Below are 72,089 nucleotides of genomic sequence, written 5' to 3'. Positions count from 1 at the left end.
CTCCTAAAGAATAAAAGAATAATGATAACAGCTTTACCTGGAAGACTTTTAGCTATATTCGCTTAAAGAAACCTCATCTAAAGTCACATTCATTATTTTATATAATAGACTTAACATGAAGCGCACGCTCGATGCTACATGCAAAACGTCTTCTAGATTTCATTAACTTAACTATTTTGTCATTTCTTAGACCACAAATGAAGGTACTAATTAATTACATCTTAATTTTTAGTAAATAATTGAATAAATGTTAATTTATACAGACTTTTTTATAAGAAATATATATTTCTTATAAATAAACAATCAGTTCAGGCAAATTGAATTAACTTATTGAATCACAAACTGTTTCTCATGGTCATAAAAGGTCGTGTCCTAATTTCCCTGATGTAACACCCTTTCAGATAAAAGGAAGCAAGACTTTATGTAATTACAGGGTCGTTCAGGTAAACCCAGACAACCTATAAGAACATCCTAAAGAATAAAGAAATCCTTTAACTCCATTAATTAAATTTTAAAGTGAGAGGTTGAGCCTCAGAGTTAACTTAGCTGCAAAACTTTTAATCCAAAACAAGACTTTAAAATGTAGGAGACCTGGAAGAATACCATCATCGATTTGCTTACACATAACACAGCCCACCCACAGTGCCATTTTTAAACCCCTCCCCCTTCCAAACCTGGACCTCTAATTCCACCTTAATGAATCTCATGGATTATTTCTTCTAGAAGGAGTTAGAGATGAAGGTTCCTACTAATTTCCACTTCAGTATCAACTCCTTGAAGGCCTCCATTATCAAGTAGTGCAACAAAGTCTCCACTGCAGATGTGGTTAAGCCCTATAAATCCTTAAGGCTTTGTATCGAGTGAATGGTCGGGCGAAAATGGCAAAAATATTTAATGATTTTGTTCTTCTATATTATTAGAACTTGTAAATAAAGTTTCAACCTCTACTTACTTCCCTTTTTGATCAGGATGCAGTTAAAGATAGTCCGGATACACCTGGAGGACCCTGTTTAAATACCCTAGAGTTACCGTACATATAAAAAGTGTAGAATATTAAGATTTAAAAGCAAAAATCTAAGGAATATAATTAAAAAAGTGTCAGGAGGAATACTATTCATTAAGTTTGAGGAATTAAAAACAAACTCAACTGTTTTGAGCGGACACATCCTCTGAACGTTGTTTATACATTGTACATTTAAGAGATTGTTGCCATGAAAACGCAACAAAATTAAAATAGGATTTATTCTTAGTCATGACGTACAATATTGTACGTCATTCGTTTTTATGTGGCTACTCTTCCCCCCGTTCAAATTTCTTTAATTATGTTATAAAAACACAAGTACATAATATGATGCCCAGGAGCGCTGAGGGGGGTGTAGTTCCCTCACCCCCAAATTAAGTAATTTTTGCTTTTGAATAAAAAATTTAATATTTAAAATTTCTTTCAAAAAATTTAATTTTTTCACATTCAATTTAATTTTTCGCATTTTTTCCAACGAATTTTCTTTTCTTTGAATAGCTATGAATTATATAAAAAAAAAATTCAAAAATTTTACATTTGAAATTTAATTTTTTAAAAATTAATATTTTGTAAAAAACCATAGATTTTTGTTAGAAAAAATTAAATTTTTTGAGATTGGTAAAGGATTTTTTTTTTTTTCGACCTTTTTTCCCAAAAAAATAATTTTTGTGAAGAGCTGTGAATTTTTTTCAAAAATTAAAAAAATATCCCCCTCTAAAGATACTTTTCTGTTGAGACAATACAGAAATGACCTCAAATCATAGTCAGCTAGCACTTGGACGTGAAGACCGAGGACTACGTCTACAGTGGGTGTCAGGCCTTACGTCGCCGCCACCTAGAAGCCATCATTGCCACTAAGGGCAGCTACATTAATGATTAAAAGACACACGTCAATTTATAGTATTAATTTTGTTGAAATTCTATTGTTAATTAATATCTTTTTGAAGTTTAAAATTTTAATATTTAATGGGCCACTCAGTGGATATGTTATGTTTGATACAGGGAAATCACAAATTATTGAACACATCTTAGGCCCATTAAGTTAATAACCAAAAAAGGAGACGGACCAATGGATACAATGTATCTGAAAGGCTATATTGGAGTCAAAGAGTATCTTAAAAATCGAATGGAGGTTCTTTACTGTATTTAATAAATATATTATAATGCTTGCCCGGACTGAAGGAGTCAAAGCATTAATAATGTGATTTCCTGCTCCCTTTTTGGCCCGAACAACTCCGGGTAAACCTAAAATAAGTTTGGTTGTGATTTATTACATAAAAAAGCTCGGTCGACATTGGTCCAAAAAGAAAAAAGAAAAAAAATTGATTAGTCTATTAAAAAAAAGTCATAGACCAGGGATCCCAACCTTTTAATAAAATGGACCGTATTGCTACTTGAAATATTTATTCAAATTTAAGCCAAATATAAAAACAAAGGTTAATCTAATTATTCAAGGCCAAACTGCTTCAAAGAATGCCAATATGTGAACCCTGTTCAGGGCGTCGGTAAGATTAAATAAATAGATATATACATGTGTGTGCGTCTAAAACTGAACACACTGAAATTTTTTAAAATAGTTAAATAATTCTGTAATTTTTAAAGTGGTTGACAAATTAATTTATTCAACATGAAAGATGAGAGTCTTAGACACATATCTATTCAATATGGCCGCCCATGTTCTCTACTACCAACTCCAGCCTGGACTGGAACTTGCTGCATGACTTGGCGATGAAGCTCTAGTCGAGGTTGGCTCAGGCATTCTTGAGAGCAGACTTCAGCTGGTCCTTAGACTTGTATTGGACTCCCGACAGCATCCCCTTTAAACGCCCAAACATTGCAAAGTCAAGTGGCGAACAATCAAGCGAGTGAGGCGGCTTTCTTATGCTTGTTGAGAGGAATATTCGACCTTCCGAGGCGTTTTTCCTTGTCTGCAGGCTTGAGGGCTTGACGAGGGGTTCTCTTGTAGATCTTAAGGCCAAGATCTGCCGGTCCATGGTCCTTCTGCTAACGTTGAACTCCCTGGAGAGGTGCTGACGGTGACCTTGCCTCTCTGGTCCTCGACAGACTTTTTCACGGCACAACCATTTGGTCCGACCTTCAAGGCCTTGACTTAGATCTTGTGGTCACCTCAGGAGTCCCTTTGGCTACCACGCTGTAAACGGTGGTGCAGCTGCAGTTCAGAACCTTGGCACGGAAAGTTCCAAGACGTCTCTCCATATTATCGGCTGTTGTTTCACTGTTGATATTTAGATTTTGCTGGAGTTTTGTTTATAACTAGTCAAGACCCTTGCCTCGAAGTATAAACCGGTTTCAACTCAATAAAATCACGAATATGTGCATGGCGTAAAATTTAAAGGAGTGTTCAGTTTTAGACGTGCACACCTGTATATATATTTTTTTTTTGCAGGGGGGGGCTGGGTTTTTTTAAAAATTTTTTAGAAAATTAAATTTTTTCCTCTGCTAATTTTTTCCCCAGAGATTATATCTTAAATCTAATCCGTATATAACCATGATTTTGGTAGGAATTACTCCAATGCCGATTCTCAATTCTACTCCCACTCCAACAATAATGTATACTCATAACTCTGAAACCAATAATCAGTGCTCCTATTCGCCTTTCACGCACTAGTGATTACTTTATACTTTTAAGTTACATGTTCCCTCTTCAATAATTTAATAATAATGACAACAGCTTTCGAGAAAAAATAAATGTTCCATGATGGAAAAAGTAACTTCGTCCTTTTTTAACTAGATATGTCTAGTCTACTATTAGTCATATCGGATCATACGATAAGGCATCATAAAGGTTGATTGTATACTACAAAAGCTTTTAGGAAAGTATTGCGCTTGGCTGGTTCAGTCGTGAATTATTGTACCTCGAGTATTGAGGTCTCAAAGGAATACATTCACCATATTTTATATTTTTACTACCTGAAAAGACTGAAAATTAAAAATTATCTTTGCTAGAGTGCTTTGAATATTTTTTCCTATCATTTATTTTTCTATGTTTGTACGTATTATGTGCGTTCTAATCATTTTGATTATATTGTGACAATTTCGCTAAAAATACTTGTCAAAGTGAGAATGAGTAGTGGGCCGGACTTAAGCATTTATAGGATCGTAATACGGCATGAATACTACAAAAAATATGCTCGTGTGTTATTAGGGTGAGTATAATTCTAAAGTTCGAAAAAAGAAGATTGTTTTTATATTGATGCATTACAAAAATTAGTTAATCAAGTTAATGGAGGTTCTATGAGGGATCTCTGTTGATCAAATATTTCACTTCATTTTGTATGCAATTGCATTTTAAAAAACAAATAAGATATTACTCAAGTGAAATCCTCTGTTTTAAAATCAAACTTAATTTATGAGGCTTACAAATAATATATATGTATGTAAATGGGGGTTTTTATATTCGCTTTTTCTTATATATTTGTGTTTTGCGTGATTGGATACTATGTATTTTGTTCAACTTCTGATTGAAACATCTACCGGGTGCGACAAAAAAATCTTTACACTGTTTTTTCCGACATAAATCATGGTTTTTGTGATTGCAGTAAAATTGCTCCGGTGAAATACTAAAAAAAAAAAAAAAAAAAAAAATCTTCCTCAGTTTATTAGAAGCCGAGAAAATACCCTCTGAACGTGACCAATGAATTTGTGTCCTCGTAATTTTGGACGCTGGCAAGAAACCAGCAGGGAAGAAGTTGTTACCACGGGTCCAGACCAACTACCCTGACATGAACGTCAGGATAGTGCGCCTGCACACATGTCGGTTGGAGGATAACTTGACTTTCTGGCCAAAGAAAATGTGGCCCCTACTCACCAGATACCAACCCATTGGACTTCACTTTTGGGTGTATATTGAGTCCGAGTTCTTCGAATTATCAGGGTTACTATTATGATTTTCGCTTCATTTTTTTTAACATGCCCAAAATACACACCATTTTCATCACTACCCTTAGCCCATTAGTAATTTTAAGTAATTGAACAATTCCTCAATATTATCAAATAAAACCTGGCTGTGTAAAAGTTTGTAAACCCAAATGTACGAATTAAACAATGATGTACGTATAATACCTTCAGTACATAACAAAAACTATTTTAATAATATGATATATAATAATGATATTAAGCATAATGAATGTTGAATATGACTACCGTAGGGAATAATAATTACTTTCAGGCGGCGGTGGAACTTACTGCAAGTGCTTTTGAGGTATACTTCAAACCTGGAAGCCCACGGCTCATTGACAGAGTTATTTCAAGGCCTCAACCTTTGGGTGTAGGATGATGTAGGGATCTAACACTACTTGTCACTAATTACTATAATCCAAAGGATTCCTATCTGGTAATCGTGGAGAATTCCTCCCCCATCTCAAAAATTAAAGAACTCAACTGTTTGTTCACCATCTTTGCTGTCAGGAATGGTACTTTTTAGGCTCACAAAACTATACCATAGCCTATTTTCGGGATTCCCAACCTTTTTTTAGTGATGCAGCACTTGTAAAATATTTATTTAAGGAAACTGGAAAAAAATCAGATGTCAAAGAAGATTATATAAAGCTCTACAACAAAAAGAATAAATCACCAAGACCAGAGGGTTTCCCAATGGAATTTTATAAGAAATATTGTTCTTTATTAAGTCTGTTGTTAAAACAAGTTTATAGTGAAGCTTTCTTATGAAGTTTTTTCGATCAGCATATTACATTAGGAACGCTTACATTAATCCCCAAAAATTGGACATATCTGGGGTCTTTTCCATTTTTTGGAACAAAGTTGCAAAAATAAACAATGGCATTTGTGCAAAAATCCTTCCCTTAATGGCATGGTAGGACCCCATATTAAATAATCAACGTTTTAATTTTTTATGTGGTATGTCCATCAAGAAAAAGCTTGACTTCGTCGGATAAATTTTTAATAACAAATACATCTATACTTATCTTAAGATACCTTAACATATCAGGACTTCACGTAGCTACCCTTGAAATTTCGATATTTTGAATAGACAATAAAGTTTTTAGTGAATAATAAGCACCCCTTTTCGTTTTTAAATTTACCACTTTCTTAATCATTCCTTAGTGAACAAGGATTTTCTGCACCCCAAATTTGATGAAACTGCTTTAAATCTGTTTGAAATAGATTTCTTATTTTAATGTTCCTTTAATTGGTTAGATGGAGTTCCACTGATTAAGTATAAGTAAACATTATAATATTGCAGTTACTCCATCTAACCTAGGAATCTTTTGGTTCATGTGAATAACTCTGAAGCGTACACATCCATGAGCTATAGCGATTCCATGCAACTTTTTTTTGTTCATCAAATGTATTTTCTTGAAATGTTTGTTATTTTTAATCAAGGTTAGGTGAAACTGATTAATTTGTTAATTTCCCTTATTTTAATCCTATATATATCCCACTCAATCTTATCTAAGTTCATGAGTACATTTTTAGTACCAAAACTTTGTTAAAAGTGATTAATATTTTATAGAAGTTTATATGGAATATGAAGTAATAATATTTTAACTGTAAAGATCATAAATTATATCTTATTGATCCCAAATCTAATGTTGTAATGATTAATATGCGTAAGTTGGAGCCTATGTCAACTGTGTATAAAAAAATAAAATTCGCTTAATATTTGGGTTAACGTTTAACCCCAGTTCATTAACATCGACATAAAAGGATGTTCACTAATAGAGGGTTTACCTATGGGTAATTATAAATATATGCATCATATATAATGGATAATTACGTATATGCACACCGATTGGTAAACAATTAAATCAAACTTGTGTTTTCTTATGTCAATATTCATGGATTGATTACTAATGGCTTTGATAATGATTATAATTCGTGATACATGCAATGAATGGACTTTTTTAAACAATAAGAGTCTGTACAAATAATCTTTGCTGAATGTCAGATCAATGTGGTGTTTGTAAAAGGGAGGACAGGAAAGACAGAGAAAAGTTGCAACAGTCAATTTTTTTCTAACGTCATCCAAACAGCTACAGTCACAAAATTTAGAACATAATTCAGGGGCATCCACAGGAAGCAGGATGGAGAGCCTCTCCCGAAAACACGACATTTTGACTTTTTTATCTGGAAGAAAACTTTTTATGTTTCTGTTTTTCACGATAATCGAGCAATTTTTCTGGATTTTGTGCACCTGGTTTACCTGTGCAAGTTATTTTCGTCTCAAAATAACCAAAGTATGTAGGGACTGTATAATCGGTGCATCTCCGATATCGCTCGTTGAACATTATGTCAATATTAAACATTTTACCAAGGCAACTGTTTTTATTTAGTCATCTCGATTATGCAAATTTTTAGAGGTCACAGTTACTTTTTTTTTTGCAATTTTCCCATGAGAATGTTGCAGAACAAGTCGATTGCTAGGAACAACATTGTCCCAGTAACCTCTATGGGCGTAGAGTACGAGAAGAGGATTGAGGTTGTTCCATGACATTGTAAATCCTTTCCTCGGACCCCAGTTCTGGGACAATCCTGCGCAGAGGTGTCCTTCTATCTCCATCCTCTTCTTGAACTGTGTGCTAATAGTAGCGACTAAGACAGTATTTTTTTGACAAAAGTCAAAAGTTGTATTCTACAACATTGTTTTTAGGAAAATTGTAAAAAAATAGAGATGAGTAAATAATAATGGTTGGCGCGGTGGAAGACTCCTATGGCTCTTGGGAGTTGTACACAACTGACCAACTAGTAGAGGGTTTCATACAAAAAAGAAAACCGGGTTTCATCAAACGGAAATGGAATTATATCATCTTTTCTAGATCGACAATTTAATTGTTCCACCCCGTAGAACTAAAGAATTGGGTGTCTTCAATTCATTATCAAATCAATTATAAAAAACAAACCCCTGAAGAATTGCTGTTCTGCTATTGTTTACAAAACAAGTTAATAATGCCTTACACCAACCAATAGGAAACATATGTAGGTATATTCCGTTAAAGTTGAGCTAGTCTAAGTCAAACCAGTTTGGAGGAATTGAGCTAAAACAAAAAGTATTGAAATTGTCCAGGGTCTCGCCTACTTATGTATTTTTAGAAAATATTTCTAGGAGAATTTACGGGATTTTTCATCAGACTAATGGACCGATCCATCACTCTCTAAGCTCCCCACTCACGTCAGAAACCAGGGAGATAATTAATCATTCATTCAAATACATTCAGTAGATTTCTTTCTTTTTCACACTCTGACAAACAGTTGAAAATATCCTGAATGAATCAAAAAAATAATACAGTGAGATTCATAAAGTAAAAAGCTCTGTCAAGTAAATAAAACAAGATGAATTTGTTTTTGTTTCTTTCACAACTTTGTTAAAGGAATATCCTAATGAAAAAAAGGAGACAGCTCTAATTATTAAATGAGTTTCTAAAAAGTTTTCTTTGATCTCCATAATTGCTCATTACTGTTTGTTTTCATGTTTTTCTAAAATGGCTGAAAGGTTAGAAATGCAATGAAACAATGTACATATATCCCTGGTGTGTCATTTTGGGGGCCAAAGCGAGCAAATTTTATAACAATGAAAACCATTTGTTCATTAATGATAAATAAAATAGTTCCCTAAATTAGTAATAAAAAATAGCCTTAGGACTACTTTTGTCTTAATATATAAATAAATACTTATGGAATTATGCCTCAAAATTTCAATGGATACATTCTATTATAATATCAAAACGTAATAAGTTGATATCATTTTTATAACGCGGCGAAAAGCAGTCATGGATATCAAAATGAAATACTTAGAGAGGGTGTTATTTCTTGCATGCAGTGATAATCAAAGTTTGGAATGAGTCCTTCTACAGTAATTCCAAGTCCTTGAATATTTATATCAAAAGAAATTCGAGTCCTCAGATTTCTTACTAGCTAATTTAAGACATTTCAAGTCCATAATGATTATATCAGGTCTTTATTTTAATTCTTTTTCTTTAGCTCAGTAACAATTAGTTTTTACAGTGAAAAACGAGATGCAAGTTGCAATGTCTTCAATAAATGAACTCAAGTCCAAGTTGAGTCCCAAGACTCGAATACTATCCACCACTTCTAACGATAATAACTTTTTCAATTAATACAACCGCTCCTAACTACCATTACATTCATTTATGACTTTGCTCTTCTATCATTTACAAATAGTCTGGAAACTTGCCACGGAAGATTTTACCCTATAAGGTACAAAAGGTTTGACTACTAAAATTACTTATGTAAACGAGAACATTGCTTTCTTTTTGTCACCCTGACCCGCTCACTGGGTTTGGTCTCCATTCCTCCCTTAAAATAGCTTTCGGACGGTTTATTTGAACCATAAGTTGGATAGACAAAACTTGCACCAAGAATAGTACTATGTCAGGAAATCATAAATACTTCTATAAAGAGGAGAACCTTCTACTTTTAGAATAGCATTAATGCAAGTAAATGTTAAAAAAAATAATTATGCATTATTAAAAACTGGTAAATTTACCCTACAAAAATATAGTACACGAGGTTTTGTAGTCAATTTAGTTCAAATAATATGAAACTTGCCTCCATTAATTTTTAAATACTAATGTGATTAATTCAGCAGAGTTCCATGGAGTGAAATGGATTTGTAATTATATGATTCATATAGTACAGGACTGGGTAGCAAAACGTGGACTGTTAATTAATATTAACTTTTTTTTATAAGTATTAGAAGGTTAAATGATTATTTTTTGACATTCTACTTTAGACATCCTTTGTGCATAAACAAACTAAAATGAACATTTCGCCAGCATGAATGATTATAAAGTCAAAAGTCAGTGCATCTTAGATCTTATTATTGTTAAAGTTGATGTGGTGATAATTAGTTATGGATACTATGAAGTACTCCAGGAGCCTAGTATTAAAGATTCCCACGATAATGAATGATGGGGAATACCTCTCCAGGGAAGCAGGAAGTGTAGGGCATAACTTAAAGAGGGATCTAGAGTTCATGTGCAGCTTGTAGAAGAAGATCAACGAAGAACCCCCCCAAATCGATGAATTGCCTCTTTGGACCGTCAGGAGGACCGTGAAGTGCAACTTGAGATAGTCCTCATACACGAGGATCCCACCCCACCTTATGACAAAGGTTATGAAGGCCAGGAACTTCTAGAATACTAGTTTTACTGCTCAATTATGTAGGATTAGGAACGAGGATCTCTAACAATGATTTCAATCGATGAATCATTATTTGTTCGATGTGTGGAGTTTTAATGACATTGTTTATTGCTTAATTAGGCAGTGAATACAGTATCTTTGAAGATTTTTCATATTTATATCATTTACCAACAATAATTTTCATACTCAGAGATTGCGTGTTTAAGCGGGTGATCCTACAGGTAAAATGATAATTGTATTTATAACATTAATCTTCTTGATAGCTTTAGATTATGTTTAAAACTTCCATTTACAACTCCGCGCCTTGACAAACTCCTCATATCCCAGTTTTCCATCCCCATTACTATCCAAACGTGAAAACAATGCAGAAAATTTTTACATTGACACTTTTTAAGCCAATCATAGCTCTCCCTTCGACAAAAAAACCATCTTGGTTCCTATCATACTGTTTAAAGACTTTCTATGTAATGATGGGTGTATAAAAAAGTCCTACACATAAATAAATAATATAGGTATATGGATTGTCCATTTTTTTTTTTTTTTTTTTTTTTTTTTGTACGTAAAGAGTGGATCTTAAATACTGTAAAAAATGTATCATCTTGTTTAAAACCAAGGAAAAGTGAGTCAACACCACCAAAAATATTCTCATTCTATCAATGTCTGGGTTGTCTCCAAAAATTGTTTTTAATAAGATTAAAAACAGCATGGAGTATATTAGAATCATCCTGAAGAAAGGTTTACGATCATGGAAGAGGCTTAGAACTTCAGCAAGATGATACTCCCTCCCACACGTCAAATATGTCACAAAGTAGTCCAGGAGTCCTTCACTTTTTAGCTTCCATCCAGTCGTGATTTGGAATCTGGTTCATTTTGGAGGACAGGGCCTACAGAAAGCTCCATTTAAATTTTGATACAGTAAAAGTATTTGTAATTAGTTAATGGAAGAACATTCCTATGAAAGTGTTCCGTAACTGCTGTGATACTTTCGCTACAAAATCAAATATGATAGTCCTACAAAAGGAGCCAATTAAAAAAAAAAAAACTTACAACGTATTGAATTGATTATCGGAAGTTTTAAGTTTATAAATTTAGAAATTAAACAAATGATATACGATTGTTCATTTTACAGTATTTCGGATCCACATTGTACAAGCCTTCATATGTATACGACCCCGATTGTCCATACCCAATTATCCAGCCAACTTTCGTAAATCACTTTCATTACATTGAATCCCATTTTTTTTTTGAGAATATTATAGGGTTCATTTACACTGATTCTCCTAGGAGAGGTCTCTGATTTATTCATGAATCTTACACAATTTCTTTCGATCTATCAATCAATTATATTATTATGTACGTACATACAATCGTTCAAAACAAGGGCTGGGAGCCGAATATGAACAATCATTCAAATTAATTATTCAATTGGCTTACAGCATCCTTACTTTTGAGAGTAATTGACTCCTATTCGCCTCGTCCATGGTGTGTGTCTTGGGATCAGTCAAAAGAGTTTGTAGGGCTAGAGTGAGTCCGACATAGTCGACATCTTCCTTTTCTTATTCTTCCAGCTTCTTCACTTCAACTTGAGAGAACATTTCACTTGTACACATATACCATCTAATTATTGTATTTCAGATACAATGTGATGACTACCTGTGTTATAAGGGATACGTGTTACTTTCTAATTTACAGGTTTGGTCAGTAAAATATGGAGTCGAGAGTTTACTTTATAAAATACTTCAATACTTTTATTTTTTCAATATGTAATTTATAACAAAAATAAATAAATAATAATAATTACAAAACTTGTATATGAAAGCATAGCTGTCCCTCAATATTGCCAACTTCAGCATTAATCACAGATTTTACACGTCGACGGAAGGCCTTGCAAGATTTGATGAGAAATTCTCATCCAAAGTGAAATTAAGCTTAAATGCACGGACAAGGCCCCGATCAGATTGTTGGCACTCACTCATTTGATTTTAGCAGTCTTAAAGATATGAAACACGCGAACTTCCTTGATGAAGATGAGAGCGAAGAAGAGAAAAGTGAGGAGGTCAGGAAAAAGGAGACGCTATCAAGAAGGACGGCGTCGATAAGAAGTGGAAGGCAGATGCTGCAGAAGGCAAAACCGCTCTCAAAAAAGAAAAGATGGTATCTTCTGGCAAGAATTTGTCTACAAACTCCTGAGAAAGGTTGTTCCAGATATTTTTTTTTTTTTTTTTCATTTTAATTTTTCAATTTTTTTTTTCCATCATTTTTTTTTTGTATAGGGCTATGGCTACGTAATTTCCAACATTCTAACATAGAGATAAAAATATAGTGATGATCATTTTCTGGTCTATGACCAACACGCTTAAGGGGTAAAAATTTCGTCTTAATAGAGCCCTGTTTAAACTTCTTTGTATATAAGGACTAGGGCTTCTTCGAGAAGGCGTTTATGGAGTTGGATTCTCCTTGGCAGCAAGTTATTAAAAAGAATTGAGGATACTTTGGTTAAATTGTATGATTATAATACTTCTAAGAAAGCATTTAAATAAAGCAAAAATACGAAATTACTTTTTCCCCAACGTATTATACGTGAATATATTTACGCTGAGGGATCACCATGAAATTGTATTCCTGTCCTTTTGGAAACGGAGCGTAAGTATGATTAATTATAACTTATTTATCAAAAATAATCCATTGTAAAATAGCCATGACGTATCAAGTGAAATGACGGAATCGACAGCTGACAACATAAGGTATTTTTGTGTTTGCGAGGCAACACCCTGATGTATGTTAACAACATAAAATATTTCAAATATTTATTTATTCAATCCTTACTCTAAATTACATTTGTTTATATTTTTCTTTATGAAACTCTTCAGTTTTTATAGAAGTATGGGATGTATTGAGTCCATACAATAGCTGAAGTGATTGATGTATAAATAACTACATATATTTGCCATTATGTTGGCCAACTAACTCCTGGCTTCAACAGAATTCCATTTCTTTTGGTCAGGTATTCACTCAATGTATTTTATCTCTATTCACTCGATAAAAAAAAGTTCTTAAAAGGGTTATAATAACAAAAAGCAAGCAAATCACTCAATACTCGGATATCCTGTACAAGTTTTGCCCGTACGTCATACGTTATCTTTCCATCTCAAAGTTAAAGACAACGACAGGGAATAGTTGAAATCTAATCCTTACAACCTTTTAATAATAAGGAAATAACTTCGGCACATCACGCGTAGGGATACAAAGTGAAGCAAAGAATATATTTACTGAGTAAAAGAGAATGATCTCGACTTTTTCGAGTTATTCGGTTAATTAGCACTTCGAAGCGTTACAAAAGTAGATGGAAGGTCTCATTGTGTAGAAAAAGTTGAAAATTTGGCTCATATGGAGTATTCGGAGTAGGGAAGGGGGTGAATTCTCTCGGAGTCCATCCGTTGACGGAGGGATGAGGCTGGAGGAGATCATATCTAATTACGTAAGGCATTACTACTTTTTCATACATCTATTATGAATTGTGATAGTAGAATTACTTTTAGGAATACTTTGCACGGGACATCTTGGAGATTGATGAACTCGGATAAGAGTCAATTGAAAGCCTAATTGAAGTGTTTTTATCCTTAGTTTACAGTCTATAATCGGGGTCCTTATGCAAAATAAATGATTTGTTACCTAATAATAAGTCTTAATATTATATTTAAAAAAATAGATATTTGTAAGAAATCAAAATTCCGTTACATTAATTATCATTTGATTTTGTGATGATTTTATAGATCATAATTGTTGGGATAAGTTTACGGGTAGGATCATACAAGCTTTTACAGTATATTTCTATACCTAACAATTATATTATTATAATATATTAAATAAGCAATAACTAAAAAATAAACACATCTATTATTAGTAATGTAATTTAAATTAAGTTTATCATTTAAAATATATGAACAAATCAAATTTTATAATATTGACGCTTAGTTTACAGTCTATAATTATCTCCCCTATTCAAACTATTTAATTCGTTAAAACTATTAATATATAGTATGATTAAGTATCACTGAATTGTGCTTTAATTTTATCGATCACAATTGTTCGAATAAGTTCTTACGTTAAATCCGGAACAACTGTCATTTCTGATGATTGGGTAGCCTATCGCAACCTTGGGAATGAGTTAGATATGGCACAATTTACTGTTGTACATAAGTATAACTTTCTGGATCCATTAACTCGTGCTCATACTCAGACGATTGAGTCTTTCTAGAGTCATTTAAAGGGTATGCTCAGATTGTCAGGAGTTAAGACTACCTCTTAGAGAGGTTTTTCAGACATATCCCTACGAGTATATGTTGAGGAAGTGTCTCAAGAATGTTAGTCCTTTTTATAAAATTCCTGACAACATTATGAGCCATATGAGGTTCTTTCATATTTTTCATTTATTTTCTTAAAATTCATTAATGCTCCACTTTGATTTTCTGTTTCCTGACTTAGTGGATTTGATGGCATATATGTTCTTCACAATTATATCCAATTCTTTCATCCTAGAAGAAGTATATCTGAAACATGATTAACAAAATTGGACTTGTTCGATAGCTTTGTATCAAAAGATTTTATTTTGGAAGGATTGCAAATTAAACGAATTGGAAATTTAGTCTTCTTAAATTTAATGTTTTTAATTTATTTTAGAATGCTTCTTTTCTTTATTAAAATAAGGCCTTCCTACAAAATGAGACCTTCCATCTACTTTTGTGACTCTTCAAAGGGCTAATTATCCGAATAACTCGAAAAAGTCGAGATCCTTCTCCTCTTCTTCCGTCAATAAATTCTTTGTGTCCCTATGCTTGACGTATCAAAGGTATTTCCTTATTATTAAAAGGTTGCGAGAATTGAATTTCAACTATCCTCTGTTTCCAATTTTGAGATAGAAAGAGAAAGTATGTCATGCCGTCAAACTTGTGCAGGATACACCAATACTTCAGCGTATGGTTTTTATTGTAAATCACGTGTATTTTTGGGCTACACCGTTTTTTTAAATTGGTAATCTGAAGAATAAATTTACTTTTCCTACTTTGCTGCCATAATTATTTAACTCCTGAGTAGTCAACTTTCTTTCCAGCTACATTTTAATTTATTCAAAACCAGATTGAACATTCTTGTGAGCTCATAAAAGACTGAGAGTAACCACGAGGATTTATTGCAAGTCATTGTTGGACTTTGAGTGAGAATTGAGGATCGACATTGGAGTAATTATTGCCAATGGTCCGTGTTTATTTCCTTATCCCCCCCCCCCTTCCTAGTCATAGTTGATATAATGAAAAGTCGTTATAAGTTATAACTTATAACTACAGAAACAAACATCTATACACTTACCTAAATAAATAGTTATGAAGAAGGATGAGTGAACAGGAAAGTACTTAAAATATTCACGTTTGTAAATATGAAGAAATGAGCTTTGAAGGAAATATTTTTATCAATCAGCTTTTGTTTACTTCAGTGGGGATTACTTTTACATACACACTTGTTGACACATCTCAAGAGTAGATACTCTATTGTTAAATATTATGCATACTACGTAAATCCCAAATCTTTCAGTATGCTTTGCAATAAGTATAAAGTATAATACATACATAAGTATTTTTTTCGTGATCTCATATTTGTTGAAGTCACAAAAAGCTTTATCAAAGTGAAATTGTATTAAACAGGATTTTGTCATTCTTAATGAATAATTTTAAATTTTAATTATTCTAATTGCTAGTTAAAAGACATAATATTCTATTTAAAATTATAAATATAAATAAAAACAAAACGTATTCATAAGGTTAAGCTAGGTTTCGAGATAGATAACATTAGATATTCTTCCGTTCTTTTAAATTATTCAATTTCTTTTTTGGTAGATACTGGGGTGTAAAAATCATAGAAATAAGATACTAATTCATCTTATAGTTTGCCAAATAGGTCAAACCTATTAAATTATATTTATATATTAAGTACTCCCAGATTAGTATTTTCATATTATTTACCCGTAATTTTCAAAATTAATTACGTATATATCTACTAAAATATAATATTATAGTTGCATGTATGGATGTTTGCTAATAAAAACGCATAGGATAGGCTATTTATTTCAAAAATGGAGACAAATACACTCTTTAGACATAAAATAATAGTTTTCAGAATTCTAAGTTACGTACTTAAGGTTATGTTTTATTCAGATCAGACCAAATTTCCTGACTCTGGAGGGCAAGTATATTTTTTTGCTAATAAGTAGACAATTTCATAAAACAAGATATCTTCTCAGTGTCTATAAAAAGTTTATTTGGTAAGGGTTGTACATTCGCAAATGCACCAAAAAATATTTTTAAAAAAAACAATTATTGTACTAAGCGAAAAAGTGATAACGTACATAAATTAAATACGAATTAAAAAAGGGAATTAAGAAAATAATTAGCAAATTAGTCTTAATAAGTATATTAATTATGGTTCAAGGAAGAACATATTTCTAACTATTATGTTGTCTATCGACAAGTTTTACTAAATTTTCTAGTTATTTAATACAAACTTTTATGAATCTCACAGTGGAATCACTCCCGTTGTTCTTTGATGTTGGTATTCCCCCTCTCTCTAGTGATGCAACACTGTTACGGCACACTCTTACGGAAAGAAGGTCCACAGTCTCGTCAGTGGATGCCGGGCTTACCGAACTACCAAGAGTGTTTTACCGAACCCAGGCTAAGAACCACTGGTCTATACTGTATGTCTCTTTTCATTTCTGACCACACAATTTTAGTTTAGTTGGAACGTAGAATGGTGCCCTGTGTCAATGCGATTCAAAATGTAAAGTTGAACTACGAGTATGTTAAGAACGAAACTGTAGACATAATATAAGTGTTAGAAAATAAATTATAAATATTACAACTGCATGAATATATGTATAGTGTATATAATAGGGACTAATTTTGTACCATCATACAGCAAGCACCCCACATCCCAAAGTCTTGCATAAATGTCTCCAATAACAATAATAATAAAAAAATAATATCCCTATCTGTCTGGAGAGGTGAACACTATAGACAAACTAAGACCACTGTGGGTATATGGGATATGAACTCACAGGAAGAGTTTACAGGGTTTTGAAAAAATCAGCCCAGCCTGTTCACATCCGCCTGTTATGGGGCAAACTATCATGTTGGAACATTTGACCCCGACCGAGAAGGTGGGTTTCGTTCAGGCTCAACTTTTTTTTTCGCCCCCATTATAGCAAGTCCCTAGATGAACAGTACCATTAGAATGTATCTGTATTATCTATGCCACGGGTCGGCCCTGCCATTAAATAAGGTTACTCAGAAAAAATAAGTGTGATCAGTTGCTTTCTAAAGGAGGGAGACTGTTGAAAATAAATTAGAGCTTCCTTGAATAACAATACTGTCTTGCGTCACTTTTCAAGGCAGCCCTAAAAAACTGACTGGAAGGTATTTCTTAGGCTGTAAAAAAAAACCATTTTAAAAAATTGGACACAATTTTATAAAAACTGAGAGCATCAATTCTACCAGTATATTAGAGCCCTGTACATTTCAAGACCTCTGGGATTCCTGTTTTGCTTTTTGTTAGCTACAGCCTTAAGGCTCATTTTTATGTACTGAGAAACAAAAAATTATTTATATATAAATGAGTATTTTGTAGATTGGACTTTTTATACTAGATAAATATTAAATGAATAAATAAATAATTCAAAAATGAACGAATGAACGCCGAAAAGAAAGTTTTTACAAAAGGAACGATTGAACAAATGAATAGAAAAATGTGAATGGGTACAGGCTAAATATTTTTAAAGAATTTTTGCAAATATTTAAATATTATTTAAGACAACAAATAGTCCAGTCCCACTTGTTGGTCCTTGGTCTTCGTCATGATTTTTGTCAGATTTTCGTCTTTGTCATGAAAAAAAAACAATAGTTGACGAAATGATTTCATCTAGTCAGGCTTGACGAAGTAAACACTGGTAATACGTGTGTACCTATATAGAAGTCTCTCGTATTTATTCCTAGAATATATCCGTGATAGAATCGGATAACACACGTCCCAATGTCAGAAACCATTGCGTATATTTTGATTCCTATTTTTTCTAACTCGTAAATAATATCTAACAATAAATCTATTGTAATCATAAAAAATCACTTGTTTCCACGATGAAATCAAACATCGAACCATAATGACCTGAAAGATGAAACAAAAATATTATAACACAATACAATAAAAGTTTTGCAATGGAAGTTAATTGAATAGGAAATAGTTGAATAGAAGGCAAGATAAGGAAATACAATAAAATAATTATTATTACCTCATGCTATTGTTTATATGGCTGTGGTAATATTAAAATGGTGGCCGTTATCATGATAAAATCCGTAAGTTGTATAATTTAAAAAATGATTAATAAATTTGCTCTTTTCATTTAGTAAGATAATGGAGTACCAGAGACTCTGCTAGGATATCAAATATTTGCTCATTTCTTGGACAAATAGTGACTTCTTTGGATAATGACATTTCATCAAAACATAGGACACCATATTCCAGAGCTGTGGACTCTAGTCACATGACTTGAACTTGAGTCAGACTCGAGTCACTAATCTAACGACTTGTGACTCGAGTCTTACTTGAACTAAAATGACTAGTGACTTGATTGGGGAAAATAACGACTTGTGACTCGAGTCAGACTTGAATATAAATGACTTGCAACTCGTAGGGGATTATATTGTATATAATTTTAGTATATGTAGGAACAAGGTAAGAAAAGAAAAATATATTGATACACTGAATTGAAGAAAAGTGGGATCAGCTCAAGCAAGAACTACTAGAGAGAAGAACTGGAGAGTGGATACATAATTGGGTCCGCTGTTATGAGAAAAATCAACTGGGTAAATGATTGATAAGTGCAGTCCTTCTAATTTTATTATACTCGAAGAAGAGGAGGGGGAGAGAAGAGAAGAGTTGGAACTACGTAGAAATACATATTTCATTCATTGCCATTTAAATGGATCTTTCGTTCGACGCATTTAGATAAATCGATACACATTCACCCATTTTTCCCGTTATAAGGTGTTCATAATTTTACATTTGAATATCCTATCACGTCTTCTGATCATCTCTTCAATATCACTTTCTGTACAAGGGATCTCTCCTCTTTGTACCTCACTCAATGGATCTCATCTTCTTTAATGGAGGGATCGTTTATTGTGGACTTGCCACTTCACTTCAAGGTAAGTGATAGTGACTTCTTATATTCATTGTCTCTATATGTAAACTCCTTTAGATCTTCTTCGGAATCTTCGTATACGGCTATAAGTTAAAGTCTATTAGTAGTCTACTTAATAGTTGGAATCCTTTAAACTACCTACTTAAGCTTATAAGAACTAAAAAGTTCCATCAACAGACAAAATAATCGATTCAAAGTACCAGTGAGGAACAGAGAGAACTTATCATCCTCCATTTATTGATTAAAATTATTTAGTCAATTCCTCCTTAAGTCAACTTTACTTCGTCTCCTACTCTTAAAAATTCCATTTCATTGAAAAGAGTCCTTCAGTGTCCTTGATGTATATAACACAGAAATCACTCATACCAAATACCTGATTTCTTTATTACTTATGAGTCTCCTTTGCCAATGGAAAATAAGTGGAAGAAAATTCTAGACTATTAACGTGCCTCTCTTTTCTCGATATGTTGGTCTGGAATGCATTTTCTATTATGTTAATACATGTAAATAGTTATTCGGAACTGTTAAGTGATAATGTGTTTAAAAATAGTTAAAAGTGGCTTCCTAAGTTCTGTAAATTTATACTGGAATATCTTAATGTCATTGCAAATCCCAAACTTATTGAGCCTGGAATCTTTTCGTATTTCCTCATTATTATTTGGATAACGTTAAATAATTTCTTTATAAATTATATATATTCATGTATTATGTTTTAATGAAAATTATATTTGGATTACTTATATATTATAGTACATTTTATTCATCAAATAAATATTTACTAGATTTGGTTCAAATTTTGCATTCGTTTCTGAAAAACCCATATTCATAATAAATATTTACATAATTCCAAGAGATTTTGGTAATTTCTAGGTATAACAACATCATAAACTTCTTCAATCGTACATTAATCAAAGGTAGGTTCGTAAAAACTCCTTTTTCATTATCATTATTGAGTGAATAAGAAAATTTATTGTAAACTCTCATTCTACTCTATTTCTATTTCCTGAAGGTTTTCAACCATTATTTTTCTTATAATCGAAAATTTAGAACTACACCCTGTGTCATTAGCCATCGTCCGAAAGGTCAACGACAAAACATTTTCTCTTTAAAGTAAGCCTGTAAAAAGTATTTTTGTTATTCAAGTAAATATTGAATTTAATAGAAATCTTTACCTGGCAACGACTTAAATGATCGGCAGGAGTTCAATTAGGACGTTTAGTGACCTGCTAGGTAATCTACAAAACTTAGATTAGGGTTTACCATGAAATATTAAAATGAAATCAAACATCGAACCATAATGACCTGAAAGATGAAATGTTAAAATGCTTCCCAAGTTAAAGCGGCTTTGACTTGGAGAGACTAGCCATTCGATACTTAACTATATTTAGAATCAGGTGATAGATTAAACAAGGAATCACATATTGGAGTAATAAATACTTAACTTACAAGGAAGAGAAGGCGTGTGCGAGAGATAAGATATGGGGTATTCTTAGGTTTTTAATTCATTGATAGCTTTCTTATTTTAAATAAGAGGAGATTGGTGTGAATTTATTAAATATTAATAATAATATTGTAAATTGCAATTAGACAAGCGAAATTTTTATAACGGTTGAATAACATTATCAATATTCTTAATTAAATAAATCATCATTATATGCCCACTATTCAACTTTTGAATCCTTTTATACTCCTTAGTTTTTATTTTAATAGAAGTTATTTTTATATCTTTTTGAATATTATCATTTACTTCAGAAACTATTAGTTTTATCATGCACTTGAAAATTTGATCAAAATATAAAACAATTTAAAGGATGCTTTTTATCAAATTCAACGTCAAAAATTTCTATCAAATATAGATCTACTGCTATTAGTTTTAAAATACTATAATTAGTGAAAATATTATTCTTACATTTTACTACATACCTAGTAATACTTATATACTTATAATACATAGTAAAATAATCAATTATCAAACAAATTATAAGGCTAAACAATGAAATATATATATATATAAACTTAAATCAATGAAACATGAATAAATACATATTTGCATTACACCATTGTTTACAATTGGTAAATAAGAAAATAATTTTGAGCCTTAATGTAATATTAATATTCTTTACAATTGTCAAGGAGCATAATTAATCGATTATTTAGTGTCAATGAATACTAAAATAATCATTCTTTTATACAGTTTTGTTAGATCGTAAGCATTTAGTGTAATCCGTAATATATTGATTGAATATTGATGTGGAGATCCTAAATCCTCACGATCGAGTGATATTTAAATATGACAACAAGTGATTTAGTTATTCAGAAAACGACTTCCGACTCACTAATTTTTGAAATATGTTAAATTAAATTCAGATTTTCCAAAATAAGTCTACTTATGTTATAAGATCACAAATAATTAATTAACATAGTTATCACGTAAGAGTTACCATAAACTATTGATGCATATGTGTAGGTAATAGGCGAGTTGAATATGTTTTGTGCCTTTGTTCTAAAAAATATCTAGGAAAGAGGACCACATTAAATTAATGGTCCAGGATCGTCTTCTACTTTTTTTTTTTTACAGTGAAAGATGAAGATACTCACAAGTAACACTAGAATCGAAAGCGAGGATGAAGTGTCTAGAATTACAGAAATAATACAGCCTTATAAATGGACTCAGTGTCATAGATATGAGTCCTTTGTTCGTTAAGTAAATCAATGACAATTAAGGACTCAAATCAATGAAAAAGTTTTTCAAGAATATTAAGAGACGCAATAGAGTAGACTTGGAAGGAGTTTGACGTAGAGAAAGGATGATAAGTCGCTTTGTTCTTCACTGAACATTTCTTTCCGGTATTATTGATCTTGATTAAACATACTAGATTTTGTAAGTGTCTTAGAAGCCAAGAAAATGCCATCTGAACGATACCAACAAATTTCGGTCCGTGCACTTTTAAACGCTGGCAAGAAACCAACAGAGATTGCAAAATACTTGGGGATCTCCAAGCAAACTGTTTATTCCGTTATGAAGTCGGTGAAGTTGGACATAAGCTTAGGTCGGGTAGAAAATTGAATCTGAAAGAAGTCAAAAAGGCTACCCCGCCTACCCTTGATCAGCGCAAGGATCTTTTGAATGCCCTCAAGAAGGCCAAGGCCAGTCGGGTTGTGATCTTCAGTGACGAGAAGACATGGACAGTGGACCCCGTGCAAAACTGCCAAAATGATAGGTATCTGTAATTTGCGGAGATTGATGAGTCCCTCCGGACTCTCGCTACGACAAACAAAGTATCCTGCATCTATCATGTACCTGGGCTTTGTAACCTCAGATGGCAAGGCAATTCCCATCATCTGGTTCCCAGTCAGACATAGGCTCATAGGGGCCGACTACGTGAATGCCTTGGAGGAGAAATTATTAGCATGGGTTCAAACCAACTATCCGGACATGAACATGGTGTTCCAGCATCCTAAAAGGCCAGAAGTGGTTGGAGGACAACTTTCTTTTCTAGCCAAAAAATATGGGCCCTTCACAGAAGATGCCAAACCATTGGACTTCACTTCTTGGACTACAGGTTGAGTCCAAGGCCTGCACCATCCGTCATCCAAGTATAAACACCTCAAGGACACCGTCCACCAGCACTGGGATGCCATGTCTGGGGAATACATCTGTAATGGGTGCAATGCCTTCCGTGGCCGCCTGGAAGCCATCATTGCTGCCAAGGGGGGCTACGTCGATGATTAGGGTAGCCAAGACATCATATTAGTTATTTTTATTATATTGACACAGCCAGCCTATTATAACTGGTTGTTGAAATACATCTTGATAACGTTTTTGATTGGAAGTGTAAATATTATTTCCCCGCACCCGATATACTTAATTAGTATTGCTATTGAAACGGTTTTTATACTTAAAAATTAGCTCTGACTTTATTAGATTTGATGCCATGTCGTGGGAACAATATTTATTATCGTTCCCACAAAACTTAATTCTTCTATATTTTTTTCAAAGTTAAAAAATGAACGGAAAAAATGAACAACGAAACGGACACTTTTCCGAAAATGAATGGAAAAGGGTGAACGTGTCCAAGCCTAGCAAGATTTGTCACATCAAATGACAAATGTTAAATTTTACAAGAGATAACGAAGATATTAAAATAGAGATACTCACTGCCTCATTACTCTAGTTTCTTAGCCAGTTATATCCTTAGGACACTTCGGGTTGGAACTTATTATTTCCTCCATATAAGATTCCAATTCATCCCAAAGAGAGTGCGATTTATTATTTCCTTTAAGTTCGAATAGCTTTTGAAGAAACTTAATTTCTTAATACATTCTTAATTTGACTGGGTTTGTTACACGTGACTGAATAATATTTGGAAGATAACCAAAGTACTTTAGAAATTGATAGGCAATTGTCAATTAGTGTAGTTCTCATAGCTAATTCATTTTTTAGGGGGAACTTGGAAGGGATGATTAATAGAGTCTAATTAAGGGGTCGGCAAACAACGCCACGCAAAATTATTTTGTAAGTAATACATTTTATTTTATAACGCCCTAATCATAAAATCAAAAGAAATAAATCCCTAAATAAAATGTAAATTGTAGCAACCTATATTTATCTGTATATATTATACAGATTTTAGAATATTACATAGACCCTACCCTAACCTTTTTATTTGTTCAAGTTACGACTCGTACCTTTCCATTTCTTGTACTTGTTTAAACCCGTACAATATTATTTGTTCACGTTGTAGTTGGTATTTTATTGTTATTCAAGTTGCAACTTGTACAATAGTGTTGTAAAGGTTCCAACTTGTACACAATATACATATATGTATAGTGATGAAAATTCTATGTAGAATGGGTATCCTAAAAAAACAATTTGTGACAATTTGAAGAATGTTTTGGAGGAGAAAAGGAATAATACTCATGACGTTTCATTAGATCAGCTAAACTCAGCTGTGAAATGGAAGGAAGAAGAAAAGAAAATAAGCAAGGATATTTACTAGTATTATTCCGATGCTGATTCCCAATTCCACTCTGAGCCTAACAAGGACTTACAATTATAACTCCACAGCATACCTCAGAGTTACTCTTTGTCTTTTATGTGCACACACGAATGTCCAATCTGGTCTTGAATATAATTGAATCTATTTAGGAAATGAAGTTCACTACTCGGGAATTAAATAATAATGACAACTGCTAAGGAAAATAAAATATCCAATTCCAAAAAAATGGCTCAGCTAAAAAATTCAATGGATTTATATCTCTATATATATAGATTTATAGATATTATACATATCAAGGGCTCTAAAGACACGCTATCCTTAGCTAGTAAAAAACCAGTAGGTCTAGCGCCTGTATCTAGCCCTTTGTGCTACGTAATGCCGTACCTTTAATACTGCATATTCCCCCGTAATTTTGGGTTCAAATCATGATTATTACATTGTGTCAACATCTCATACATCGAACAGACATTACAAACAAATATTACGTGTGACTTTGAACTAAAATCTACAGTTTTTTTAGTGATGTTCTGCGAGCTAAATTTTGCTGCACAAGTATTTTCAAGTTGCAAAAAAAAAAAAAAAAAAAAAAAATCAAGGAATTACGAGTTTTACTTGTTAATCCCTTGAATACTCGTTACTCACCTGAACACTTTTACTTGCTGAAAAACACGTCAAAAAAAAATTCTTATTTTCAAGGAATTACTGAAACTTGTAATTTAAAAATTGTTTTTGGAATTAATTTTCCAAGATTCACTTAAAAATGGGTTTATTCTAAGATGAAACTACTAGTTAAACAAAGAAGATGATGATAGTTACTAAAATAATATTCTTACCTGAAATACTGCAAGTTTTAGAGGAATGGGGATTATGATAAAGCTTAAATCTCAAGGGATATGCCTAACGAATTAGTAGATAGTTGATTAAAAATCAAGTTTGACTATTCAAATTGATGTTTAATAGTAGCCCCTCCCTCATGCATTTAGATATATTTGTTGATCTACATTAATGCCGCCATGCTCGTTGTATTTATATTGGTCTGAGGATGACTTTTTGAGCGTGTGCTTAATAAATTGCCTGATTCCAAGCAATGTCGATTTCTCCCGCAAGTCTAAAAAAAAACCAAACAAGATTTATTTTCAACCGAACTGGGGTTAAGAGTACACATTGCACAAAAGTCAACATGTTTCTACTAGTGTTGCCTTTAAGAAAACATAAACTCTAAATTTCACAGAGAAAGGAAGTCAATCTAGGAAGATTTACATATTATAATTAGGATCGAAAAAGAAAAACAGAAAATCTCAAGTTTTCAAGAGATCTAAAGTTTTGACGATTTCCGAATATCACTCGTCTTTTTATAACTACGAGCCGAGTTTTGCTCGTGGGACATCACTAGTCTTTTTACATCGATCTATCACTATTCATAACATTAGTTACTACTATCTACGTCATTTGAGTCGCTGAAGTTACATCATAATTCGATACCTATTTCAAAGAGGACCTTTAAAAAAGACAAGATATCTATAATAGGGAGAAGTGTGACCAGAACGTATAAGTTCTGGCTATCATTGATTGTTTTCTTAGTTCTATATTCAATAAGTTCTATAAGGCAATTCTTCGGCCTAGCCAGCTTTATCCAAGGCGAGTAATCCCACGCAAAGTTGTCCATGTCCCAAGGCAAGCTGTACTTTTTGTGTTAGTGACCTTACTTATCAGTTATTAATAAAGTCCCTACTCTTTTATACGTGACATCAGCGTGTAAAAACAATATCATTAGAACAAGGACTACTGGAAGAAAAGGACTAGAGACAGAAGAAAATCAGCAGACAGCTGCCGTTAATGTTTTATTCTGACATGTTATCAGAATTTTTTTTCATGATAGCACTGTGGCTGCTTTAGAGCACTTCGCTAATGAGGATAACAATGAAGAGTGTCGAAAAACCGTGCAGTTTCTCAAAATAATTAGGAGATGGTGGAATATTGTGAATGTTAGAACACCTTACGTGAGGATTAAAGAGCGAGATTCTTCAAAAGTTCCGGCTATAAGTCTTCATGATGAAAATAGTACCTTTTTGTATGATTTTTTTAAATTGGTTAAATGAATGGGAGGCCTTGGATAAAAGTAAATGTCTATCGGGAGAAACAATGCTATGAATAAGGAAAACAACAGATTGTTTGCCTAAAATCGTAGAAAACTTTGTCAAAGGAAAAGGATTTAAGTATGTCCTCCTCGGAAAGATTGGCACTGACAAATTAGAGTGGAGATTACAAATGGGAGGAAGAGGAAATTATTACTTAAGTGTCCGCCAGTTTTTAGAGAAAGATTATTAGACTAAAGTCATGGATAAAGTTCTCAACATTTTTTTTTAATGAAATTAACTAATGCTTTGGACTACATACTAGTCAATTACTTTCAAAGTGAATTCGATAAGGTCCTTGAAGTCATTGCGGAAGATTCATTAGAATCAATTGATGAAAACGAGGCTTTGCTTTACTTTGTGGCTGGATATATTGCCAGAAATGTATCACGAAGCCTCAATTGCGAAAATTGCATTAATTTCCTTATTAAGTCGACTAGTGTTTCTAAAGTTAATGACCAAATTGATGATAATAATCCGAACCATGTTAAAAAGAGAGATGCATTTATCAATCTAATAAATCGAGGTGGTCTTGTATCCGATTTTACATTTATAATATGTCTGTTGGCTCATAACCATGGTATTATTATCAATTGAAACGAAGAGACCAAGGCATTATTAACAAAATCAAACGATACAAGATCATGGTTTTCGCAACTTTAAACAGCAAAAATATTAGAAAACGCAAACCTAAAAGAAGTTTTGGAATATACTTGTAAAAATGGGCATAATGTGAGGGGCAACATTTTTCCCCGAGTATCACGTGTTTACAGTAATAGTCTTTTTAAGAATTTCGTGGTCAGAAATGAACGATGACATTCGTCTTAAATGATTTGGAAGTACACAGGAAAATGGATGTCGTAGAAAAATTAAGAAATTAAATTCAGTTTAGCTGAATGTGATAATAGGGTTAAATTAATATTATAAAAATGTATGTTTTCCTTGTTAATAAATTGTTTTATTTTAATTTAAATATTATATAGTTCAAAAGCTAAAACCATATTTTAATATCTGTGAAGGTAGATTGTCCAAAGGGGGTGGGTGAGATAAGTTGAGGAATAGCAAGTGACAATCTTACATAATCCAGCATGAGTATGCCAAGTTAAGAGAGACTAATGCTCATATTAAGGGATTAATTCATGGATATAAGTTCCCGATGTGCAGTGGAGTAGGAGTCGAGCCCTTCTAAACGTGATATTTTTTAATGGTGTGGTTAGAGGCTGAGATCCATTCCTCTTCGACGGCATCAGAGCAGATATTGCTTAAAAATAAATATACTTGTTGTGTGAATCCACTTTGGATGTTAATCAAGTCGTATGAAAACTTAGATGGGGATTCTGAATCCTGTCGATATCTCTACAAAATAAATGACTGAATGAGTGATATATTTGATACAATGAAGAGTCTTGCCTATTATCCCATGAAGATAAAGGGGATCCTCCCTCTTGAATGGGATGCTCTACTTATGAAATGAGTTGTGTTTCATGCCTGGGACTTGAGAGTTAAATTTGACTTATTGAATCCCCCCTTTGTATGAGGACTCTGAAGAATCCTATCCTCATTTGAAGCTGTAATTAAGATAGAGGAATGGACTCAGCTTTCCAGTCCTCGTACATCAATATCTTCTTCAGCATTTTAGACTAAAAACAACAATATACATACGAGTTTCCAAGGTCCAAAAAACATACATAATTCCATTAGTAAAATAAAAATATATCTTCAGAAGAATAAAACATGAAAATGGGGCTGCAGCTGTCTGCTGATTTTTTTCTGTCTCGAGTCCTTTTCTTCTAGTAGTCCTTGATTAGATTAGATTAGAATCAAAACCTGATTGCTGACAAATTATTTCAGTTACTATTTCAATTCCCTGGCTCTTCCTTAAAGAATAATAGAAGCTGAGAAATGACTCGAAATTACGCTAAAATCTACAGAATTTGGTTAGCGGTGGAAATTGTGCTACTTCTTTTGATTGGAATCATTTCATCTGTCCTCTCCCTGCTTTATTACTCAAAACATATTCCTCTTCCACTAGCAATCGGTTCAATAATGCAGTTAATAATTATCCAAGGATCCCTCATTGGCATCAGGTACATGGCTATTAAAACATCCCTTCGGTACGAAAGTAAATGGATCTATGTAGAGTTGACTTGTACTGGATGTATATTAATTGCTCTAGGGTGTGTGATTATCCTCTCATTTGGATTTTGTTTTTCTGGTCAAATAACTCAAGGAATCATCATGGGGATTTTAGCTTTAATAATCTTATGTATGTTCCATCTCGATATTTATATTTATCTTACATACATCTTTTTTCTCATTGTAGCGGTTGTTGCGACTAAATTCTTAATTGGATATCATGTAGCATATACACTGGATGAGAAAAGATTCAATAGTTTCAACGTCAATATAGTTTAAAAGCCTTTAATAATTCTCTATTAGAATTTATATCTTAGTCATGTTAATTATTATATATTTATAATGTATGTCAAGAAAGAAAATATAAATAATTAGTCCATAATAATAATGATTTCTATGGATTTCTACAATTTTCGATACAAGTTAACTTCCATAACTACTAGGAATGATTGAATCCGCTTAATTTACAATATTATTTTCCATGGTTCTTTTTGTGGATGACTTACTCTCTCGACAAATATATCATGCTGAAATCCGAACGGCACATCATTATGTTCGTTATGTATGTTCAAGTGCTCTGTAATTTTATCTTAAATCCTTTTGTCTTAGGACATTTTGCCTCGAGGAAATTTAGCCTGAACATATAAATAAATGAAGCTTTTACGGAGTAATTGCTTCATTTTGATTGAAGTTGATTTTTTAAAATTAAAATAGTTAGTATTTAATTCCATAAAATGCATAAAGTGTTTGATTTCTGTTAGAATAAAAATGTAATCATGCCCTGGATTAAGCCATCATGTCAAATGCTAATTAATAAAAGAGAAGTGATTAACAATTCTTCTATTGGAATCGGTCCCGTGTATATTTTTGTATTTATTCTTATGATACTAATATTATTGTCAAATTTATATCTGGTTCGAATTCATTACAAGATGAGATTTTGTTTGCGTATGCATTGAAATTTTTGAGCATGATTCAATCATTTTTGGACAGAAAACAACCATTCAATGGGAAAATGCTTGATAAAAAATTCCAAGGAACATCATTTGAACCCAAGAAAATAATAATCATAATAAAGATGACGTATAAATCTCATTTCTTTTTATTCAGTATGGCAAAATAGTTTAAGGCAAAATTACTTAGGGTTGTATGTTCACATTTAATTATCATATATGTAATTAATCATTATATTAAAACCAAAACGGAAATTATAAAAAAACGCTCCCTTAATTTAAATTTATACATACTGTAATTATCAATTCTATTTGAATTTTAATTATGCATAATAATGTATTACGTTTTTATGTGTTTTATCAACATAAAAACAATCTTGATCAAAAATCAAGAAAAGGAGAAAATTACTATTATTTTTTTTACTGTAAATGTTTACACCTCAATATTTCAATGACATTTTTGACAAATTTAAATACAAATTGTATGGACTTTCCATTAAAAAAAAAAAAAAAAAATACTCACTATGACCAAGGACATCACTTACTTATGCCCCAGAACGCAAATGTTAGAAAAAACTGTATTAAGCGATCAGGCAAGAAAAACTGAAAAAATGATAGCTTAAGTGGAGGTAACTTCTTAAATCAAGTTTCTTATTTTGCAACAATTCTGAATTTGAAAACTGGATATGTCCGCTCAGTGGGATGACATAAATAAAACGAGGAGCCATAAGACTTAGATTTAATTACTATGTTTAGATGAAATGACTATAACAAGGAATGGAATAAATAATTCTTAATTAGTCTACGGATTATAATAATAATGTTTCCTTAATGACTATGGATTGAACTAAAATTTTCGACGCAAATTCATCATTAATACACTATGCAGGAAAGTGATTTAGTTGTAAGAATGGGGGATGCTACTCAAGCTATGAAAGAGTACAATGTGATGCATGTTATCTTATTATTTCCTAAATGAGGTTGAGTTACTGAGTAATAGCTTTTTTGAGTTATTAGTGCGTATTGTCAGTCCCATTAAATTGTTTTTTTTTTTTTGATTTTTTAATTATATATGTTACGAACTATGTATATGAAAAATCGGTAAAATTGTAAAATCCAGGGTGGAATAGCAAATGTATGGTTATGTAAACCTAAATGACCGGGTTGTAGAAAGCATGAGCAGGGCCCAAAACATAATATAGGTTTTTTGCTCCCGTATCGTTGAAGGGTCGTTTAAAAAATACTAAATGCACCACAGGCCCACAGGTTAGTATTGAATTGTTAAAATGTGCACAAGGTGAAGATTTATCTCTAGCAGATATTCTGTGTCATTCTCAAAACGTTCAACAATATATAGGATCAACAACGAAGGAATCCTAGAAAACATGTGATAAAGAGAAAAGACACAAAAAATTTAATAGTTACAAATCACTCAAGATCAAAATTGAATGAAAACTTTGAAAAGTCTGATTTTATGAACTAATTTACTGAGTATTCTAAGATTAAAAGGCTATTTATTAGTAATTATTTAATTATATTTTGATTTCGTCAATAGTTACTTCATGAGTTTTAACTTACAAAACTAAAGTAAAAAAAATTACAAATAAATTTATAAAAAAATATAAATATTTTTTCTTTTCTTATGCCTTCATTTTTTGCAATAAGATTTTTTTCTTTTTTTTAATTTGAATTCCTTTTCAAGTACTTTTGGTACACTGAAACATTGACCGGATGAAGGGTAACAGTTTTTGATGGAACTTTTTTTTAGGTAATTACCAACACCTAAACAAATCTCGTGATCCATGATAATTTTGAATTTGGTCAACTGTACAAAATAACAAACACTTTAATATATGTATCTGCTTGAATACTATGTACCTTTTAACCTCAGGAATTTTAAACTTATCTATATTATGGATACATAGCCTAAGTGTGGATTGTTCAACATATTAAGCATGAACTAGTACATATTTTACCTATTTTAATGCAACAAAACGTTATTATTGTCACTACTCAAACTGATGATACGGGTCATAGTGAATTTCAATTGATATTCATTTCATTTCAAATTGGTTCTTATAATTTATTATGACAGCAAGCTCAGCTTTAACTTCCAGATATTAATGTATAACGTTATATTTAGATATGAATGCTATAAACCTTTAATTAGAATAGCTCATGATTACAATGGCCACTCAATGTAGAGTAATTCACTTATAAAGTAGTAAGAAAACTAATTTCTTGTTCAGTTCTATAATTAATTGAAAATTCTATCATGAATTGCTCGGAAATAAATGATATATTTTCACAGGAAATTAATTGAGCTGGATCATAAATGGTTTGATTGAAGCTGTTTATTCTAATAATTACAACTTGTACGGTAATATTCTTATGCTTAGCCCTCAAAAAGTAAATTTAAAACTTTGCTACATGTATTTATTCGCTCCGCAACCATCAATGACTTATTTCATTGATTAAAATCTAATCTACAGTATTGCATATTTGATATTTCAAGTCTGCATTAAAATTCAGAACGTTTTTGAAGAATGGAATACAGAAACGGGACATCATCATTTTTAATTTTCATATGAAGGATTGATACAACTTTACATTACACTTATAAATTCACCTTTGTTGTTAATTAACTTATATTTATAGCGAGTTTTTGTGTATAAAATATGACATAGATTGGAATAAACTATCTTATTTATTAAGTATTAGTTAATGCAAAAAGAAAAATTGGATTTCTTGGGTGGTACATTATAAACTCTACACCTAATTTTTTAACTACGTCACAGTTCATATTTTGTTGGGAGAGGGAGAGTGTAGAAGGCAATAATTTAAAAAAAGATTGTCTTATCATATTTTAGCAACTTGTCCAAGTAAAAATTAGAGTTCTTTAAAATTGAAGAACATTTAACTTATAAACCTTTGCCAAAGAATGTCATAAAATGAAATTCCTTTTAGGGAAAAGATCCTTCACATCCATTACTTGGTCGAGAAACTATTGATCCTTATATTCCGGCCACAGTTTTCCAGGATATTAATATTGTAGAGAAGTGGATATGCTTGCGCATTCCAGTTCAAATATGGATACGATACAAATAATATTTGTACAACGTTTAAAAGCTTGGGATATTCTTGGCATGCAACTTATACCCCACATAGGTGTGGATACTGGGGCTATTGTCCAACAAGCTGCTAAAGTATTAATTTGTCAATATTTTATCTTGCACCTTCATTCGTATTCTTTATTTAGCTTGCGGTCTGTCAGCTTCTATTTCGAGGTTGTACAATAATGATGTATCTATCTTCTGATTGCATTTCATAAATTTCTTCCTTCTCCGCCACCCTCTTTAATTCAAAATACAATTCATCAAAATCCTCAAAATTAGCTTGTTTTCTTCTACTAATTTATATGTTGCTGCCACAATTTGCTTTTTATCATTTAGATATCTACTCACATTTTGAATTATGGTAGTATTAGCTGGAATTTCAAACAAGTGGTGTACTTTGATAAGAAATCCAACTGAGCAACACCCCTATAATATTGCAATCTGCTCTTCTCTGGTCTTTTCCTTCGAACGAGTCAACTTCCCGTAAGTCTCAATCCATTTCAGGAAGTCTGTTTGTTTGACATTTCCTTCAATTTGGTTGCGTAATTTTGCTTTTATGGATGTCTTGACTGAATTGTTCGAACGTCTTTCCAAATATATATCTACTCAAGCTTCAATTTCAACGAGCTTTTCTCCAATTACTGTTACATTATTTTCCTCTTTCATATTCTCTTCCATAGGAGTAACAAATAGGTGATACATTTTATTCTTCAAATATTTTTTTTTAATTTTCAGATTACGACTTAAATGATGATTGATATATTGAGTGCTGGCATATTTTTTATTGAGCCAAAATCCAGCTGAAGTATGATATACCTTTAACTTTAGGGGTGACTGCGTCTATTTTAGGTGAACCCGAGTCGTCGGTGGCATAGCCATTAACTAATTTTCTTTTTTTATCTATATTCTAAGTTAAGGTGACTACATACAGTGCCGTATGTCAGGAAGATTTTTCGGTCCGCTTTACAAGGGGGAACGGTTGATTTTCAGTGATGAACGTGGGATATTTAAACAGGGCAAATGCTACAGCATAGATTAAACCTTGCAAGAATATCGTCCAATGGACTGTCTGACCATTATTTTCTTCAGGCAAACATTGGGAAAAATAAAATGAAAAGGAAAAACTCTAGACGGAAAGTCAATGCCGACCTATTCATAAAGGAAGGAGTATAATGGAGTATAAAATGCACGGTGTAAGAATGAGAGAAAATTTTTGAACTATACAATTAAGTCAAACAATTTAAACCTCCTTAAATATTTTTAAAATAATAACGGATGAAATAATGAACGAGATTATAATATACCATGAAACGGTTACATCGACAGAAAATAAATTATGTTCACAAGTCTTGATGTTCTTAACTCGCATGTATACGTGGTGATGTGTTTGAAAAAAATGAAGAAAAAAATGCATGTGTTCTTTATCATGATTAGAAGAAGAGGTTTTTCCTCTCTTTCCTTGACGCAAAGGTGTCAATCAAACTGTCCATGTCTTCATGGAGCACCTTGTCCACCATCACCCTGTCCATGTTCAAGAGGGTGAGGGAGGAGAGCCTCTCCTGGTCCATGGTGGTCCTCATGTGGTTCTTGAGCCTTCTGAGACAGGAGAATGACCACTCCGCCTCACAGCTGCTGATGGGCATTGAGGCTAGGATAACGATCACCTGTATAGCTCCGGCATCAGGCAGAACACTCCCGAGCTGATTAACTCCGCAGCAATTTGTGACGAAACCATGTCTTCTGTGTCAATATCTGCTTAGATAAACATAAATTTTAAACATATAATGCAAAATGAAACATTATAGTATTAACCTTGAATTGCTGGAAGATTGCATGGTCTGACTGGAGCTGCTCGAGTTCAAGTCTGTAGTGCTTGGCGACACGCTCATTGACACAGGTCTCCACTTCACTGTCATTGACGATTGCAATGAGATCCATTGTGATGTTTGTATCGTCGGTGGCAAATCTGCTCTCAAGCTCTAATACAATCTTATTGATTGCAACATGGAAATGTGTTTCACGGAAGTAGGATTCAGTTATTCCTTTCCACTTTATTCTCCTTGGAATCTTCGCCTCCTTGAATTCCAAATCAATTGAGTCCTCCTGGTCAAATACTGATTTCATCTCAGACGACTTCAACTCAGCAAGTTTCCAGATTGATTCAAAGATTTTCTCATTCTTAAGATCTTCAAGAGTCCTAATCACTAGGTTGACGTGTTTCCGGGCCTTTGTTAGGTCAACCTTTCTGCCTTGAAGTTCATCTGACAAGCTAGATGTGTGTCTGAAGAGTGTCTTCAACAGTTCAATGCCGAAAACAAATTCGTGACTAAAGATGCTGTTGAGTAGAGAAGTTGCTGTTGAACTCGACAATGTATCTTTATCTTTTCTCATTATTATGAGGGTCTTCATGATTCTGACCATCCCTAGAGATACAGCGTGTACAGCATCGTAGCGGAGACTCCAGCAGGTAGCAGACTGGTTCTTCAGGGTCATCACCTTGGCATGCTCCTCATCTTTACTTGTTATCTTCGCCGCCGACTTGTAGATTGCTGACCTCTTTGGTGACCCTTCAATGAAGTTGTATAAAATTTGTACTGTCCCCATTGTATTTCTCAACAGGGTTATATCTGAGAGAAGATCCTTGACTACAAGATGGAGGACATGAGCGTAGCAGTGGATGTAAACACACAGTGGGGCTGCTTCCTTCCACCTGGGGCAAGACCCTTCTTGATGCCGGATATGTTGGAGGCACCGTCCGCGGACAGGGAGACAGTGCGGGCGGGGTTAAGGCCGAGATCCTTGACAGCCTCGTGAAGCTTCTCAAACAAATATTTGCCGTCAGTCTGGGTAACTTTTACAAACTTGGGGAAGCTCTCTTTCTTGATGCCTTCACTCGTCAGATATCCCAGTGACAGACTGAACTGCTCCGTGTTTGACATATATGATGTCTCATCAACAATCACAGAGAACCAGTAGTAATCATCGCCGGCACAAGTCTTGACATCTTCAATTATATTTACCATCACTTTGGATGCTATAATCTCTATCAGCTCATTTTGGATGTCAGGTGAAGTCCAAAACCTGCCCCAGCTGAACCAAATTTTTTGACTTCGGCCTCCAGTTTATCTTTGAGAATATGATTGTCGTGTGAACGCAGGGACAAAAGTTCCAAGAAGTTTCCTTGATTGTTTTCATTAGATTCCGTCAGCTTTTCTCTTGTTTCGGAATCGCCCCTAAAAGCCAATCCTTGCCTTGCGAGGAACCCAACAGTTTGGAAAAGATACCTCAAATAAGCTCGCCACTTCAGGACTTCCTCAGCACGTTGAGACTGAACATGGCCGAGAACCGAGGTATTCTTTCTCTTTGATGTGAGGAAATTGATCCACTTTTCCATCGACAGTTTGTGTTTTTTGTTTTTAGAATGCACTTTCAACGAGGAACTGTTTTTCCATGTTTTGAACTCAAATTTCCCAAGGTTGGAAATGAAAAATTTGGAACAGGCGAAACACTTGGCTGACTTTTCAACCTCGTCATATTCTAGCCACGGGAACTTACGGAACCAGTCATATTGAAAGTCTCTGGAGTATTTGTCATCTATCTGAGGACTGTATGTTTGTAACTTGGGCTGTAGAGGATGATCTCTCTCGACTTTAGGCACAGTTTCCCGCTCAGTCTCCACTCTGGTTCTGGTCTAGAAGTCCTTCCGCTTTGGCTCCCGCCCGGTAAGTATCGGGTCACACAGATGGCTCGTGAAGACGACAGGGTACTCTGGGCCTCCGTCCACAAACTCCATCTCCTCAGTCTTGCTCTTCTCACCTCCCTGGACATTGTTGCTAGTCTCAGAGTCCTCTGCAGAGGGAATATTGTTGTTGTTGACTACAGAGAGCTGCTCGGGAGAGAAGATTGGTCCGATATCGAGATTAGGAAGTCTTATTCCATGAGAAATCCGTCCGCTGGGGTAATTTAATGAGTCGCCATTATTTTCTTGTCTGCAGTAACTTTCTCTTCAGCAGAAACGGACTTTTCAGATCTTGGTTCAGGCAGTAAGGCCTCAACTGGAGCAGGGTCATCGGGACAGGAGGAGGCAGTGACTGAGAATGAGGATGTAGCAGAGGAAGTTTTCTTAACAGCAAGGTTCAATGTTTTCTGCTCCTTATGATCAATTTTCACTTGATACTTGCAGCTGGGGTAATTCTTATGGAGTTTAACTTTGTGATCATTAAAGTTGTCCTTCTGTATTTCCTTCTGACAGAAAGAACAAATCACCAACTCTCTGTTAAAATGCGTTTTCCGCTTCCTGTGATACATTTCTGATAATTAATAAATTACTGCAACAATCCACTCTAAAAAGTACATAACTATTATTTATGTCCCTTTTAAGCAGTAATAATTTAATTTATCTTGTATTCAATGAAACAAATTCTCACGCTCTTAAATATTTCAAGAGTACTCCATACGAAAAAAGTTTTGTGCGTCTTTTTTTTTTTTTTTTTTTTTTCGCTGTAAAGTACTTCACATTTGCAACTAGTAACGTTAAACGTAATATCTAACTCAAATATCCACTCAATGTGAAGTACTTTAAATCCATACGAAAAATGTTGTGTGCGTCTTTGTTTTGTTTTTTTGGGCTGTAAAGTACTCTTGAAATAATTGCAGTAATTTATTAATTATCAGAAAGGTATCACGGGAAGCGGAAAACGCGTTTTATATTCAAAGGTTCAATCATTTATATTTATAAAATGACAGGCAATATTTGAAAGAGATATTACGGTAAATTACAGGATTTGAATTCAAATTTCTGCGATGAATTGAGATACCCGAGAGTGTTAACTGTAGTTTAAAACCTCCGTTTTATCTATCTGACTTAATTTGGCCCCAATATGGTCTTAGAGATATAATTTATTAATTTACTAATTCTATAAATGTGCCGGTGAATTTTGGCTAATTTAAGTCCAATTTGTGGTGCCTCCAAAGGATTAATCAGAATCATTTTTCCATTTAAATGAACTATAATTTGTTGGAAAATGTATTCCATGTTCAATTTTGAGAAAAATTATCTAGCTTCCTTTTGGGTGGACGTGCTACAAATATGTAATTTTATTATAATGACTCAGTACTATTATGAGTTGGTCATAAGTTACATATATATAATAGATTTTAATAATTAATTATGACTTAATTCATCTATATTTACATACCTATATGATTGGTGGACGGTTGAGTAAGGTTGTTTTTTTTTGGTCCGCTGAAGCGGACAAAGTGCAATACTGACGTACGGCCCTGACTACATATAAAGGTGACGCAGCACGGAAATTCTACTCTTATATATGCAGTGGTTACATCCTCTTTTGAGTATCCTCAATTGAAACTTTTTAAGGGATCTATAATTCTTCTTACTTGGATTTTGGAGAGGCTACTTTTAGGGTGGTTCTTATCAAATCATGTGTAGGCTTCTATGAGTTTAGTAACTTGCACTTGGTTTTATACAGACACAATTACTTTTTCGAAAAAGAAAGTTATTTTTGCAATTTTTAGCGTTTGCGCTCACAAAACAAAGACACATTTACTTTCACACACTGGACCCTTTTTTTTTGAATTTGTAAACGTGAATCCGAGTGCTTTTCCTCTTGGTCAAAACCTCTTGTTGGGACTCAGTGATCCCGCTTCAAATTTCCATGAGCCCTTCATTATTAGTATCTAATTCCGAGAGTCCATACTTGTTTCTTGTACCTTACTTGCTTCCAAAAGTTGATTTACATGCTCTTTCCTTTCACAAAGCTTACTTACGAATACCTCTGGAGGATTTAAGGTCATCTGAACTGGGAAAGGCAAAGGCAATATGGAATGAGGGGACTGCATCACTTTTTAATTTCTTCCTGCCTTTTAAGTCAAGAAGCTCAACTTAGAGATTCCGCTCAAATCCGTTGGATGCAAAATGCTATCACAAATCTTATCATTCTTAATATTAATTGGATCTTTTCGTCTGCAGACTGAGATCCAAAAAGGCTGGAGCATCAAATTTATCTGAGGAAATGCAAAATACTGGGAATACCGTGTATTGGGATAGCAGGTCATAGCATAAACACGCTTTGAACCTCGTAATGATCCTATTTTTGCTAAACATATCCAAATTAGTGCACTTCACTTGAATGAAATTATCTGAATTCCCGCAACAATGATGTCACTACGTCAGCTGAGTCAGTAAACGCCAACCAGAATGCCTTAGAAGATCCTTGTTACCTCACCTTGATATATAGTCACTTTGATTCCAAGTGCATTAATAATTTTCTCTTCCACTATTTCCTTTACACGCATCTCTCTATTTCATTCGTAAAAATATAGAAGGAGGACTCCTAGCTATCCTTGCGGAAAGAGCAGAACCTCTCTGTTCCATCTTTTTTGAAATGTTGGTAAAGACTGTTTATGTAGCGAGGAAATATCGTGGGTATCTTTCTTTTAAGTTGGTGAATAGGTTTCTCTTGAACAATATCCATCCTACTTTATCGATCCCCGAATACATTCTATTAGGGAGGAGGCTATTCATTCCAATTTTGCTTGAGGCCCTGTTATATATTAATGTAGTTCATACTTGTATATATTATATTGTTACTATGTGTACCTATATTTATATATATATATATGATAAAAAATGGTCATGTAGAGTAACAATAAATTGTACATTTTTAATATAGACCACTATGGATCAAGGTGCATAAGTCTTACACTTAAAGATTATTATATCGTGCAGTTGTTAGTTTTTAGAAGAACGTTCAAGAGGACATACCTGTGGGTTCCTAAGAATACGACAAGATGTCGACTAAAGAGAAGGCTCCCATATTATCTATTGTGAGAAGATCATCCAGCACTCAAAAATTTCATTGATAGACCTTATAACTTTTTGATCTTTCATATTATAGAAGAATATTCAATGTTAAATTTGAAAAAACTACCTATTTAAAAAATATGCATCTGCAAGGATTTATGTTCGATTTTCGATTTTTTAAGTCGTCCCATTTTTTATCAAAGGAAGATTCAACTAACTTGAAGATCCATTTCAAGAGATGTTCAGGTCCCGTAACATACCTAGCTAATTTAATGTGCGTTACTAATATTCAGTTATATTGCTTTTTTTTTCCTATAAAAAATAACATTAGTTACTTCATAGCACGAAGATCTAAACATATCTTAACGACGACCTAAGGAACTTTAGGCAAAGAGTGGACACTCAAGGCAAGGAAGGTTGAATTTATTTGTTCTCAATTCTGATTAGCTTAAAATTAGAAGCTGCTACATGTTCCTTCAGGTACGCAACCAGTTTGACGAGGCCGTCTCCACCCTAGTGAAAAGAGCAGAATAAAGGTGACTACGGCACAATATTATAGGTCGGTGTTAGGAACATAGTCTTCCTTGTTTTTAAATTGAATTGTTAATTTTTCCCTTAACTGCTCTTTCCCTAGAGTCCTTTATGCCAACATATTAAATAATCAACAAAACACAAAAAGAGCTCACGCAAATACAGATATATCTTTTGTAGTCACTAAAATTACATTTTTCTTTGCACAGATCCATTCTTCTCCATGAGCAGAGTGGGAATGAATTTCTGTAAAGAAAAAGTAAGTTTAGTGATTAAAAGAGATAAATCCGTAGTTGAGTGTGCCATTACTTTTTTATCAATGGTACAATAAGTCTTGCTAACACCTTCCTTCGTGAAAAAAAGTTTTGATGATCAGCTCCTTGCTCTATTAAGTTTTTCGAAGATAAAAATAAGATTATATGCTCACTCTTCTATCAGCTGAGGATTAGCAATGCCTCTTAGCTCCAAAAAATAGAATATTAACAATTCTAGGACTCAAGATCTGGAAAACACCGCAGCGATTAGACTCGAGAGGCTTTCACCTCATCAGACTCCATGATAAATCGGCACTACTTTAAACTTCATCCAGATCCATAATGTGGATATTCGGGGTTAAATCATACTAATATAAAAGGTTGCGTGAACAATACACTATAACTTCCACCACAATTGTTTCGACAACAAACAATAGTCATCATGGAACAAGCAAAGAGAGACGCCATCCTCGAATTGGCTCGCGCGGGACGCAAGCCCTCTGCTATCTACAAGCTTCTTAACTACCCCAAGACCACGGTGTACTGGGTCTTCAATGCCTGGGAGGTTGAGGGGAAGGTCTGCTGCAAGGCCCACAACATGAGGAGTGACCGAATCCGCACTCCCGCTTCCTTGAAGGCCTCTGGAAGTCCATCAAGGCTTCGCCGGGGACTTCCTTGTCCAGGTTGGCCAAGAACCGTGGAGTGAGCCAGCATCTGGTCTCCAAGGCTGTGAATGAGGACCTCGGATACAGGTAATACCGAATGGCCAAACAACACATCCTCACGGCATCCATGAAGGCCACCAGGCTCACCAACGGTAAGCGTCTCCTCAATGACCTGAAGAGCCATGGAGGAAGAATCATCTTCTTCTCCGACGAGAAGAGCTGGACTGTCTACAGAAGCTACAACGTGCAGAATGACAGGTGGCTTGCCAAGGAGAGAGAAGAGGTCCCTGCGGTCTTCACCACAAAGTTCCCGGGCTCCACTACGAGGGAATGGAATGCTGTCGATTCCGTGGAAGTCATCCAGGCATGCAAATCCTTTAGGGGCAGGATGGAGAAGATGGTGACTGCTGAGGGAGGACATGTTGAATAAATTTATTGTTTAATATCATGTCTAACTTTTTCATATTAACAAATACACTCCAAATTCCATTTTTATCAAGCAGGTTGAATTTTAAGATAGTTCCAATTTATCGTGGACACCCTGTAAGTAATCTGTAACTACTATCTACGTATTTATTATTTTAATAAGTTTTAGAAACGTGTAAAGTTGTATTGTGTTGGAGTTTGAGATAAAGTATTGACTATTTATATTAAATCTTGTATCTCTGATAATAGTGGTAAAAATGTATAGAGTTATCAAGATGATACGAGGTTTTTTGCATGACATCTTTGTAATTATGGAACTAGGGTCTTGAAGACGTTCAAAGTATTACTCAAATCCATGAAAAGAATTTGGTATTGTATACAAGTCATATAATTAATTCAAATTCTGAATATTATAATTTTATTAGTGATATAACCAAGATCCTTATCTCCTGCAATATTCCACTCCATATCGTGAATAATCCAAAATAGGTTAATTTCATAGAAATTTACACGGGAAAAGTAATTTTCCTTTGCTTCTCTATCACCAATTCAAAGTAAAGAAGTGTGATCAAAGATAAAAAAAGAACTTGAAGGGAAGGGGTTATTTCTTGCATTGGAGGAAAATACCGACTCTTGACGGCGGTCCATGATTGCAGTGTTAGTGGGTCTCTTATATTGTTATTTTGGGTCCTTCTTATATCATTAATTTGGAAAATGTTACGAAAGCCGACAACCAAACGATTATATTTGTTCCTGTAAAAAGTATCAACAACTTTCTGGGCTCCAATTTCAGAGGTGAAAGAATGAAGGGGTTCTTTACCAATGGAGCATGATATTGAATTAAATCAGCTGAAAACCTTCAATTTTTTTTTGAAATTTCACTTTTCTAGCTCATGATCTGAACAGAATAGCAAGAGTATTAATATCAATACATGAAATTTAGAGAAAATGGCTCCTGAAAGCATGTATCATAATAGTGAATTTTCTAAGTAAGAAAATATTTATATTGTTCACCATCAATTTAAGAGAGTTTTCAGTGTGATGTCGGACATAAATGTACCGAAATGTTCAGTTTTACAAAGAATCACGTCATGGATATTATTATAATTGTATATAATAAGTCATACATGTATTATTGATATTATTTATTTACTTTCGTACATTTTTAGGTACTTAGGTTTAAGTCCGGTTGCATGTTTTCCTTTGAAGGAACCCAGACAAATTCCGCCCATATTCCTTTTTTCATCAGTCGTTTCCAAGTTCTTACAGCAATTTTCTCCAGCTCGAATTTCACTTTGGTACCCCCATTTATTAAAAAGTAGAACAAAGCCTTTATATTATCAACAATTACTAATATATGTAATCAAACTTAACGCTTTCTCTACTGCTAACATTTCGAGCTCTTTAATATGTAGATCTCTTTCATTCCCTGTCCAACATCCTTGTTAAAAGGAGCTGTCTGAGCAAGAGATACCATAGTCTGATAAGGTAGCGCTAGTAAAATCTTCCAACGTTTGATTAAATACTCTCCTTACCGGTGCACAAGCAACAGTCAGTTCTTCTCACCATAATAAATCTTTCTGCCTCTCGGGAGAGATTTGTATTTCTGGATTAAAAGGGTCATCAAAATTCCCCTTTTCTGAATAGAATTGAAGATTTCTTTGAAAAAGAGGGAAAACTCAAAGGCTGGCCTCACAAATTCAATTAATCCAGATATTTGTTGAAAGTCTTGGACTCACAACCCTCGCATAGGACAAAATTTAGTGGCAAGATCTCGGATCTTTTGTGCTTTCTCCTCAAGAAGGGTAATTGTCTTGGAGACAGAGTCCCATAACAATGAACAAGGTGAGTCCTTGGAATACAAGAAATCTTATTCTAATTGACCTTGAAACCAAGAATTGGGAATAACAGGGAAGCTAAACATGAGGAGAGCAAGGCGTGCACAAAGGCATTAACCTGCAAAATTAAGTCATCTAAGTAGATGCAACAACTTATCCTAAGTTGCGACCTAGATATAAAATCACAGGTTTGAATAACCTAGTAAACATTATCGGCGGTGATTTGAAACTGAAACGTAAAACATTAAATTGATACATTTTATTTCTCCATCGAAATCTGAAAAAACGATGAGGGTCAGGACAATTTTTAAACGAATGATAGCCATCAGATAAATCTAAAGAGCATAAAAAAGAATCTTGGTCTAGCCAAAATCTTAATTAATCAACTGATTCTAATTTAAATTTAGAGTAAACTATAAGCTTTTTAAAGGTCTTGAGATTAATTATGACTCTCCATCTAGAGTTACCCTTCTTAGGAACCCCAACTATCCCAGAAAGGAAGGAAGGAGACGAATAACTCTTTGTAACCGTCTTTATAGTTCCAGATAGTAACATATCTACTACTCTATCTATAGCTTCTTTAGCTTCCGAACATGAAGGTATATGAATACACATATGAATAGGAAGGTTCTTTGGAGAAAAATTGTGGTTTGTAATGACATTCAATAATATTAAGTAGGAATTCACTTTTAGTTACAAATGACCAATTATATAAATATAAACTAGTTCTATCCACTGTGGGTAGCTGAAAAAAATAAACTTAAACCACTAATTTGAAAGAATTTGAATAGCTTTATATAAGGCTTCAAAATTGAAGATATTCCTAAAGGATGAATAAATCAAGGAAGAGTGCTTGAGATCACGAATTCCTTGAAATAATAATAAAAGGGATCATTACCTCACCTGTAGCTTCCTCTTGGAAGTCTTCCGTGCTCTCTCGGAGGGCCCATAAATTTATTTTGGTTGATGTGGTGTTGCTGTCCCTACGGAAGGGCTCGGGTTCGAAGGCACGTTAGTAGACGTCGACCCAAAAGTATTTTTCGAAATCCTGAACCCCTCTGCCTTGCGTTAGACAATACCCAATCCTTCTTATCATTGTCCAAGATCTTTTCATGGATGTCAGACTGAACATTAAGTGGTTCGGAGTCGAACCCTCAGCCTCCTCCTTAAGAATTAAAGACTTAAGAGGTTCCTTCTGAGATGAGATTAAGGACATCCTCCTGACATCCCTAAAGATGGTTTCCATAGATCTCAAGCATTGGTCTGAATAGAAAGCATGCCCACCGAAATAAGGGATAGAGCTTTCACAGAGCTCTTGAAATTTTCCCATTCTTTGAGCTTTATAGACATGGTTTTAAAAAGGTCTTCTTTATTTCCTCCACTATATACCTCCTCTAATAGGTCTTTAATGCTCGGAATAGATTCCAGCATCATCTAGATTTCGTCTGTTTGTTCATAGGCACCCATAAGAGGTCTAGAACATAAACGAACATTTCTATATAGAGCAGTGATAGTTGTTAACTGTGGCCCATTCTCCAGACGTCTGATTTCTGGATTGGCTAACGGGATGGCTAGATCCGAATCTACGGTATAGGATAGAGTGTAGAAGCATTGAATTGGACATTAGACAACTTCTCCTTTTCGAAAAAAATCTTTTCTTGAAAGTACAGAAGTGTTTCGGAAGAAAATACACACTTTTCCTCCTACTCACCAATCGAAGAAAAAAATTTCGTGAAGGGATTGATGACGACAGGGTCCTACAACTCTATTTGTGATGTCCCCTCCCCAGCAAGGACTTATCATCCAAAGGCTCTTTAACCACCGAGGGGGCTGGAGGTTTCCCCACAGGAACGGGTTCACACCAGATATTCTTGAGTTACTGGCCACATAAACGGCAAACTCATCAACTGAAACAAAAATGAGTCGTAAATGCAGCACGGAAATTAGAAAGCCAATTTGTCTTGTCCTCCTGCTTCGGACGATTTCTCACTCATTTTATATTTTCAATAATTAATTCAATTTTCATATGTGAACACTTCAAGGGTAGAAACAGAAATATAATGAGGATGCCAAAATAACACATGTCGTAGAAGTGAGGAGATTCAGGGTGACCAGACACTTATTGGTAAAGTTTTGAGGTCTGTTTCTAAAATAGCTTGGGTAGAACGGAATGACAAGTGTATAGCTACGCTATGACATAAAATAATAATTTATTACAAATCATTACTCTAACTATATGAATTGAGTGATGTCAATGGCTTAATTTATAGTACTTTTAATCAAATTATCTTAACACATTTCGGTATCTTATCTCAATTTTTGAAGATAAAAATTATTTTATTTAGCCTTTCAAAATATTAATGATGAATTTCCGGGATTATTCTTACTATATGTAATTCAATTCAAAAATCAATAAGGATTTATTCTTTAATACAATACTATTCATTCGTCAGTGGAGGCACTCAAGAAGTCCATTACTCGTAAAATGGCAAAACCGGATCCGGTCTCCCGGGCCTGCTAAAGCTTCCAGCGCCGTGTGACCGATATTATCAAGAGAGACAGATTTAATTATAAATATTTGAATTTCATTAAATAAAGCTTTCATATAATTAAAAAAATAAATAGTTAAACCCAATCTAATTCGTTTATTATAAGCCTTTAAATATTTTCTCAATTTATCTGGACCACTTTGTATATTTTAGTATTTACATCAAATCGAATGATAGAAAAATAATCATTTAACTTCATATCAGATCCTCACATAATACTAAAAAATACCTCAGGTGTTACAAATATTTCTTTTGAATATGAGACATAATCTTAGGAGTATCAATCAAAAATCTTAGGTGGTGAATTAAAAAAACACATGATGAATCACACCACTTTGAATTTAATTAAATAAAAAGTATTCACGTTTTTGTCTTTTTAAATTTTCCTTTATCCAGGATGATTTAAAGGGGGCTCTTTGAAAAAACCAAAGTATTACTACTGGCAATATCGTTTTATATAATTCTTAAACATGTAGTCCTAAGTTACAATATTTTGTATTATATCTGAAATAATATTACTAGATCAGTTTAAACTGTAATTCAGTATAGATTTTATTATGAATGTAACATAACAAAAATATTTAAAAAAACAAACATTACACGAATACATTAACAATTGGGGTCACAATTAGCATATCCATTTGCTTCCTTGGTTGAGTACAAGGAAGTGGCACACCATTTGACACCCCATTTTGAACATCAGTACATGAATCATAGGACACTCCAGAATAAATGAAGGGGAAAATGCAAGATTCTCCGTCCGTTGTTTTACAAGCTATTAAATAAAATTGAAATCAAATTACGATTAAACAATTGAATTTTATTTTATATGTTTATACCAGATTCTGGTTGAACTGTCGCTGGCTTGTTATCTATAAATACAAAAATGATTGTAAGTATGTTAAAATAGATTACATTTATATAATGTTATACCTTCGCAGCTTGGATCACAATTGGCATATGCATTTGCTTCCTTGGTTGAGTACAAGGATGTGGCACACCATTTGACACCCCCATTTAGAACATCAGTACATGAATCGTAAGATACTCCAGAATAAATGAAAGGGAAAATACAAGATTGTCCGTCAGTGGTTTTACAGGCTATGGAATGAAATAAATAGTAAACAGTTTTATTGGATTTAACATGTGTTTTTTACCAGAACCTGGTTGAACTGTTGTTGGGTTGTTATCTAAAAATGAAATATATTTGTAAGTATGCAGAAATATATCAAATTGTAATGTTTTATACCTTCACAACTTGGGTCACAATTGGCATATGCATTTGCTTCCTTAGTTGAGTACAAGGATGTGGCACACCATTTGACACCCCCATTTTGAACATCAGTACATGAATCGTAAGATACTCCAGAATAAATGAAAGGGAAAAGGCAAGATTGTCCGTCAGTGGTTTTACAGGCTATGGAATGAAATAAATAGTAAACAGTTTTATTGGATTTAACATATGTTTTTACCAGAACCTGGTTGAACTGTTGTTGGTTTGTTATCTAAAAATGAAATATATTTGTAAGTATGCAGAAATATATCAAATTGTAATATTTTATACTTTCACAACTTGGATCACAATTAGCATATGCATTTGCTTCCTTAGTTGAGTACAAGGAAGTGGCACACCATTTGACACCCCCATTTAGAACATCAGTACATGAATCGTAAGATACTCCAGAATAAATGAAAGGGAAAATGCAAGATTGTCCGTCAGTGGTTTTACAGGCTATGGAATGAAATAAATAGTATACATTTTTATTTGATTTAACATGTGTTTTTTACCAGAACCTGGTTGAACAGTTGTTGGCTTGTTATCTAAAAATGAAATATATTTGTAAGTATGCAGAAATATATCAAATTGTAATGTTTTATACCTTCACAACTTGGATCACAATTGGCATATGCATTTGCTTCCTTAGTTGAGTACAAGGAAGTGGCACACCATTTGACACCCCCATTTAGAACATCAGTACATGAATCGTAAGATACTCCAGAATAAATGAAAGGGAAAATGCAAGATTGTCCGTCAGTGGTTTTACAGGCTATGGAATGAAATAAATAGTATACATTTTTATTTGATTTAACATGTGTTTTTTTACCAGAACCTGGTTGAACAGTTGTTGGCTTGTTATCTAAAAATGAAATATATTTGTAAGTATGCAGAAATACATTAAATTGTAATGTTTTATACCTTCACAACTTGGATCACAATTGGCATATGCATTTGCTTCCTTAGTTGAGTACAAGGAAGTGGCACACCATTTGACACCCCCATTTTGAACATCAGTACATGAATCATAGGATACTCCAGAATAAATGAAGGGAAAAATGCAGGTCTGTCCATCGGTGGTTTTACATTCTGCATAATAAATGAAAACGCAATTAGCAAAATACTTTACTTTGAAAATTAAAATATCTTACTTGATGAAGGATCCGGTGTAGTTTTTGTAGCACCTAATTAAAAATTTAATTAATAAGTGTTGTATAAAAAAAACTTATTGTATTACTTTCACAACTTGATTGGCAATTGGCATATTCAAGTGCTTCTTTTGATGGGTATAGTGAAGTTGCACACCAATTTACTCCACCATTGTCGGCATCAGTACATGAGTTATACGATACACCAGAGTAAATAAAAGGGAAAACACATTTCTTGCCATCAGTTGTTCTACAAACTGAAGTAAAAAGTAAACAGTAAGTATAGATGAAATATTATTTTTGTTGTAACAAACCATCACAGCTTGCACCACAATTTGCATACTCAAGTGCCTCATTACTTGAGTACAATGAGGTGGCACACCATTTGACACCACCATTTCCAACAGTGGTACATGAATCATATGTTACTCCAGAATATATGAAAGGAAAAACGCAAGATTTTCCGTCAGTCGTTCTACAACCTGAAGCAAAATAATGGAAAATATTAAGAAAAATGTTAAATCTTACCAGCAGGATGAAATTACCTGTAGGTTCTAAGGTTGTTGGAGGAGCAGGGGTTGTTGTAGGAGCTGCAGAGGGTGTTGTAGGAGCTGCAGAGGTTGTTGTAGGAGATGGTGTAGTTGTTGTAGGAGCTGCTGTGGTTGTTGTAGGAGCCGCAGATGTTGTTGTAGGAGATGCTGTGGTTGTTGTCGGAGCTGCTTTGGTTGTTGTAGGAGCTGCTTTGGGTGTCGTTGGAGCCTCCGAGGTTGTTGTAGGAGCTGCTGTGGTTGTTGTAGGAGCTGCTGGGGTTGTCGTAGGAACCTCTGAGGTTGTTGTAGGAGCTGCTGTGGTTGTCGCCGGAGCGTCAGAGGTTGTTGTAGGAGCTACTGTGGTTGTTGTAGGAGCTGCTGTGGTTGTCGTTGGAGCCTCAGAGGTTGTTGTAGGAGATGATGTTGTGGTTGTTGGTGGAGCAATAGTTGTGGTTGGAGCATCAGTGGTTGTTGTAGGAGCTGATGTTGTGGTTGTTGCTTTGTTTAAGGTTGTCTTCGGGGGCCTTGTTGCTATCGTTGTCGTAGCAGTAGAGGTTGTTGTAGGAGCTGCTGTAGTTGTTGTAGGAGCCTCAGAGGTTGTTGTCGGAGCTGCCGTGGTTGTTGTCGGAGCTGCTGTGGTTGTTGTAGGAGCTACTGTGGTTGTTGTAGGAGCTGCTGTGGTTGTTGTAGGAGCCTCAGAGGTTGTTGTAGGAGCTGCCGTGGTTGTTGTAGGAGCTGCTGTGGTTGTTGTAGGAGCTATTGTGGTTGTTGTAGGAGCAGCTGTAGTTGTTGTAGGAGCTGCTGTAGATGTTGTAGGAGCTAATGTGGTTGTTGTAGGAGCTAATGTGGTTGTTGTAGGAGCTGCTGTAGTTGTTGTAGGAGCTACTGTGGTTGTTGTAGGAGCTGCTGTAGATGTTGTAGGAGCTAATGTGGTTGTTGTAGGAGCTAATGTGGTTGTTGTAGGAGCTGCTGTAGTTGTTGTAGGAGCTACTGTGGTTGTTGTAGGAGCTGCTGTAGTTGTTGTAGGAGCTAATGTGGTTGTTGTAGGAGCTGCTGTAGTTGTTGTAGGAGCTACTGTGGTTGTTGTAGGAGCTACTGTAGTTGTTGTAGGAGCCTCAGAGGTTGTTGTAGGAGCTGATGTTGTGGTTGTTTGTGGAGCAATAGTTGAGGTTGCTTTGCTTTGCGTTGTCTTAGGGGCCCTTGTTGCTATTGTTGTCGTCTCAGCTGTAGTGGAGGCTTTTCCCGGTTTTGTTGTCTTAAGAGATTGAGTAGCAGTGGTTTTAATTTGTGCTGAAATTAAATGTTACACTAATATTGATATAATCTTTTTTAAATAAGAGGATTTATTTATACTCAAATATCAATGGGCTACTTTTAGAGGGCTAAAATATAGCTTGGAATCTATGTTTATCCAAAGATGGCTTTATGCATATTTTGAATATTTAGTTTACATTAATAATAACAAAAATAAGATTACCTCATTTATGCCAAAATATATATTTAAAAAAAAAAATTGTTCTGAAATTCGAATATATCAATAAAAGGGTCATGCTAAAATGGTAAATATATATCATAATTTCCATAATTGCAAATTATATATAGCAAAAACAGGAACACAACCATGGGCATATACCTAGATCATTTCTAGTATTGCATCCTCGTAACAAACGCACCAGAATCATATAAGTATGCAGATATGTATGTAGTTTTCTTTTTTCTTTTGTAAATATATAAAGAAGAAAAATTTAGACTATATGGAAGGCATAGTAGCAGCAACATTTGATGGCTCACTACCTCATTCTCTGCGAAATGTCTGTCCTTAGTAATGTGTTGGAATACTAGCAACTCTGAGATAAATCACTTAAGTAATTACAGCTTCTTTAATTGATTAGCAGATGTGTAAAAAAAACGTGGAGTGGCCTGAACATATTTTATTTTCTAAGACTGTTATCATTGTCATTTAGCTCTTGAAGACAGAACATTTAAGTATGAAGTAATCACGTTTGTGTGCTCATGAAAGACAGAGACTAACAATGGGGGTTTGCCCAAGCGTTATAAGTCCTTTTTGGACTCGGAGTAGAATTAAGGACCCACATCGCAGTAATATTAGCCTACATTTCCTTGCTATATACAATGTGGGATTTCCGTTTATTTTCTTCCTCTCAAAACTAAATCTACTTCTTTAAATTTATGAACAATTATGCAAAGTCAACATTAAACATGTTCTAAATATATAAAGTGCTTCAAAATTGTAAAAACAGATACTAGATGACTTCTTCCAAAAAATACTTTGAGTACTTTCCGTTCTGTATTAAGATATATAAGCTACGATGACTAATCATCCAACAATATATGATTTTTTTAGTTATCATGTAGGACTCAAACATTATCAAAGAATACCATATCTTTGTTTCAAATAAATAATATTTAATAGTTGTATGCGTGTTTTATTCTAGTTTTCTGCCAGTCCTTTATCTAGTCCGGTCCAGTTCGAAGGACCAGCCCTTTGGACTGTTAATAATATAACGGATAAAAAAAAACCTCAAAAAAGTTTAGTAATAACATGAAAGACCGAACTTTATCAGTTTGAGGACTATTATGCAGGACTGAGCTGTACCAAACAGAGACTAAACTGGAAGGGACTGCAATCTTCAGTCCTATGTAAAGATCGACACATCACTATTTTATATATATCTGTTACTTAGATGTTACAGGTACTTATGATTGAGAAGGAAATACAAAAAGACCATAAAGGGATTTCGATGAGGAGTTCAGTATAATAAGGATGTAGCAGGATAAAATCTCAACTCTGCAGTAATGAACTATGATATTTCAAGGGTTTTGTTTGAACAAGAATAACTTTTGAATTATATTTATCTCAAAGAAGTTCAGTTTGAGCATAAATACAACAATTTTCATTTACAAAAGCGTACAAAATTATAGTTTAGATGCCTTGTTGATCTGTTTTTAATTTATATGGGTTGAGAATCTATTTGAGGTAAATAGAATTATATAAAACCTCCATTTTTACATTTTTATTTTTGAATTTAAAAAATAATATTCATTATTACAGGATTTTAAAGATCTAAGAAAATAATATAGATAAGTTTCTCCTTTAAAAAGAATACACTCAAATTGAGATTGCTCCTGAAATGGGCCTCTCGGAGAAACACATTGTTTTTTCTAAAAGAAACCCGTATTTTATATGCATGATTCAAATTAATTCCTTTGACGTAAAAATCAAAGTAAACCCATCAATATAATAAAAAATTAACCTTTAAACAACATTTTGACACGATTGGATTATCACGGTTCACATATTTGAAAAGAGCATAACATTTTGTAAAAAATAAACCATCTTTTATATGAAAAACTAAGTCAAACTGTAAAGATTGTAAAAATACTACAGAAATCGGAGTTGAAAATTCTCGAAAATGAAATTTGATTCGAAAAAACAAATCAAAGTGTCAATTAGAATGGAATATGTCATTTAAAAGAGGATTTTGTTTTTTGACTTGTGTTAGACATTTAAAACCAAGAATTGTAAATTCAAAAAATTATACAAAAGGATAAGGTGTTAACGTTTGGTGGTTTTTTTAAAGTTTCAAAACACTTCTCTTAGCAATTTAAAAAAAAACTTAATTAACAATAGTACTTACAACTTCCACTTTTGACATGGAGAGTCACCAACATGAAAAGAGAAATCAGTATGAAGAACCTCATTGTCGCTATCACAATATGGAACAAATATAATTTAATCAAACTTTTATATGGGATTTAGTTCTCTAATTTCGATATTCCATCACATCTGTTTATTTTGATCTATTTTTAAATGCCAATTAAGCCTCCGCTATACGAGTGACAATTCTGAATAAATTTGAATTATGTTTCGTCTTTTTTTTATCGAGATATTAATTAAATTAATTTTGTTCTGAGCAATAATATGAATCATTTTTAATTCAAGATTTCCAAATAATTGGGATGAGAGGCAGTCTTAACCATTAATTCTGAAATTTCATTTTATTTATATGACAGGTCTCAGGTGTTATTTTAGAGCCCGGGGTACCACTTTTGTTAGTTGGGATCTGACATGTTATAAAGAAAAATTTAAATAGTAAGTGATAAACAAACTCATTTTTGGTAGAGCTGGCTCCTGTATAATTGTAAAGTATACATCCCCACCCATGTTCAAAAAGTATCAACTCATGCACATCATTAGAAACAATCTAACCCTTTTTATAGAAAATGTCGGACATTTTAATTCCCACATGGTATTCTAAATACATACTAAAGGGTGAAAAAAACTTTTGTTCGAAATAGCCACCCTTTGCTCGGATTACATGGCGGAGATATATTAACACAAAGAAGATTATTTTGTATTGTTCCTATCTGACAGTTGTAAAATAAACTTGAGCATAAAACACGATCAAGGGATCCCTTTAACCCATAAAATCTATCAATATACCCTTCTGTTATTGTGATTCCTCCATTTTAGATGTTTTAATAATCCAATTTAATAGGAATAAAAACTTGCTTTTATGTTGACGAGTCACATGTGAGAACTCTTCAAAATAGATGTAGTGAAACTTACCGTGTCTTCACTTTCAATAATTAAAAAAATGAGGCAGAAATAATACCCTTGTAAAAGATATACTATTAATAAAACGAAAACAAAATCGGGATTTCCTTCACCTCCTTAAAAGGATACAATCTCTTAAATAAAAAGATCCTTGACCGAGTTATTCGTCTTCCTCATCGTCAATTCACGAGAAAAGAATATTTCATAGTATGTAGGATAAGAAATTCTTGAGTTAATTACATAGAATACATACAGCTAGTAAATATGGTGGGCGAGAAGTATTTGACGTGTGTGTATTGTTGCCTTTTCAGCGTATGCAATAAATAGTAAGGCGTGTGACTTGTTAAGGCACTACTTAAGAAGCAACAACGGAGAACGATGCGATGGTGAGTTGAAACAACGAAAGATGGTTTCAACAAACGCCTTTTGTAGTGAGCGTTCTTCCTTTTGAAGCTCTATTCTTTTCCTTCTTCGGGTAAAGCCTGGTCAAGAGGAGCAGTTACACCAACTTCGTGCAACAACATATCCTCCCTCACTCAACCATCAAACTTATTGTCAGAACGATTACTTATACTATGGATGATTCGTGAAGGAACACCAGTTAAAAACCCTAGCAGATAGGAAGATTTTTTTTGTACATAGTCATTTCTAATATTAAAAACACACCAAAATGCCTAATACCTCCACCTTCATTGACTATAAGAAAAATATTTACAAGAGTCCTTCAGTTTCCTTGATGTATATAACGCAGAAATAACTTATCTCAATCACAATTCCATTTATAAGGTGGAGTTTGTAATCTATATGGACACATGGTATAATTTTGTCTGTATTGCTAATACATATTCTATTCTGCTAATAAGTATATTTATTTATGTATAAAAATGTCTCATTTATTTTTGTATATGTATAGTGTCACTAATATTTGTTAAATTTATTTATTTTATTTTATATTAAGAAGTTCTATATCGTGTCATTTGTTCTTTTAAATTTTCCTGGTTCTCTGCTTATGACTTCTAGTTATAATTAATATCATTTTTTTTTTTTTAGTTGTATTTTTTTAAAATTTACCCTATTAAACGTAATGATATTACAATTACGTTATAATACTTAAATAAATTATCGTAACAATGTTCACTATTTCAATGTAACGATAAATACGTCATAGTTCGTAATAATTAATATTTCTAAATGATACTTAGCTTCGTACATATTTAAATCAAGTAAATAATAATTATATTTGAAATATTGAAATTCCCTACTCATCGTGAATGGATCTCTTCCATGTTTCAATCTTTTTATCTCCTTTGCAAGAAAGAAGTCGAACCTCCTCTGTTGAGATGGATGATTAAATTAGAAGTATCTTTCTTCAATTTCCTCTATCTGGCTTTGATCCTGTCTGATGGAAAACATATCTGAAGAGTTTTCGTATTTTCTTCTCATCAAAAATACAGACACTGATTTTTGCAGTTGTAATTTAAGTTTGATTTACGAACAACTAAGAACAACTGCCTGAATGGTATCAGAGGGGTAACTAGTTTCAAATTGTATGTAAGGTGTTTGTCCAACATCCGTTTCTTCAGTTCAACAATTGGAAATGCTCCATGGTTTCGATACTGTAGATGTGGAATTTATTTTAAGATAATTTTAAGCCTTTTATGTGTATTTGAAGTATGATATGAGGAAGACAGATTTTATTTCTATTAATGATTTATTTCTGAGTAAAAATGTACATATATAAAAGTTAGGCAAAAAGGATCTTCTAAGGGAGTCTGGTTGGCGGTAGCTGACTTTGCTGAGGTAGCGACGTCACTGTTGCGGCATTTCAGATAATTTCATTGAAGTTATCTGCACTAATTTGGATCTGGTAAGGAAGAAAAGTCATTCTTTCGAAGTTCAAAGCGTGTGTGTGCCGTGTCCTGCTGTTCCAATCCAAGGGATGCCCATTATTTTGCATTTCCTCCGAAAAATTTGATGCAACAGCGTCTTTGAATCTCAGTCTGAAGAAGAAAAGATCCAATTAACATTAATAATGCCAAGATTTGTGATAGGCATTTTACATCCAATGATTTCGATCGGAATTTACAGGCTGAGCTTCTTTACTTAAAGCCCAGGAATAAATTAAAATGTGATGTTATCGCATAACTCCTTATTCCCTATGATTCTCCCAGTTCAGATGAACCCAAATCCTCCAGAGATATTTTTAAGGAAACTCGCGAAAGGAAAGAGCTGGTGTAACAACTATTGGAAGAAAGTAAGGTCTTGGAAACGAAAATGGACTTGGACATAATGTCCAAAGCATTTTTATTCATCTATAGGCACAACAATGAATCTCAGTATAGAATCATTCAAATAGTTAATGATTCAATGTTAGTAGATGATACAGCAAAAAAAAAAAAAAAAACTTTCTTGTGGTTGTGGTATGCATTTGGAAGAAAATAAACATATGTCTTCTTTGAACGAAATGGAGTGGTTAGTTTCATCCATGAATGTAATGAGGGAATTTTAATCTCCATTCGTTCAAAAAATTATTATTTCAATGTATCTAGGATAATGAAATGAAATTCATTTTAACCACTCATCTAAATCAAGATTGTCTGGGGAATGTATTCTTAAGGACTCGTGCCCTCAAAGGAAACAATACTTATCCATCCCCCCTTTAAGCTCTCAGAAGACTCAAAGTAATTTTAATTAAGAAAACAATCATGAACTTTTCTTAAGAAATCCAGCCGTTGAACAGGATTTAAATGATGAGGACGATGGCAAAATAGTTACTTATTCAATCAAGAGTCACTTCTTTTCGTCAAATATCCAAATAAATGAGCATGATGAAGATGCAATTAAATCATAGGAAACTTACGAAGATTCTGGACATCTTGAAGCTCTTGAAGCCGAAAAAGTAATTAGAGCAGATACAGAAGAATCATCTGAAGTTTTCAATGAGTGTTAAGATCAGGGTCTGGCTTATATTGCAGGAAATTTGGCAAACAAATTTAAAGACAATTAGCCAAATCTTGGAAAAAAGACATGTGACTTCGGATTTTATGAAGACACGTCTAGCCCTAGGATTGAATTGGTCTCCAAAGGAGGCCATACAATCCCCTCGTGTGAGTTTTTAAAATTTTTTCATTGTTTGGAAAATACTTTCAATGCTTTTTGTCGTTCCGAGCAGTTTCAGAGCAGTTCCTTGCTGCCTCATCTTTATATAAAATCACCTTTACTTTAGTATTCCTTGTTTAGAACGCTCCTTGAATAGTAGGAGCGAGCCAGAGATGGAATAGGTGAAATATTCAAGTATCAAGGTCTTGTCCTATTTATCCTTTTTTTTTTCCTCCCATCTTCTTTCTTTTACTTATATTAAATAAAAATGTATGCACTTTAAAAAAAATATATATTTTTAAGACTTTAAATTAATAGTTTTTTTATTATAAAATATTACAATAACTTCTGTTTAATCTACATTAAGTATAAATGACATGAGTTTGATTTCTCCATTTTAAGTAATGAATGGGATTCCCCGCAACACTTCGTTACATCTGTGCACGCCTCCTCCGAGTTTTTTTCTCTCCATAAATCGTCATTTTGTGACATACCTACTTTATTTGCTCTATTTTTGGGTAAGGTATTATATATAATTGAGACTTACATTTAAATTTTCATTGTCAACTCCAATCCAAGGTAATTTATTTACTGAAGCTCCAAAACACTATGAATTCAAGCCTTTATATATTTGGTAAGTTGCCCACCAATAATTACTTTATACACCTAGAGAGATACAATTGTTTTTAAGGCCCGGTGGCATACACAGCTTGATGAATGGGCCTAGGAAGCTGTAGATGATTTAATATTGCAATGTTAAATTCAAATCTTTCGTCTTGAACTATAACTCCCAGTTGCAAGCCTTTGAGTAAATAAATATAGTCGATTTTATGGATTCATCTTCGAGTTAGTTTGATTTAGTTACTTATTGCTGGGCCTCAGGGAAAGCCAGTTAAAAAAAAAGGCTAAAAAAGTTTTGCATTAATGTCTCTAACAATAAATTATAAATACAGAACCCACCTGTCTGGAGATGTTAATACTATAGACAAACTAGGACCAATTTGGGTATATCATTGATGAACTTACATGAGGAATTAAAAACCTTTTGAAAAAATCAGTTAAGGAATTAAAACTAATCAGAGGCTTCTCCAAAAAATCTAGCCAGAAAATAAAAAAAATCAAATCCAATTGGACCTGACAATGAAAGACCAACCAGATCCTAGTTTTATGGGCGTAACTTGGCCCAACTATAATTTTGGAAAAATTAACCTCGGCCCAAAAGTGGGGTTAGGTTTTTGTCACTTTTTTTCTTCGCACACATTATGGCACCCCTGAATGAACGACACACATATAATTTGCCTATATTGTATATGCCAATAGTCAACCTTTCCATTAAATAAGGTAACTCAGAAAAAATCTGTACTATAGATTTTTCCAAAAAATTTAATATTTAAAGTTTTTTTTGAACTTCTTTAAAAAAGAGATTTAGTTTGGTATATTAAAAATCATAAAGTTCTCAGACTGGTCTATAATTTTTGTAGTCGGAAGCCCAACATTAGTTGAGATAGACAATAAAGATCGCATTGTAGATTGTAAGAATAAAATAGAAATCTAGCGTGCACAGAAAATTCCTAAATACACCAAGCAGCCTAAAAACCACTGACGACACTTCAAAAAACATTAAGGCCCTTCCATCATTTCAAAATCAACCTTTTTTTTTAGCCTATTTGGTGTCTTTTTCGTATATTTTATCAAATCATAGGCCTGTTGTTTATTTTGATTTATTGGGAGGGGGCATAAATGATTTTTGAAGTGTTGGTTGTGTTTTTTAAACTGTTTGGTGTATTTAACAATTTTTCCCATGTTTTGGGCTGTGTTATTGGGGGTTTTTAAAAAAAAAAAAAAAAAGTAAATGACGGGAAATTTTTCCATTGGCAATTTTTCTCACTTTAATTTTCTCCAGAGCAATTTCCCCCAATGGCTCATGTTTCAAAATGAATTTCCCCACTAGCCACTTTCTCCGGGTCAATTTTCCTAGAATCGAAAGCCAGATAGAGTAATACTTCATAAAAATGTACTATTCACATTTTAAAAGATCTTGACTTTTTGTCAAAAAGAGATGAACATACCTCAAGTAAGAAATATCAGTCTAATATACAAATTTATATACTTCATAATCAAATAAAAAATGTGATTAGATATGTCTCGTTCGCAATGCTTCAGTTGAGTAGAATTTCCCTTCATCATCGGAATGAATGCAACAGCTATTTCCATTCTTGGAACTCTTCTAAGCACTGCTTTTCCTGTAATCCCAAATTGTCAAGATATATCATACTATCGAGTCCCACGAAAAATAGTGTATCCGGAGATTGATGAAGGAAGTGGATTCGTCTTATCGTCAACTGATAAGAAAATTAATTATTAAAAACCAAATATATTATAAAAACTTGTTCAGGGGGGACGTTGATGCTCTTTAGAGCGTGAAAGGAACAACAGTGGTTAAGCAAGCAACTTTTTTCCAAATCATAATTTAGGTTTTTTTGCTAATGATATACATCAGTGTTTTCTATATATATGTACTTTACATCCCGTGTTGAACTTTGCTTGATCAATATAGAGCAAGAAAAGGACTTTCATCTATCAATTTGGATATAGTGAAGGTATTAGATGAAGATTGCAATAAACGAATTGAGTTTGAATTGAGTTTTTTTTTATATAAGTAGATACATGTATCAAATCTTTATTTTGAGTCAAAAACAAAAATAGATAATCATGCTCCAAGTGCAAGTCATGTTTGACTCCACTTGGATTATAATTCTAGTCAAGTTTATATTCTGACTAGAGTATTACTACTTTGAATTGATGAAGGATTAAGCTCAAATATATTGGTTTTGCTCACTCATGACGACCAGGTGAAGTAATTTTTATTTTAGTTTGTTTATGAACAAATAATGATTCAACCGGAATGTCAAAAATAATAACTAAACCTTTCAATATTAAGGAGAAAGTGAACATTAATTAACATTCCACGTTTTGCTACCCAACTTTGTAGAAAAACTAATTCATCAACATATAATTTATTACTTAACAATAGAATTTCAACAAAATTAATAATATAAGTTTGAGGGCCTCGGCGTTTAGATGAAAACACTACCCTTGACATCCAACCAAAAGGCGTAGTCAAGGAGGTTGACATCAGAGCTGTACTGGAGGAAAGATATATTTGTGCCAATAGGGAAAGTTTTTGGCCAAACATTTTTCTGTGCTTTTTTGAGGTATGTGCAGGCGCACTATCCTGCTGGAAAACTTTATTTCTATTAGGATAGATAGCCTGCACCCACGGCAAAAGTTCCTTTGAGATTGACCGTGTCCATCTTTATTTATTAGGTTATAGGAATTAAACCTGTAAATAAAATAGAATTACGTTAAATCCTGAGAAGTTTATATTTGTAAAAGAAAAACTAAGATTTTGAGGTAATATAATAAGGATCAGTGGTACAATACCTGATCTAGCGAAGATGCCTACAATTCAAAAGTTTCCTACTCAAAAAAAAAAAAGACAAAATTGAGAGGATTGGTAAATCCGTTGGGAGAATTCTCACGGAGATAACTAGTATACTTCAAGAAAAGGAGGGCGAGGATTTGCCTTATTACAAATGCAGCAAGACAATTTTTGAAAACTAATTCAATGTGTGTCTCGTTTTATTGCGGAGATGGAATGCAGATATGCAATGGTGGAACTGGAATTATTAGGAATTGTGTGGGCAGTGAAGAAATGTCAAATATATTTACAAGGAATGTACATATTTAAACTATCAACGGATCCTCGTTCTTTGATTCATATTCTTAATGAGTTTACATTAGATAAAATAGAAAATTGTCATTTCCTCTTTCTTTGTACTAAGTTAATGAGTTATACAGATGACACAGATTGGAAAAAAGGTCAGGATCCTGCAATTCCTGACGCATTATCGCGTGCTCCTGTCTACTATCGTTCAGAAGAGGATCGTATTGCTGTGGCAAGCTTAAGAAAAGTCCGTAGAATAGCCATTAAGACATGAATATCAATCATTGACAATAGGAAATGTGAGAAAACTAGCGACATCATGATAAATAAATTGAAGGAATTTGCTCAAGAAGATAAAGAATATAAGAAATTAATGGTTGCTATATCAGAGTATTTTACACTATCATCAAAATCAGGGACATTCAAACAATATATTTGGAACCTTCGAGACAGAATATGGAGAAAGGATGGTTTAGTTATATAAATGAATACATAATTATTATACCCATGAAAGCAAGAAAGGAAATTTTAGATGGGGTTCACTATGCACATCAGGGAATTGATACAAAAATTGCGACCATGTCGACAAGCAGTTTATTAACCGGAAATAAATTCGAATATAAAACATTGTCTAGTCAAGGTCCAGTGTCGATACGAGAATACGTTCGACTAACAAGAATTTTTGATGAGGTCTCATTTGATCATTTTGAATATGCTGAAAAAAAATAAAATATTTAGAATATGTTGATAGACGGAAATTCAAATGTGGACCATAATACCTTACTTATGTTGTATATCAATGCAAATTTTTTATTTATTTATTTGTATACTTCTTTATTTGCGTGTATGTATACATATAATGTGGATGACCTTTAAAAAAAATAAAAAAAATGTGGAGATCATTAGAACATTACAAGTAGTAGTAAGTGCACTCAAAAGTATGTTCGTAACCAATGAGATTCATAATAAGATTGCAACAGATTGTGGACTGCAATTTATGTTAAATGAGTTCAAGTCGTTTTTATTGACACGGGATATTTGACACCAAATGTCATCACAATTTGGCGTTGGAAATTAAGTTAGAGTTCAGAATCATATTACAAAAGATAGGATAGAACTGGATTGATTATAGAGAAGAAACCATACATAAAATATATAATTATAATGTCGAATGGAAGTGTTCTAATTCGACATTGACGACATTTAAGATTGGTCAGAAGATAACTTAATTCACTGTTATTTATTCGTTTTATTGTAATATGTGTATTAATTTATATTGAATCATTATCTTATCCCTGGAAAGGAGATGTGTGGTATTTGAGTTATATGCAATGATCCGGTATCTTTTAGCTGGCCTCTTCATTTGTAATTGGTAGCATAAATAATAAATCTTATTCCTTAGTATTTGTCATTATTATTTAATTCCTGTGTAGTGAACATCCTTTCTGAAATAGATTCAATTATATTCAAAACTTATTTGGACGTTCGTGTGGGCTCATAAAAGACGAAGTGTATCCCTGAAGATTTGTTGCGGAGTTATAAATTTAAGTCCATGTTCGACACAGCGTAGAATTGGGGATCGGGATTGGAGTAATTCTTGCAAATGTCCTTTTTATTTCCTTTTCTCCTTCCTCTCTTGTCAGGGCTAATTGCAGCTCATCGAATGAAACGTCATGAGTATTATTATTTCTCTCCTTCAAAAGATTCTTCAAATTGTCAGGGTTACCATGTTGATTTTAGTTTCTTTTTTTAACATGCCCATTCTACACTGGATGATCAGATATATATTTATGTAATGTAGTAGAGACGTCATGGAATGTAGAACGTGTATGTATTAATAATGATTCACTCGGTTATGATGCAGCATCCAAGACAATTTGAGGAATAGTTTTGAGTTGAGTAAGTTTGCTGTCATAACTTTTCACTAAATTATTTGGAAACCTCTTTGAAAAGGGAGGGAATGAAAATAATGAAGCACATCGTCAAAAATTTCTCCAAAGATTAAAAAAAACAAAAAAAAAACGGACAACCAAGAAAAGATTTTGGTTTCAAAGACATAAAAATAGGGGACCCCCCCCCCACCCCATCATTTGCAAAATATATTATGCGCTAATGTTATTTCATATTGTTTTAGAAATAAATATTCCTGCAGTATTAAAAAATATGGAGTTTAATATGGACATCAAACTAGCAGAAAGCTTCTAATATTTTCATTATGACTAATAAGTACAATCAAATAATAAAAGTCTTTAAATTGATTCATAAAGGGCTTTGGCACAAAAATTATATTTTATGATCATTATCGCTTACTTAATGACGACTGCCTTTTTAGAAAAATGTGTAAATGTTCTAATTTTATTTGAAAATACGTGTACAGGGTGTCCACGATAAATTGGAACTACTTTTAAACTTCATCCAGATCCATTATGTGGATATTTGGGGTGAAATCGTACTAATATAAAAGGTTGGGTGAACAATACACTATAACTTCCACCACAATTGTTTTGACAACAAACAATAGTCATCATGGAACAAGGAAGGAGAGACGACATCCTCGAATTGGCTTGCAAGGGACACAAGCCTCTGCTATCTACAAGCTTCTGAACTACCCCAAGACCACGGTGTACCGGATCTTCAATGCCTGGGAGGTTGAGGGGAAGGTCTACCGCAAGGCCCACAACATGAGAAGTGACGATAAGGTACTGTGAAGTCTTTGAGGAGTTCGTCATCCCCTGGATGAAGGATACGGCCACTGGGAGGGAGTTCATATTCCGACAAGACTCAGCGCCCGCACACATCGTCATAAGGACCACTAACCTCTTCAACTCCCAGGACATCACTTTCTGAGATCGCAACACCTGGCCCTCCAATTCTCCCGACCTCAATCTGTGTGATTACTACTGGTAGGGGAAGTTGGAGAGGTCAGCCACAAGAGCATCGTGGCCCTGAAGAGATCCATTATGAGGGAGTGGAATGCTGTCGATTCCGCGGAAGTCATCAAGGCATGCAAATCCTTTAGGGGTAGGATGGAGAAGATGGTGGCTACTGAGGGAGGACATGTTGTATAAATTTATTGTTTAATATCCTGTCTAACTTTTTCATATTAACAAATACACTCCAAATTCCAGTTTATCAAGCCGGTTGAATTTTAAGATAGTTCCAATGTATCGTGGACACCCTGTATATCGGATTTATATTTAACTATATAACTAATACTCTTAAATTAATCCTTCCAATTTGTTAATTCAGAATACAGATATAGTGAGGTCAATTACTTTTGAAAGGATATCACTGATCGTTAATACATATTAAAAGTATAATGAAAAATAAAACGTACACATATTATAATTGGACTGACGTCATCAGCCATGTGATATTAGGTATAAGTGAGTCTATTGATAATAATTAAGCTACAATATATATCTTTTCTAGATTAATAATCCAAAACCTTGTCAAGCAATTGTATAAAACAAAGGCAACGTTTGTAGAAAGGCTGGGGGCAGGCCCCCCTAGCTTGTTAGATTTATTTTATGAACTTGTATAATTTCTACGACCAATCAGAAGCACAAAACAAGACTACAAAAAGACTAATTTCCACCAAAACTTCTTGTTTTGTGTTCCTTGTTGGGCGTTCTCAATATAAAACGTATGAAAAATGTACTAGGGTGGACGGTAAAAGTTTCCGACCTAAGGAAGATACAAAATATTTATTTTTCAATATAGTTTCTTGTTAGCTTTACACCCTTCTTCCAGGATTCTCCAATCTAAGTTACCCGTCCAAAAGTACTCTGGGTTTTTTATGCTAACTAATTGTTCAGAATATTCTTTTTGTTTTTGGCCCAATTGATGCGAGTTGGATTGACTTAGACGCGTTAAATTTACATATAACAAGCCTTTATATGTCTGCTATTGTGTGAATCTATTTGTTGGTTACATTATCTTTTTTTTTTCTTGTTATTTTAGAAATTTATATATATATATAAGCAAAAAATAGAATATGACTATAATAAAGTCCAGGGCAATTACTTAAAGATACATAAAAACATTATAGTTTAAATTTAGTGCCCCGAGTTGAACCACATCTACTATAATTATACATGCAGAACAGATTCATCAAATGAAATATAATCTGCAAATTAAATGTAATACTTTCAATACTATGACTAGGTTTTCCTAAAATTCTTGATTATTCTGTTAAAAACTCTTCCCTTGTTGGAGACGGACTAAACTTGATGATTTCTGTTGCTGCGGTCCATGTATCCGTTCCTATGTTTGGGATTTTCAGATGCAGCCAAAATTATACCCCTCACTTATTCCTCAACAATCAGTTCAAATGATGTCACAGCCTACTCGAAATAAGAGCTTTTGAGTTTAGCAGAGCAAAGTCAATTGCTTTGGTTTCAGATGAAGGTCCTTTTTTTCTCTGCAAAAGTCCAAACAGCACAATCGATTCCTGAAGTTTTTCATCTCAACAATTAAAACAGTATAAATTGACAGCTCACTACCGGATTTTGTCCATTTTGATAAAAAAACTCACATTAACTCATTCAAACAATGGTTGAAGCTTTGGTGAGTAACTAGATAGATGTGACTAGCTTTTATTTAAGAGTCCTGCCATCTTTACTTTGAGGTCGGATACTTTTCAGAGACCCTCGTACAAATGATATAAGGAGCCCCACCAAAAAAGGCCTAGTGACGCCACTTGTCACTACGTTCTTTCAGCTGTTCAGCATAACTTCATAACTCAAACGACTGTTACATAACATTTGCATGTCCAAAATGGCTGACATTTTGGTGAGTAACTCTACTGATGTAATAACCAGATTTTGCCCATGTAAACCTAATAAAGTACAATATTTTACCATTTTGAGCAAATAGATTCTTACCAATCATATTTTGATCAGAATTGTTTAGTCTGGAATATGCTAACTCAGACAAAAGACAACATCCTTCTTTATCATTAATACATTTGCGTTTATGAGGTGGTAATTAGAACTCTTTATCTGTTTACACCTGTGTGTTGATACGTCAAGGACGACTTTTCAGTATATTTTAGTGTATTAATAAATCAATAGATAGATGTTCTTATAAATGTAAAATTTATTTTCTTATTTCAATATTTTTCAACAATTCAATTTAATCTTTTAAAATTAGGCATGGACGAAATCAAAAAAGAAATGATTTAAAAAATTTAATTGTTAGAAGTCATACAAGATCGAAATTGAATAAAACCTTTCAAAAGTCTGGTTGTATGAATGAATTTTACTGAGTATTCCAAGATTTAAAAACTATGTATGTATTTTATGCCCATTTGTTTCTTTCCTTGAAAAAAATTAATTCTATAAATAGCTGAATAAATAGAAAATCCATTATTATTTATTCATATTTGTATGCTGTAAGTAGTTACTCCATGAGTTTTAACTTAGAAGACCATCTACATAGTAAAGTCAAAAAAAATTATTCACAAATTAAAAAAAAAAAAAATCTTATGCCTTAATTTTATAAAGATTTTTTTTTCTTTAATTGAATTCATTCTGAAGTACTTCCAGTACAATGGCACTTTGACTGGATAGAGGGTAACGGGGTTTTATGGCACAGCAAAAAAAGGAAGTCAATACCAACAGCTAAACGCATCACGTGATCCATGATAATTTTAAATTTGGTCAACTTTACGTAATAGCAACCCTCTCAATTATACACATATATACAGATAAATACAGACATAATGGATTTATGTCATTGATGTATAGTATATAGGAAATTTCATTAAAGATGTAAAGTACCCTTGATAATTTTTTGCACAATTTCAAATGTGTGTCCTTGTTGGGGATCAACATTGGAATAACTCTTGCCTATGTCCTCCTTGTCCATTCTCGTCCCAGCTGTTTGTAGCTGATCTACGTCATGACAGATAAGCTTATCTCTTCAAATTCTGGAGGTTATATTTTCTGTTTCTTTTTTTTAAATGCTCTAAATATTCCGGATTAGTATCACTTCATGTATATTGGTCTAACCTTTTTTAACATTTACCAGTCCTAAAAACCGATTGGTCGGTCCTTCACTTTTAGCTATCTTTTTATTTTCTTTACTCCTAGCTAGGATTAAGGACAATAAATTTGAACTTCAAGTGTCTTGTCTCTTTGAAAGAAGGTTAGGGTGAACTCCTGGAAGGACTTAGTAAATAATTACATTATTTTATAAAGTGTAGTTAATATAGAAGATCGATAACCACGTAGGCATGAATTACGTGCCAAAATAGAGTATGTAATGCTCTCATAGGGCTTATGGGAAACATTTTTCAATATTTTAAATTATTTGGGGGGGGAGAGGATAGTGTAATGGTGAAAAATTACGTGGCTTACTCCTAACTCGTGTTGTATCGTTCCTCTAGAACTGATTTCTTAGTTAGTCCTTCCCCTTCCCTTTCTGTCTTTTTTTGTCAGTAATATCTTTTTTTACTAATCAACGGTCCTCGGAACAAATTATTCAGTTTTTTTAGTCCTACTGAACTGCACAGTCATGCCTATACTAAGACTAGAAAAGCTTCTTTTTCTGAATCATAGGTTGTAACTGATAGGATGCAGGTAATTCTCAGTCGAGTACAAATATTCTAAAAGGTATCCCTATCACACTTGTTCAGAGGAGATAAGAGATGAATTGACTGATCAATTGAATTTCCCCACCTTATTTTTCACATCTGAACTTTCGAATCTTGGCAAGTCTTTTATGTAGATACGTAACTTTTGTATGAGATCTGGACGCTGTAGGTTCTTTTGGGGATAAGGTCGAGCAACCATTCGAAAAGACTCAATTTGACATCATTTGATGTCTTGGAGAACTTCGTACTCGTTTCTGAAGTGACATAATTCGAAAATTTAATGAAAATGGTCCTTTTGACATATTATTTTGAACATTATTTCTGTATCAGTGCTTCTGTATTTATATATTTCTGTAGTGAAGTCCTTCTTGGCTTACATTCTTCTCCTCCAAGTCTCCCACTGAACTGAATTGAATGTTTGGATACCACGAATCAAATATTTCGTCTATCTCACTTCTCATCTTTCTCAGGGCGGCATTCAACCCACATTATCGATTTTTAACAAGCCAGAAAATATATACATATTTCTCTTTGCAGTTTAGCTGTGATACCCTTTAGCGGCTCTTTCTCTGAAATATAAGGGATGCACCTTATTCAAAGGTTCTGATGGAAGCAATTATTCCCTGAGACGGGTATGAGAGTTAGGAAACTCTCTTATCCGTTTATAGGACTACTGATACTTGAACTTTTTATCTTCCGAGTATAAATGAGACATGACCATAGTTTCACACGTAGTGACAAGACTTTCTGACAGATCAAGGAAATTTTCAATCCTATCAAATCTCTCTCACCCTCTTTTTCGCCAGAGTACAAATAATTTATTAACAATATTCTTATTTTAGGACTGCAGCTCAATAACTTTTCTATATACCTATAACTGCCACTTGGGAGAATAATGAAAGCAAAGAGCTGTTTCATTAATCATCGGGATGCAATCCCAAATTTGCTGCACCTTGCTGGCATTTGCAATTACCAAAATCATTTTGTGAGCATTACATGGAGAGTAAAGTGTTCCTGGAACCTCTCTCTGGATCCTTCCTTGCCAACCATTGATGTTATACAACATGCTAGTAGTAATATCATAAGTCTGAACAAAGAGGATATTAGGGGCCAATTATACACTTAATACTTCTACAATTAATTAGTGGTGGAACCTTTGATATATCCTATCCTGCAAATACTCAGCGGCTGTTTTCTCCACATATGATAAATCTGGGACCTTTTCATCAACTTTTATTTTATGGCATCCCTAACAATAACATGCATGAAAAGGTGTTCATAGTGCAAATAGATAATTTTTTTTCTATTGATATGTAAGTCTTTCCTAAGAGTCTCTTTAGGGAAAATGATCTACGGCAGTAGATGATAACCTTACTTTTTTATTACAAGGATGTAGATTTAAAATAATATAATATATAAATCAATTTTGGACTTGAATCTTCCTATTTTTTTAGGGGGATATAACCCCCTTCTGCGTGTCTGACATCCTACTTTAAACTTAAGGTATTTGGACTCTTTGAAAGATGTCATCATAAAATTTCAAAAGGTGAAATGACGTAGTTAGTAACTATGTCATTTCTTACATTGTAGTTAGCATATAATACAAGTAAGGATCTGTACTAAGACTGATAAATTGTATTAGGACCAGACTGATAGGCCTCTAGTCTTTTAAACCGATCCTTCACTAGTTATTACTTGTTAATTGTGTTGGACATGGGACTAATTTACTAATCAATTTTTTTTTTTCGTTTAGTCTTTTTTTTTTATCGGTCTGATCTTTTTTAACATTCAACAATCCTAAGGACCGATTAGTTTTTTTTTTTTAAGCGTCATTTATTGAAAATCAATTCAATGGTAAACAGATTAATAGAGGAAATTTATTAAGCACTATATCAATGATTGCATAGAATAAATTACCTTTAAATTATAATGAAACTAATAAAAAATACATTAGAATGATATAATATTAGTACTAATTTGTCAATTGTACGTTACTACAGTTAATAGCTTTGAGGTTGTGTAGATTTATAATATTGATTGAAGAGATTAATTTTAATATTAATTGTACATCATTTATGGGGTCATTGTTATTAAAAGAAAGAAAGAGACAAATATAAAATTAGCAAATCAGCTACCGTAGCCCTCTATTGTCAAACCCTATTATCAAAGCAATACTCCGTTCAATAAAAGTTTGAAAGCCAATAGGAAGGCTACCGCCCTTACATCAAACAACATTTTAAAATACTTAAATATATATATATATATAACATGAAATATAATTAACTTAATGGCAGAAAACTATGGAAAGATAAATCCATTATCTTTTCATGCACCTGTAATCTTCGAGTGGATTTGTCCTTCAGAGGAAGATATTAACAGCCCCACGATCTATTAAATAATGAGAAAAAAAAAAGAAAACAGAGTACATTCATCAACCAGTTTTTTTTTCTTGTTATAATTGTATACTTTGTTTTTTTTTCGGTAAAAGATCTCTTCTTTAATTATATTAGAATAATTACTGTTTTACATCTTAGACCAATAAATTAAGAAGGAAAATAATGGAATGACTTTAACGTCAAACAATTAATTAAATCCACAAAACTTTGATTAAAAATTTTTAAATAACCAAACAAAAATATATACAAAAAGGCTTATACTATATAGAATACATAGCATATTATGTGATTTAATGTTTCAAGAGCCTACTAAAAGTATTTATGATCAAATGAAGACTCAAAGAAATAAGAAGCATTTTTAGAAATTTTGGGACATATATAGGGCAGCAATGGGTCTTGAAGTACTGATTTTATCAGATTTTGTTGACTGAGCTGCTATTTCCGTCCTTCAGTCTTTATTAAAGTCCTTAATCACGGCCTAAACTGTGGATTTTTGGATATCTGAAGAAGGAAATTATCTTCTCTGCAAAGTGTCCCGTGCAACGAGCTTTTATGATGGAAATTCTCAAGACTTGCTCCATGCTTCGACGACAATTTACTAAAGACAAAATAATAAAATAAACAGTTGAGGCTAGTTGGAGCTTTTGAAATTTTTATTGAAGAGCCTCTGCCAGTCTCAGAAAAGTCCTTCCGTATTTACCTTGTCCACCCTGTAATATCTTGGTTGACTAAGAAAGAGTTATATAATGAATTTTCCGATCCCTACACGTATTTTGAAAGAGCCATATCATACAAGGTTCCAAACCTCTGGTTAGTGATCCTTTGAACTGAAATGGATAGTTATAAGGATTATTTCCAAAAACGATGACAAACATCATTTCTTCAGGAGCTCCTTATTTGAATATTCCCGTATTATAATACTAATTGAAAGATATGAAGTATAAACAATTGTTATTGTTTCACAACTGTTATTAATTATTATTATTTTACATATTTTTAAAGTCCGAATGTATGTGTGTCCGGGAATCACGGCTAAATCAATCCATGGATTATTTTATAATTTTTCATGTAGGTTCTTAAGCCTCAAAATATGGTTCTGGTAACAACTTTTGGCCTTCAAAGCCATGGGAGACTTAAAATAACATTTTTCTAAAAACGAATTTTTTGACGAACAAACGACTACTTCCTATAAAACAAAAAAAAAACAAAGACCTAAAATTCTAAAAATTGATCTTGGTTTGTGCCATTTCTTGAAGGAGATTATGAAGTTTAGAGAAGAGAGAATAAAACAAATGATTTTTGACAAAAATATGAAAGTTGAGGGAACGAACGGTAGGCAAATTGAATATATTTTATTTTCTAAGGCTTTTAATTAAGCGTAGGTTTATAGTGGGATATAGAGGGACAAAACAGAGGGATAGAGAAAAAGAGAAGAATAGGGGGAACACCGTCTTTTAATGGGCTTGGAGGCCCAAAAACCATAATAAGAACATGCTTGGTGATTTCATATCTACTTCCTAAATTTCAGACTGATCTGTTTTACCATTTTGGAAAACAAAAACAGACTTATAAATATATACATAAAATATGATAAATATTTGGGGGAAGGAGGCTTCAGAAACTTTAAGGAAGGGTGAAGCCCCCTGCAAAAAAAATGACCAAAGACGCCAAATTATAGAGCTTAGAAATTTTTTCATGATTACCACGGACAACTGTTGTTCCAATTTTATTTCGTCGAAATAATAGATCAAACTGTATCAAAAGGATTGATATTTTATCAACATATAATCTTATCTTATTTTGATTGGTGCCAAATTTAAATTCTGTATAACCATAGTAATAACCGAATATTATATGCGAGATTGTGTTCCAGTGACCTAGGAATAAATTTAACTGCTACTTAATAATTCATTTAAATAATATTCCATTTTAATTTATTTTTGTCCTTTGCTCTGAATACTACGTCCTTAATTAAGGTCATGATTCAAAAAATATATGTGTTTATAGGAATGTATTTGTATTACATCAACCTTCACATGGATTTAATTAGAATTGTTGAAAATATTCACAAGAACGACTGTGATGATATTTTTTCATTGCAATTTGAGCAATTTTGTTTTTATTGCATATTAACTTAGTGATGGAATAATGGTCTATAAAACATAAAAAGTCAACAGTCCATTTATTCCAGTCATTATTTTTATTTGTCAGCCCATGTACTGGTCCTTAGTGGTCCTTAATGGTAACTAAAATAGCTAAAATGGTATAATTTCTAACTACAGTCCTGAGAGTTGGTCCAAATGACTGGCAGTCCTAATGACTGAGCCTAAAACTTGACTGGAACAAATAAATAAGGACTGAGAGTGCACTATTATGAGGTGTTGGTCTTGAATGCATAATACTAGGTATTATACATTCTAAAACATCAAGACCTCATTCCATTTGGTTTAATTTGCTCAAAAGCAATCTTTTGTAAAAATAGCCCCTATCTTTTATTTAAATTGATTTAATAATGGAGAAGAAAGGGAAGAAGAGTGACTAGTCATATTATTTGGTGCTCTGTTTTTTTATTCTTCAAAAATATAATGAAGGTTTGCATTGAATTTGTGTATAAGTGAGACTCTATTTAGTAGACACATATCGTACAGTATAGAATAGTTGTGAGAAAAATTGATTCTTGTAAATATTCGTAGATCATCTTTAAATCATTAAATTCTATTGGCATCGATCAGGTGGGAAGAGGTTGCATATACTTGTTTGCCACTTCATATAAGAAAAAGTTCCGAGAAATTTACGTTTTAATAATGAGCAAATCATCTAGTGGGGAACATAGCTATTTAAATGCATTGCTAAAGAGATTTTGCTTCAAATGCAATAAGAAGGAAGATAATTATTGATGTTACA

The 72,089-nt window shown here is 33.3% G+C and overlaps 1 protein-coding gene and 5 long non-coding RNA genes across 10 annotated transcripts; 3 read left to right on the top strand and 3 right to left on the bottom strand.

The window, feature by feature from the left end:
- The first annotated feature begins 13,056 nt into the window (after positions 1-13,056).
- On the top strand, positions 13,057-14,122 carry LOC139906588 (uncharacterized). The gene is made up of 2 exons (XR_011782222.1): positions 13,057-13,640; positions 13,702-14,122. It is a non-coding gene; the product is annotated as an uncharacterized lncRNA (long non-coding RNA).
- Positions 14,123-16,479: 2,357 nt separating this feature from the next.
- LOC139906547 (uncharacterized) lies at positions 16,480-20,200 on the top strand. Its single transcript, XR_011782156.1, has 2 exons — positions 16,480-19,410; positions 19,464-20,200. It is a non-coding gene; the product is annotated as an uncharacterized lncRNA (long non-coding RNA).
- Positions 20,112-44,310, bottom strand: LOC121126050 (uncharacterized). The gene is made up of 4 exons (XR_011782155.1): positions 44,182-44,310; positions 20,853-20,922; positions 20,579-20,784; positions 20,112-20,522 (listed from the first exon to the last, which is right to left on the bottom strand). It is a non-coding gene; the product is annotated as an uncharacterized lncRNA (long non-coding RNA).
- Positions 27,478-28,868, bottom strand: LOC139906546 (uncharacterized). Its single transcript, XR_011782154.1, has 2 exons — positions 27,952-28,868; positions 27,478-27,897 (listed from the first exon to the last, which is right to left on the bottom strand). It is a non-coding gene; the product is annotated as an uncharacterized lncRNA (long non-coding RNA).
- LOC121126051 (uncharacterized) lies at positions 28,664-29,065 on the top strand. The gene is made up of 2 exons (XR_005866805.2): positions 28,664-28,807; positions 28,865-29,065. It is a non-coding gene; the product is annotated as an uncharacterized lncRNA (long non-coding RNA).
- A 2,049-nt stretch (positions 44,311-46,359) lies between the features above and the next one.
- On the bottom strand, positions 46,360-52,544 carry LOC121126095 (uncharacterized). Of its 5 annotated transcripts, XM_040721396.2 has the most exons (16): positions 52,446-52,544; positions 48,802-50,076; positions 48,571-48,738; positions 48,346-48,513; positions 48,260-48,292; positions 48,030-48,197; positions 47,938-47,970; positions 47,713-47,880; positions 47,621-47,653; positions 47,397-47,564; positions 47,305-47,337; positions 47,082-47,249; positions 46,990-47,022; positions 46,766-46,933; positions 46,672-46,704; positions 46,360-46,607 (listed from the first exon to the last, which is right to left on the bottom strand). In XM_040721396.2, exons 1-16 carry the CDS (start codon positions 52,507-52,509, stop codon positions 46,429-46,431), a joined length of 2,892 nt encoding a protein of 963 aa, XP_040577330.1. In that variant the 5' UTR covers positions 52,510-52,544; the 3' UTR covers positions 46,360-46,428. The 5 variants fall into 5 exon arrangements, with proteins under 5 accessions (XP_040577330.1, XP_071747680.1, XP_040577333.1 ...); XM_071891579.1 differs by having other exon boundaries at positions 48,571-50,076; XM_040721399.2 differs by lacking the exons at positions 46,990-47,022; positions 47,082-47,249.
- Positions 52,545-72,089: the final 19,545 nt, after the last annotated feature.

This window comes from Lepeophtheirus salmonis, chromosome 11 (assembly GCF_016086655.4).
Source record: "Lepeophtheirus salmonis chromosome 11, UVic_Lsal_1.4, whole genome shotgun sequence".
In the NCBI taxonomy this organism is placed as follows: domain Eukaryota; kingdom Metazoa; phylum Arthropoda; class Copepoda; order Siphonostomatoida; family Caligidae; genus Lepeophtheirus; species Lepeophtheirus salmonis.
Note: the sequence above shows the minus strand (reverse complement) of the source record. Positions and strands in the feature narration are given on the sequence as shown.

Bases quoted from the DNA above. Each gene is read 5' to 3' on its own strand.
- LOC121126095 (XM_071891579.1), bottom strand. From the start codon at position 52,509: ATGAGGTTCTTCATACTGATTTCTCTTTTCATGTTGGTGACTCTCCAT. The intron at 47,881-47,937 runs GTAAAAAAACAC...TTCATTCCATAG, and splicing joins AACTGTTCAACCAGGTTCTG to CCTGTAAAACCACTGACGGA. The intron at 46,705-46,765 runs GTATAACATTAT...TTGTATTTATAG, and splicing joins TTGTGATCCAAGCTGCGAAG to ATAACAAGCCAGCGACAGTT.